At 34.4% G+C, this 72,089-nt stretch overlaps 2 protein-coding genes across 2 annotated transcripts; one reads left to right on the top strand and one right to left on the bottom strand.

Moving 5' to 3' along the window:
- The first annotated feature begins 24,600 nt into the window (after window positions 1-24,600).
- LOC139844946 (lachrymatory-factor synthase-like) lies at window positions 24,601-25,285 on the top strand. The gene has a single exon (XM_071835167.1). The coding sequence runs from the start codon at window positions 24,641-24,643 to the stop codon at window positions 25,112-25,114; it is 474 nt and encodes a 157-aa protein (XP_071691268.1). The 5' UTR covers window positions 24,601-24,640; the 3' UTR covers window positions 25,115-25,285.
- Window positions 25,286-25,608: 323 nt separating this feature from the next.
- On the bottom strand, window positions 25,609-29,796 carry LOC139844405 (uncharacterized). Its single transcript, XM_071834631.1, has 7 exons — window positions 29,236-29,796; window positions 28,101-28,139; window positions 27,913-27,983; window positions 27,656-27,720; window positions 27,448-27,537; window positions 27,264-27,356; window positions 25,609-26,168 (listed from the first exon to the last, which is right to left on the bottom strand). Exons 1-7 carry the CDS (start codon window positions 29,688-29,690, stop codon window positions 25,752-25,754), a joined length of 1,230 nt encoding a protein of 409 aa, XP_071690732.1. The 5' UTR covers window positions 29,691-29,796; the 3' UTR covers window positions 25,609-25,751.
- Between the last annotated feature and the right edge of the window lie 42,293 nt (window positions 29,797-72,089).

Below are 72,089 nucleotides of genomic sequence, written 5' to 3'. Positions count from 1 at the left end.
AATGTCTTTCCTCAGGAAGTGCTTTAGTGAAAATATCTGCCAATTGATCCTTAGTGCCAATATGCTTTAAAAACACTTTGCCCTTTTCAACACAATCCCTTATAAAATGATGTCTGATTTCAATATGCTTGGTTCTGGAGTGAAACACTGGATTCTCAGTAATAACAATTGCACTTTCATTATCGCACATTATTGGAGTTTTGGTTAATGTTAACCCAAAATCCAAAAGTTGATGTTGCATCCAAAGTAATTGAGCACAACAACTTCCTGCAGCAACATATTCAGCTTCTGCTGTGGAAGTGGCCACAGAATTCTGCTTTTTACTAGTTCAGCTGACCAATTTTCCACCTAGCAATTGACATCCACCAGAAGTGCTCTTTCTGTCTAATTTGCAACCTGCATAGTCTGCATCTGTGTAACCAATTAGATCAAACCCTGAGTCTTTAGAGTACCAAAGACCCAGGTTAGGGGTACCTTTTAAGTACCTAAAAATTCTTTTCACAGCTTTAAAATGAGACTCCCTAGAATCTGACTGGTAACGTGCACAAAGGCATGTAGCAAACACTATATCAGGTCTACTAGCAGTTAAGTATAACAAAGATCCAATCATACCTCTATAGGTTGATTGACATGTGGGTTTTCCAGACTCATCTTTATCAAGTTTTTCAGAAACACTCATTGGAGTTCTTAATGTGGAACAATTTTTAAAACCAAACTTAGTTAACATATCAAAAATGTAATTACTTTGGTTAATAAAAATACCCTCATGACTCTGTTTTATTTGAAGTCCAAGAAAATAGTTTAAAGTACATAAATTACTCATTCTATATTCTTTAGACATTATGTCAGAAAACCATTTTCTCAAAAGTGGATTAGTAGACCCAAAAATAATGTCATCAACATAAATTTGAACAAGTAACACATCACCTTTGTCCTTTTTGATAAATAAAGTCTTGTCAATGGCTCCTCTGGAAAAATTCTTTTCTAGAAGAAATGTTGACAAGGTATCATACCAGGCTCTGGGAGCTTGCTTCAGACCATACAATGCTTTCTTCAATCTGTAAACATGCTTAGGAAATTTCTTACTTACAAAACCAGGAGGTTATTTCACATAAACCTCTTCTTGCAATTTACCATTCAGGAAAGCACTCTTCACATCCATTTGAAACACCTTAAAATCTTTATGTGCAGCATATGCCAGAAACAGTCTAATAGCTTCAATTCTAGCAACAGGAGCAAAAGTCTCATCATAATCTATTCCTTCTTCTTGTCTATACCCTTGAGCCACTAACCTTGCTTTATTTCTAATCACAATACCATCTTTATCAACCTTGTTTCTGTAAACCCATTTAGTGCCAATTGCAGTTTTATCATCAGGTTTTGGAACCAACTCCCATACACCATTCCTTTCAAATTCTGTCAATTCTTCAGTCATAGCCTCAATCCAATCATTGTCAGCCAATGCTTCAAATACATCTTTAGGCTCAATTAGTGAAAGAAAACAAGAAAAGAAGTAGTAGTTTGCAATAGTAAAGTCAGACACAGGTGTCTGAGAAGAAGAGCTAGGTTTAGGCAAACCAGTAGGATCCACAACATAATCCTCAAGATGCTTTGGAGGAACTATATTTCTAGATGATTTTCTAGTAGGAACAGCAGGATCCAAGGTGGTATTTGATGACTTATCACCCTCTTGAATAACAACAGACTCATCTTCTTGTGGAACATCTTCTGTATGAGAATTATCTGCAGAATCATTTTTCAACCCAGACAAATTAGGTTCATCTGACTCAGACTCTGAATCCAGAGTATGAACACTGTTTCCAGAAATTAAATTTGACAATTCACCAAGTACAGATTGCTCAGTGCTGGATGACTGATCCATTTCTATGGAACTTTCATCAAAAGAAACATTAATGGATTCTTCAATCTTCATTCTCCTCTGATTATATATTCTATAAGCTTTAGATACAGAAGAATATCCCATGAACACACCTTCATCAGATTTTGGCCTCATCTTTTCAAGCTGATCTCTTTGATTTAAAATATAGCACTTACACCCAAATACATGGAAGTAATGAATAGTAGGCACCTTTTTGTGGTATAACTCATAGGGAGTTTTGCCATTTTTCTTCACAATCAAAGACCTGTTTTGAGTATAACAAGCTGTATTAACAGCTTCTGCCCAGAATCTGAGTGCAACATTTGATTGGCATAGCATAGTTCTGGATGCTTCAATAAGTGTTCTATTTCTTCTTTCAGCAACTCCATTTTGTTGTGGAGTTCTAACAGCAGAGAAATTTTGACCAATTCCAGACTCTTCACAAAAGTCAATTAGTGTAACATTTTTAAACTCAGTGCCATGATCACTCCTCAATTGTTTAACAAGAACACCTTTTTGAACCTGCTCTCTCTTGATTAAATTGATGATTTCTTCAGGAGCATCACTTTTTGCAGCTAAGAAAATAACCCAAGTAAACCTAGAATACTCATCAACAATTTCCGGAGTATATCTTTTCCCACCCAGACTACTAGTGTTCATTGGACCAAACAGATCCATGTGTAGCATATGAAGTGGATCACTAATAGCAGCTAGGGTTTTTGAGGGAAACTTTGTTTTGGTCTGCTTATCCATAATACAAGCAGAACAAGGTTTATCTTTCTTGAAAGATTGTTGAGGCAAACCTCTAACAAGCTTCTTTTTGGAAAGCTCATTAATGTTTTTGAAATTGAGATGAGACAACCTTTTGTGCCAGAGCCAATTAAGTTCAGGAACAGTCTGAGAATACAGACATGTTTCAATTCCAACATCAACAGAATCTAGATCCAGCATATACACATTTTGAACTCTCCAGGCTTCAAGTGTTGGCCTTCCTTTTAGATCATAAATAATACCAGCTTTCTTTCTTATTCTAATCTCACAATCTTCATCAGCAATCTGACGCACACTTAGCTGATTATGCTTCAACCCTTCAACTAAAGCAACTTTCTTAAATGAAACACTTCCAGCTTTAACAGTACCATAACCAATAGTCTTTGCAACAGAATTATCACCATATCTTACAGAAGGACCTTTTTCTTCAACAAACCCCACAAGATGCTCTTTGCATCCAGTCATGTGTCTTGAGCAGTCACTGTCCAAATACCACAAATTACCCTGCTACACAAGATACAAAACAAAAGAAAATAGTTAGTTTTTAAGGGGAAGCCACTTTTCAGTGGGTTCAGTTGGAGTGCTCTTCACTCTCCAAACAAAAGCTTTGTTCCCAATCCAAATCAACTTGTCCTTAACTGTTTTCAAAACACTTTCACAAACTTTAGGTTTCCATACCTTTTCAATTTTCTCAGGAAAACAAGATGTTCTTTTAACTAAAGGTTTTTCTTGACTCTTGATTTTTTCATTGAGTTTTGAAATTTTTCTTTTGAGTTTTTGGATAGTCTTTGCTTGTTTTGACCTTCTTTTAGTTGACCGTATTGGATCTGGACAAGTGTCACTATCAGAGGATGATTCAGAATCACTTTTGCTACTTGACTCTTGGGTGTCAGACTCTAGGTCAGAACATACACTTTCACTTTTAGAGACTAAACTGTTAGAGTCTGAAGATTTCAAGAGTTCAGACTCTAGTGGATTTCTGCATTCTAGTATTATAGTCTCTGAGGGTTCAACAGGATCTAATGATCTTACAAATGCATTAGTTAAAATCTTTTTGTCACCATCAAATTTTACAAAAGTGTCAGGTAAAATGTTAGGTTTGAATACACTAGGATCAACTTTCACATTATTTTTTAATATGTAGTTTTCACCTAGTATAGCCTTGACATCATTTGGAATTTGTTTGGCAATAGCATCAGAATTCTTTTTGGAAGATACATACCAAGATTTACAAATTGTTTCATAATATTTTGACCTTTTAATTGATCTTCCTAATTCAGTATTTAACCTTTTTGTTTCTTCTGTGTATGCCATTTTATAGGTGTCAAGTTCTGCCTCACATTCTTTTAATTCTTTAATTTTAGCATCTTTGTTTTCGATGATGTTTTTAAGATAAAAAATTTGTGTTCTTAACCTATCAATATCTTCTAAGCACCACTTAAAGTCAAGTAACAAATACTGAAACATTCTCACTTTTTCATTATCAAGATAGTTTACAAAATTTTGTATCTTATAGGCAGAAACTTTATTACAAGTAGAGTCTTTATCCATCTTTTCAATAGCTTTCAAATCTTCCTCAAACTTGCTAGAACCACTATCCCTTTCAGTTATAGCCATAAGACACTTATCGTCTTCCTCATCAGATGATGAATCTTCATCCTCCCATGCTTCTGTGTACAAAGCCTTCTCCTGATCTTTGTTCTTTGACTTTTCTGCTTCACTCTTCAACTTCATGTACTTGAGCTTATACTTTCTTGCCTTGTCAATAGACTTGTTGGTATTTGAACCTCCTTCACTCTTAGACCAGCAATCTGCAGCTATGTGACCTATCTTGCCACACTTAAAACATTTAGCTTTCTTTGGATCAAAAGTACTCTTACCTTTACCCTTCTTATAACCAAACCTTTTCTGCTCAATCCTTTGAGTCAAAAGAGCCACCTGCCCTTCCAGATCTTGAATCTCCTCATCTTCATCAGAATCACTATCATTATCAGAAGTTTCGTCACTTTCAGATTCAACCTTGCTAGAATAACTGGAGAATAGTTGCTTATTCTTCTTTGTGGTAGCCACCAATGCAGCTTCTGGATCTTTAACAACCTTCTTAGCATTAATCTTGTTCTTTAATTGTGTTTCTTCAAAATTTGATAGTATGCCAAACAGCTCACTTAATTCATAGTTATCTATCTTCTCACTGATTACCATGGATGTAATCACAGACTCAAAATTTGAAGGTAACAATTCAATGAACTTTTGACACAATACCTGTTGTGTTTTCTGTACGCCAACACTTCCAAGATCATTAATTAGAACCTGAAATCTTGAATGGAGATCACTCAAGGATTGTTTAGGCTGAGCAGCAAAGTTTTCATAACATCTTATCAGATTCTTCTTCTTCTGAGTCTTAACAACTGTGACTCCTTCATAGTCATTAAGCAAAAGATCCCACATAGCTTTTGCAGTTTTGGCATGACTTATCTTTCTAAGAATCGGAACAGTAACAGCATTGCCTATAATACTCCTTATCTTGCTATCAAGCTTGAATTTTATGGCTTGTGCTTCAGTCCATCTATCTCTTGGAGTTTCACGAAAATAAGCAGGTTGTGCAGCAACAGTATCTGTGGCAGGAACATCTTCAACCATTGTACCAGGTATAATAGGTCCTGTTGTGAGGACTTGCTCAGCATCTTCATGAATGGAACCCAGAAACCAAAGAACTTTCAGTTTCCATGTTGCAAAGTCTGTTCCATCGAATATTGGCACACCTTTTCCAGCCATAACTGGGGTTGGAATGGTACTGGTAGACATCTTGATCAATATATGGATCGTTTTAAAAGATTACCAAGTTGGATTTACACCTTTCCCGCTCTGATACCAGTTATTAGTTCACAGTATTTGATCTATGAACACCAGACTCTCAATTGAATAATAAATATTAATTATAAGAACAATAATTGAGAGAACACGATATGAAGATATATGAAAGATAATATTAATCGTGCAAAGATACATCACAAGGCTAAACCGTAGCCTCTATTTATACAGTTTTAAAACCAAATCTGAAGATTTGGTTTCCTAAACAACTTTACTAATAATAAGGAAAAGATAAACTCTAAACTTAACAAATCTTCAAATCACTTCAAAAGTTTATCTTCTGGAGATAAGGCAGAATCAAAAACGTATCTTCTAAATATTTAAACATATCTCCAAAATCCTCCTTATCTTAGCCATCAAGAAAACCAAAAACGTTGACTTCACCAAATATCAGAGTCTGCAACTTCAGACTCTACAACTTCAGACTCTAAAAACCTGCAAAATGTTTTTGACTCATCATATTATTTTTCCAACAGTGGACAACTTGACATGTAGTTTATACTTGTTAGACAACGGGTATGAAAACAGATAATCGGATTGGTTCCTGAATCGTGAAACACTTTTCTAATTAAGTATTTCGCTCCTCACAAGGCTCGGGTTTACACGAAATCCTCATTAGGATAAGATAAGAACGATTTGGTTTTCAGGCAAGAAGAAATCAAAATCACGAATTATAGAATCTGTATGTTTTCTGTACGTGTTTCTGGAAAAAAAACTGTTGGAAAAAACTGAAATAAAGTCTGTTTTCAACAGTTAAAATGAAGAGTCATAACTCTTCATTTTTGGCGGGAAAATCGGTTGGAAGACACCTTTTCATTAAAACGAATAGTGACTTTTCGGGCGCTGCCCCTTGGACTCCGCAAGGGGACGCAGCCCCCTTGACCCCCAAATTTTGCACGAAAATTAGTAACCAACTTTTACGGGCGTGTACTTCACACTCTCCGAACCCGTTGTTATTTAAAACTGGCTAATTCTTGCATTCAAGTAAATCCCAAATCACTAAATGTATATTGGATGACACTAAAATCACGAACAATACTTGTAAGTGTCATAAATTTTTGACGCCTTCAAGCGTCAAAGAGAAAAACTCAATGACATCTAAAAGTGTCAAAAAGTTAATAACACCTAAAAGTGACGCCTCATTTTTCACGCATCAAATTTTGACGCCATATTTTTCTACGTTTCTAACTTATATCCACATTTTTAAGTGAGAATAACTCATTCAATAAATGTCAAAACCTAGAAGCTTAGCTTAGTTGTAGTCAAGGTTGGAGAACTCGGATCTCGGGGAGATCTCGTTTGAACATATTTTGGGAGATCTCGGCATCTCAGAAAAATCTCGGGAAGATCTCGGACGTTGACTTACGTTGACTTTTTAGTTTTTTTAATATAAATATAAATATATAGATAAATATATGTATATTTATATACATTTTACGAGATTTTACAAGAAAATTCGAGAAAATCAGAGAAATTACTAGATTCAGTGTGAAAATTTGAAAAATGAGCGAGAAAATTCGAAAAATCATGGCTTTGATCAAGTTTGACCCCTTTGACCGAGAAATCTAGGGAAATGAACATCTCGTCTCGACTACCTTTCTAAAACGAGATCTCGGAAAAAAATAAGGAGATTTACAACATTGGTTGTAGTTTCCCTATACTAAATTCTAAAAATATAAATTGACACTAAAGAGTTTGTTAGTCATATAATGTTTTGAGAAAACATTCATACTTGAAGTTGACTTTTATGTAAGTGGGGGAATAGTATTGAATCCATCCTCGAAGGGACAAGTAACCTCTCCTTGTTTACTATGAAAGAACATTATACTATATCAATATCAATAATAATAATAAAATAATTATAATTATATAATATAATTATATTAATAATATAAATAGGTATCAAACACAAAATGTGCAAGTCATGCATTAGATTCTATTAAATGCTTGTCAATTATAGACAACATCATTACAATTAAATAAGGTGTTCTCGTACAAGATTGAGAATCGGTCCGAAAAAAATCTTTAAAAGAGACTTTCAATGGAAAATTAAAAAGGGCGGATTCTCGAGGTTGATTGTTATGGTTCACCTCATATTTCTTTAGTTGATTTCGTTCCTAGTTCTTTTGTTTATTATTTGATTCTTGTTTGGTTAATATGTTTGTAATATTTTTTTTCGGGATGTTAGGGAGGTTCGCTTAGAGATAGTTTTTTGTCTAGTTGATTGCTTTATAGGCGCGAGCTTCCCCGTTTCCCTCTTATCCTTTTGTTTTCTCTGTTGAGGGCGTTTTCCTTTGGAAAACGAACTCGTTTCTATATGAGTATTCATTTTTTCGCCAAAAAAAAAAATCATTATACTATATACTAATTGTGGACAACAACCTCCAATGAGTAACCTCCACATACCCCCAAAAACACATTTACTATAGCTTTTTTTTTTTTTTTTGGAAAACAACTTTATATATTAATTGTGGACAACAACCTCCAATGAGGAACCGCCACATACCCCGAAAAACACATTTACATTTACTGTAGCTTTTGTTTTTTTTTTGGAAAACAACTTTGTAATTTCTACACTTTATCACCACCAACAGTCGTCGACCACCACCACCAACAACCGTCGGCCACCACCACCTGATGTGGCCGGGAAACCACCACCACCACCACCACCTACGTTTTTTAACAACGAAAACACCATATTATCCACCACTCCCGCTAGCAGGAAGCCCACCACCACCCCCGATGCTGCTTTCATTTTGTTAACATTAAGGAGAAGAAAAAGATGTTGACGAAGATGTCCGACGGTGGTGATGATATTATATTATTCAATTTTAAATACCTCCACCATCCACCACCGGTTCCCACCGCCAACCACTTCCATCCACCGCCAGCAAACATGTAACGACCCGGCTTTTTCGACTTGCTTTTGTGCCTTGTGTTTTTGCGAAACTGCGTATTCGTGCGTACTGTGTTACTTTATACTCTGGAAACTTGATTTACGTGGTTTACTTCCATTTATATGTTAAAACATTCCTTAGAGTACGTAGGAGACATAACTTGATCATTGGAAGCCTTTATAACCGTTAGTGTTATTTGACGTTTCGAATAAACCGCGAACTTGCGCGCACGTTTAACTTTTGTCATAATCGGAATATTATGACTGCGAAATATTAATTATTATTTAATAATAATAATTACCTGGGTTTTTGGATGCTTAATTACGCGTAGTAATTTAATTATGCACAATAGTTAGTCTTGTTGGACTTTCTACCTTGTTGGGCTCAAGCCCACCCTACTCTAGCTAGTGACCCAATTAATTAGCCCTTGTCCATGTCATCAATCCTTGTCAAATTCCTTGCTTATAAATACTAGCCCTTGTCCATGTCATCAATCCTTGTCAAATTCCTTGCTTATAAATACTAGCCCTTGTCCATGTCATCAATCCTTGTCAAATTCCTTGCTTATAAATACTAGCCCTTGTCCATGTCATCAATCCTTGTCAAATTCCTTGCTTATAAATACTAGCCCTTGTCCATGTCATCAATCCTTGTCAAATTCCTTGCTTATAAATACTAGCCATTTACCTCTCATTCAAATCACTTGCTCATTTGGTTTTCACACACACTTGTTCTTTCTTTCTTTCCTTTCTAGTATTGCTTGTAAGTCTTCTTTTTCTTCTTCTTTTCCTTTCATTTTCGTGGCCATCATCATCATATTATGGAGATCAAAGTTCCTTTTAGCTTTGATCTTGCTTATATCTTGTTGATTCAAGCATGAATCTTTCAAGAACATGGAAGTTTCAAGCTTTCTAGCTTTGAATCTTCATCAACTTTGTAGATTCATCTTTCTTTTACTTTAATCTTGTTATTTTGTGATAAAGATTCAAACTTTTGTTTGTTATCTTCATATATCTTAAAGATTCAAGCTTTATGCTTCAAGATCTTCAAGAACACTAAAGGTTCAAGCTTTCTAGCTTTGTGACCTTATAAATTGTGTGAAAGGGATCCAAGCTCTCTAGCTTAGGGTTCCATCACCTCTTTTGACTTGGATCAAGTTCATACTTGTTTGATTGATGTAAAGTTTGTAACTTTGTTTGTAAATAGGATTTGTAATTGTGTTAAGACTAAGGATATGATGTAACCTTGGTTTATCATCCATCTAAGACTCTTAAATGAGTTGTGTTACCACTTGGTCTTAAAATATTGTGTATTGATGGTAGAATCTTGGTCAAAAAGTGATGCTAAACCATCAACGAGTTGTACACTTGAAGCTACAAGCATCAAGGATGAGAACCGTGATGAGCATCAAGCACCAAGAACCTCATCGAAGCACTTGTCCACCGATTTTCTTATCTGATTAGACTACCTGGGCTACTGGAAAGTTGATTTTAAGTTAGTTCGGTTCGAGTAGATGATTTTCCATTTAGGCCTCGTCTTAATCCTAGTTACGGTTTAGGATTTATGGCCCTCCGAGAGTCACTACACCCTATTAACGTTGTGCTGAAATTTCTGTCCTACTCGCACTTAAACCGTCGCCACGGTCAAACGAAGACGAGTTAGGTTCTGAAAATTGGTCAGCGGTTAGGGGACTCACATACGGAGCCATAGCCACTGACTATGCATCTTTTCGATTTACGTAGAGGTCGCAGCAGCTGACCGAAGTCAGCCTATTGTTTCGATCTCTATTCTTGTCGAACTTACTTAGCTTTTATGATGATGAATGATGATGATGATGACACTTAAACTTATTTTATGCACTATTAGAATTTATAAAAACAACCTACTGACCTAGTAACCCTTGATTTAGGTTTACGACCTTTCGGACCGACTTACTACTTGCGTACTTTCATTACCGAATTTACCGCTTTTATCACTGTGAGTTATAGCATTCCCTTTTTACTTTAACTTATTTTGGGAACTGAGAATACATGCGGATTTTATGTTTTACATACTAGGCACGATTACTTAAACTTATATATGTGTGGGTTATACAACGGCATAAACATTCCCTTTAGCTCGGTAACGTTTAATCATTGGTTTTTGAACCATGAACGCGAATCTTAGATATGGATCCATAGGGTTTGACATCCCCACTCGGGCTAGTAGCGCTAGCATTTAACGAGTGTTTAATACTTCGTAAACATACGCACTTGCCAAGTGTACTTTCAGGGGGTATAAACGTTAAGTTAGTTACCGAGTGCCCACGGTTGAGCATATACTTAATCATACTGATTTGAATTACTGATTTGAAACGCTTGTTTGAAGCACTGAAATCTCGTGGCCTACATTACATTACTGAATACAAACAAACTATAGCTCACCAACATTCGTGTTGACTTTTTAAGCATGTATTTCTCAGGTGTTTAGACGTTGTTGCTTCTGCTGTTAGCCTTGCTGTTCTAGTCTCGGTGTATAGACTTGCTGTTACAGACTTGCTGTGTTAGACTTCCGCTGCATTACTTAGAGATGTCTCAAACATGAAACTTTTACTTTGCATTCCCAACTTATGTTATTTTCAAAACAATAGCTTTGTAATGACCTTAGTATCATGTACTCATGTTAATGTTTCCTATTCATCTTTTGTAAAACATTATCTGTTCATGAATGCAAAACTGGTTTTCAAACAGCATATAGTGTTTGACCTTGTAATGATCCTGTTGTTGATGTACCGTACACGATGATTTTGTACGGGGCGTCACAGTTGGTATCAGAGCATTGGTTGTAGGGAATTAGGTTGCATTAGTGATTCTAGGACCGACCCGAGTAGGATTCACTAATAGGACTAATCTACAACTTGCTAGTTTACTTGTTGTAACGACCCAGATTTTTCCGATCATTTTATACTTATGAGATTAATATTTACATAAAATAAACCTTACCAACATGATAAGCAATCCAAACTGTTGAGACTTATGTTTTTGAAAAGAGTTTTACACAACGTTTGACCGTCCAATTTGACCGATGATATCACGAACTATATAACACACGGTAATTATACGATTATGTATATGTACATATCTATACATATTTAACATGATTTAAGGATGGTTTAACATTTCATTGTGAACTAACAACAATGAGTTATAAGTATACTTTGAGACCACTAACTTAAGTTTTCAAAACGATAACTATATGTAACGTTCTTTGACATATATACTTACAATCTATAATGTGTTGTGATTTATGTCACCAATATGATTTAAGTGTAATGGGATTAATTTGTAACCAAAATAATCTTGATAAATATCGAACAAGTTTGGGGATGTGTGGAGTGCGCACTTGTTTGAACTTATCTTGATTATGATGGGGGTTCGGGGGCAGCGCCCCCGATAAGCGGGGACCAAGGGGTGGCAACCCCTGGCGGGGTCCAAGGGGCAGAGCCCCTGGCTGGGGTTATGACACCATTTGGGTAATAGTTGATCGTCTCACCAAATCTGCACATTTCTTGCCTATAAAGGAAACGGATAGAATGGAGAAACTATTACGATTATACATAAAGGAAATTGTTTCAATGCATGGAATACCTATTTCCATTATATCCGATCGTGATAGTAGATTTACATCAAAGTTTTGGCAATCACTACAGGAGGCCCTGGGAACCCATTTGGATATGAGCACCGCATACCATCCGCAAACTGACGGGCAGAGTGAAAGAACAATTCAGACTCTTGAAGACATGCTCAGGGCATGTGTGATCGATTTTGGAAATGGATGGGATAAATATCTACCATTAGCAGAATTCTCGTATAATAATAGTTATCATGCGAGCATTAAAGCTGCACCATTCGAAGCACTGTATGGAAGGAAGTGTAGATCCCCTATATGTTGGAATGAAGTAGGAGATCGACAATTAACTGGTCCCGAGATCATCCATGAAACTACTGAGAAGATAGTGCAAATCAAGGAGAGATTGAAAACAGCCCGTAGTCGCCAAAAGAGCTACACCGATGTCCGAAGGAAACCATTAGAGTTTCAGATCGGTGACATGGTTATGCTAAAGGTGTCACCTTGGAAAGGTGTAATACGTTTTGGAAAAAGGGGTAAACTGAACCCAAGGTATGTAGGCCCGTTCAAGATCATCGAAGGCATCAGACCGGTAGCTTATCGACTCGAGTTACCACAACAACTCACCTGGGTACATAATTCATTTCACGTCTCAAACCTCAAGAAATGTCTTGCAAAGGAAGATCTCACCATTCCTCTAGAAGAAATCCAAGTCGATGAGAAACTACAATTCATAGAAGAACCAGTCGAAATCATGGACCGTGAAGTTAAACGGCTCAAGCAGAGCAACATACCAATCGTTAAGGTTCGTTGGAATGCTCGAAGGGGTCCCGAGTTTACTTGGGAACGAGAGGATCAGATGAAACAAAAGTATCCACATTTGTTTCCGGACAACGCAAAATAGGTACAACTTTAAAATTTCGGGACGAAATTTATTTAACGGGTAGGTACTGTAACGACCCGGATTTTTCCGATCATTTTATACTTATGAGATTAATATTTACATAAAATAAACCTTACCAACATGATAAGCAATCCAAACTGTTGAGACTTATGTTTTTGAAAAGAGTTTTACACAACGTTTGACCGTCCAATTTGACCGATGATATCACGAACTATATAACACACGGTAATTATACGATTATGTATATGTACATATCTATACATATTTAACATGATTTAAGGATGGTTTAACATTTCATTGTGAACTAACAACAATGAGTTATAAGTATACTTTGAGACCACTAACTTAAGTTTTCAAAACGATAACTATATGTAACGTTCTTTGACATATATACTTACAATCTATAATGTGTTGTGATTTATGTCACCAATATGATTTAAGTGTAATGGGATTAATTTGTAACCAAAATAATCTTGATAAATATCGAACAAGTTTGGGGATGTGTGGAGTGCGCACTTGTTTGAACTTAACTTGATTATGATGGGGTTCGGGGGCAGCGCCCCCGATAAGCGGGGTCCAAGGGGTGGCAACCCCTGGCGGGGTCCAAGGGGCAGAGCCCCTGGATGGAAATTTTTTTTTTGGGCTAACATTGCTTTATTAAAAATGTCTTAAAATTTTATTTTGGCCCGGTTTTACCCAAAAATAAAAGCCCAGTTTTGAGCCTCTTTTACAGTTATAAACCCGTCCATATTTGAATTCTCGTTCCGATTCCTCAAAATTTCTACAAGTATATCTAGGGTATATGTAACCGTATTATACCCAGCTTCTATACGTATTTACTATTGGTAAATACCAACAATAAACTTCAATGATCAGCCACTAGACATGATGTTACATGTGGGAACCATCCATTTAACCTCATGTGTGACTTTTGTGCAAGAAAACAAACTAAATCTCCTATATATCCATCCCATAATCATGCTATTTTGCACACACACACATACAATTTCATTTCCAATTTTCTTTCAAGTTAATTCACTACCTAATCTCTCTTCATTTACCTACTCAAGAACGTATCAATATAGTCATCCGATTTCAAGGAGATTACTTCCAATCTTTCAATCCCACTCCACCACTCTTTTGATTCCAAGATTTTTCTTACCTTTTCCAGTAGCTTTGTCCAAGTAACTTGAGGTAGTAACCTTATTCATAACTTTATTCGATTCATATTTATATAGCTATCTTATTTTGTGTTATAAAATTTTAACAACAAGAACATAGTTTGAGTGATTTCAAACTTGTTCGCAAACTAAATAGATCCTTCTAATTTGATTTTTAAAAACACTTCAAGACCTGTAATATATCATATTATGACAAAATCGGATTAATCATATCTTGGCTAATTAACATAATATTTAATATATATTTACTTATGATTTTATTTTATATATTTCAGGACCACCCGTAAACAACACGAGAAGATTAATCATAAGACCTCATGATTGTACGCAACACGTCATTTGACAACACGGTACTTTATGTACGCAACACGTCATTTGACAACATGGTACCATGGGTCAAGATTAATTCTGATCAACACGAATACGATGGGGTCTTTATTTATTTTATTGAGCAACTAATTGTGGACCATTAACAACAGACTGCTAACTACAGACTAAGAAAATATTAAAAGTATTATAAGTATATATATGTAACAATTACTTAAAAAGAAAATATGTTGATATATTATATATATGGTTAGGTTCGTGATATCTATCGGAGACCAAGTCGTGATAAATACCTTCAAGGCAAAAGTGAGTATATAGTCCCACTTTTAAACTCTAAATATTTCGGGATGAGAATACATGCATTTTATGATTTACGTTATGGACACAAGTGATTAAAAATTTATATTCTACGTTGAGTTGTACCACTGGCATACTTCCCTGTAACTTGGTAACTACTATTTACATGAGGTATTGTAAACGCGAATCCTGTTGATAGATCTATCGGGCCTGACAACCCCAACCGGACTGGACGACCAGTATTCAACGGTTGCACAGTACTTCATTTCGGTGACTACACTTGGTACAGTGTAGTAAGATTTCATAATAAAGGGAATATGTGACATTGATTAAATGTTAAGTATGGTTATCAAGTGCTCAACAACTTAGAATATTTTTATTAAAACGTTTATATATGAAATCATGTGGTCTATATTCATAACGCTGCCGGCATTAAACCTATATCTCACCAACTTTATGTTGACGTTTTAAGCATGCTTATTCTCAGGTGATAACTAAAAGCTTCCGCTGCAACATGTTGAATTTAAGCAAGATCTTGAGTATGCATATTTGTGTCAAAAATAAAACTGCATATCGGAGGATTTGTAATGTAAAATATGTTGGAGGTCGTATTGTTATTATCACATGTAAAGTTTGTAAGTCTAAGATTATCGCTAAACGATAATCATTATTAAGTTGTTTAAACCTTGTATTTGTAATAAAAGCTATGGTTTGTATTGTAAAAACGAATGCAGTTTTTGAAAAATGTCGCATATAGAGGTCAATACCTCGCGATGAAATCATATGTTATTGTATTCGTCCTTATGGTTAAGGTCGGGTTATGACACTTGTTTCTACGGAACCTGCTGCATGCTACTGTGTTATATTACTACATGTTACTGCTTACTACTACTGCATGCCACTACTTACTTTTACTACCGTATGAACTTGCTGCATGCTACCGTTTCCTTTTACTGCTATGTAAACTCGCTGCATGCTTTTGCTTATTCTAGCTACTGCATGCTACTATCTGCTTTCGATTGCATGTTACTTCTGTTTAGTACTGTTAATATTGCCATGCTATATACTGCTGTAAACGAGCTAGGTTGCTGTAGTGCCTGATTACGTGCTTGCTTCATGCCTGCTATTTGCTGCACCGACTTGGAAAAACTTACCTTTCCTAGTTCAGATGTTCTTCTGAACCCATTTCCCATACGTCTAACCCTAAGGATTAGTATTGTAATCCAACTGTTACTATTGTTCCACCGTTCCAGAGATCGAAACGATTCTTCACGCAATCTAGGAGGAGTACCCCTCGAATTACACGCCCACTAAAGTCGATCCTCGGAGGAGGAGATATTGGAGGATTTGTCGGAGTAACAGCACCCTGAGCTCACTCTAAATAGCCACGTACGACGTGTGAACATTCGAAGGTTGTTCAGTTCCTGCAAGATGGCTCGTATCTCGTACGCTTTCATGACCGTCACTTATCTCTTACGTTCTTCACCACTGCTCGACGATCTGACGACATTTCTGGATTTAGTACCCTAACACTCTTAGGCATTAGGGAAGTCGGGAGGACATCTCCTTTCACAAGGTCAGAGTGCCTTCTACTGATGCTCAACCATACCCAAAGACTTGGGAGTCGCCTCAAGACATATCGTACTACTACTTGCTACACATACAACTCGACGCGAGACCCAGATTGAATTTCTAGAAAGGAACCTAACGATGTTACCTGAACCTGAACATTTTGAAGAAATTTCAGGACATTTAGGCATTGGTGCATGACCTACGGAACTTACGCACCCACACCGAGAAACCGTGAGATTAATTATGTAGATTTTCTTTTGAGATAGCATAGATAAAGCACCGTTGGATGAAATTAAGTAGAACTGAAAGTGATCACGTTACATTGACCATATGGAGTGATATTGGAATGAACGTACGATTTAGTACAATATAATGACGTCAGGCCAGCGTAATTATATTGAAGTGAATCATGCAGAAGTCCCAATGTTACTACATAAGGAATATGAAGCGATTCAAAGAAAATTTTGGTAGAAACCACTTGAGTATACGCATTATGGTCTGATAAAGGCAGGAATAACCACTTGGTCTAGATACTGTACGAGAAGGGCCTGGACTGCAGAATTGATAACCCGAAAATTTTTATAGATATAGACACCCTGGATACTTAAGGAAAAAGTTCTCAAATAGGAAAAAAAAAAAAAAAAAAAAACTTTGGACTCACATACGATAGAGCAATCGTTATCTCAGCTATGGAGACTCGCATGGATCCTGATTTTAGTTAGGGTACTTTTCTTCACAACGATTTATCGTCTCGGAATTGTTTAATACTAGAGTGATAGAAACCTTATATCTAAGAATCCTAGTGTGATGACTAATAAGCCATTAACAATCATGAGAGTTAAGTATTCTATAGGACAAGCTAATGGTAAGTTGGCAGAGATAGAGGAGTAATTTAAGATAGTACCTTAAAAATTAACAGGTGGGTCATTTGGAGATGACCTCATGCCAACAAAACTTGGAAGTTTTATAGTAGTAATTGGAAAGGATTAGTTACCTGCGCACAAGAAGATGTTATTTGAGAAGGTTGATAAAAATTTTCACGGCAGTATAATAAGATTTGGTTGGAATGGACCTTAAAATTAACCTAATACTCATCGAGTTAGAAAGCTTTGAGAAAATAGTTGGAACGGACTGACTTTCAAGGACGAAAGCGAAAGTTATTTATAGTAAGAAGATTATTCGTATACCTCGCGAGAATGGTGAGCCAAAAGCCATCTGGATTACTTCAACAACCCGAGATCCCACAATAGAAATGGGAAGGGATGACGATGGATTTCATTCTGAAACTACCGAAAACAGTCGGCAGTTATGACACTATCGGGGTTATCGTTGATCGCCTCACCAAATCTGCTCACTTTCTAGCCATGAAAGAAACCGATACAATGGACAACGATACATAAAGGAAATTGTATCCCGTTACTTCAGCAATTCAAATTCTATACTACCCAAGAATCGTATTTGATACTCATTCTTATGCGACACTGAATCCTAACTTATTCCGAGAGAATTCTTAATCAATGATAATCATACCATCACCCTTCTTACTTCGATATTAGTCATACCAGTTCGGAATTTCCAAAGTCAATGGGTAGTTAATCCCCGTCCTCATACTCTCCCTTTCGTTTCTCACTTATAAGCAACAACTTTATACTTAAGCATTTTTGGTCGAAGGACTTATGCCCTACTAATAGTCATCAACAACATTAAAATTCAACAGTTTTCATTACCTCATAACATTTTTGCTCAAATATCACCCGAGATTTTCAAAAGTCTTTTACTCGATTCTCATCAATCTTTTTTCAACTTGTAACCTCCGAAATATGAAAATTTTGTTTGCCAAAATTTTACTTACACTATTTTACTGTGCGATCCTCTCAAAACTTAATAAAAATAAATTTATTTTATTTGCCATTCGTGCAAATTTTTGAAATCGCATACGTTATATAAAATAAAGTAAATAATTACTTCTTTTTGACAAATACATATGAAATTTTACTTTCACTTTTACAAATCAAATCTTTTATTCAAAGGATATTTTACCTTGAATGGTACGTGTTGTACATAACCCTAGTTTGCTAAGAACTTAATTTCTTTTCTTACATCGTCACCTTAAATGAATTCTATAAAATTTTCGTTGCTTGTCAATATAAAATTTTTCGTTGCTTATTCGTATCCAAGTCATCATGAAGACAGACAACTGTTGAAACTAAGAGATTCATGTGTGTGTATGTGATGAAGGCACTTACTACCACGTCATGCAGAGCCTTCGGGCATCCACAAACACTTAAACCATTCAAAATTACTATGTTACCCCAGGGATCTTATTCTTCACACCTGTCGGAGCGATGCTCTATCTTACATAACTCAAAGTCCTGACCTATTCCAAGGAAATTCTCATCTAGCGATATTAACATCATTAGTATTCCGACTTTAATATTAGCCATAACCTGTGTGGCATTCTGCAAAGTCAAGAAGCGATTAACTTCTCATCCTCATGCTCTATCCTTCATACCTCACTTTTTAGCAACGGCTTCGCACGTAAACATTTTTGGGCCAAAGACTTAAATTCGGATAATCATCAAAACTACATTTAATTCATTAGTTTTCATTACCTAGTAACATGTCAACCGATGATTCAAAGATTTTTCACTCGACCTTTTTCAACTCGTAACCTCTGAAATACGAAAAACTATGTTTATCAAAATTTTTACACGTTGATTTACACGTTGCTTATTTGTGCAGTGCTCACGAGATTTATGGATAAATGAAAGTACTAAAAACTTTTCTATCACTTACGCGATTTATAAAATCATATATGTATAAATTTACCCTTACTTATTTTGGGTTAGTACATACTAAGTTATACCTTCAAGATGATTAAAAATCGCTCCTTTATTGAGTTATTTTAAGTCAAATAATTTTGTGCAAATGGTACTCGTAATACATACTTCTAAATTTACCAAGAACTTCGTTCCATTTATGTTGTCGCATCAAACGTTTAAAGGTTTTTCAAAACTTCCTCGGTTGATTTTATTAAAGGTTTCCGTATTAGACTACACCATGTAAGAATCACACTTCTTCTCTCCCTCCGTTAGGGATGAAGCTTACTATTAAAATCCTTGTTAAAAACGCTTAAGCCACTTTGGGTGGCAGATTTATAAAACAAAAAATTTGTTAGGAAGTCTTTGTACTCGAAAAATGTTCCTTTTAAGGTTAAACATGGCAAAATCGTGGGCCGATAAATCAGTTTTCTGAGGTACACTCAATGGTCACCTCATTGTAGGAAGGGCACTAGGTGGGTTTCTATTCTCAATATTTCACGGCTAATCGCAACATCCTCGTAAAAATCATCTCTATGAATTAGTAGGTTGAGGTACAAGGAATCGTTTTGAGATTCTTTTCACTTAGAGTAAACCGTTCTTTACGACCAAGGGTCCACGTATCTTCTTGTCCGCGCATCTCCTTAAGTATAAGGATAAATTCAGAACAAACCGCTCGAAGAGTTCACCCTGGTTCAAAGATCACACCTTTCGTGCGATTCTCTTTCGGAAATGTAAAGTAACATACTTTAGGAATCTATGAATCTTGTTATCCTCTTGGAAGGGACTGCTTAAAACATCTGTAATACGGATATGGTTACTTTACACATTTTTTTCTTCGTTGGTTGCAACTATATGTTGTTCTAGTTAATGTTAACCCTAACTTCAACATGTAACTGAAAGGATAAAGTTACATTATGGAACTGTTCTTTCATTCCATCTAAGGATAAGTTCACCTGCAGTATGGTAAACTGGGTGATATCCTTCATTGTTCGTTCAGACCGTCCTGAAGGCACTATAGATAATTATGGCTTGCATTGCATATAAGTCCGATTATTCACTTTCAGCAAAAGTTTCAATTCATATAGTCAAATGAAACGTTCTTAAATATCGAGTTCTTTATGCCTATGGTCTCTTTCTGAAATCAAGGGGTTAGTAAAATCCGTGGCTAACACTATCCAGACATCAAATCGCATGGTTATGATCACCATGTTTTCCATTCTACCTGTCAGCTTTGTATTGCGACATAAGCGCTCAATGTTTTAGATGAGTTTAGTAACATTCATGATGTATTTTATGCATCCAGCTTACTAAAGATGCCTGTAAGGCTAAAAACATCATCTTTTCTTTTGTGGATATATTCAGACAACATACTCATGTTAACGAGAAACGAAATCAATTTGTTGATCTCCTAAGAGACTTAATTAATAGCATATACCTATTCTTACTTTTATACGCCAGAGTACCTTTCAAGGTAAATAGCTCACTTTTTAGCCCACGAATCTTTCGGAACTTTGATACGCTACTTCTTATTTAAATACAGTACCATTTTTTTTTCACTCCTCAAATTTCGGGACGAAATTTTCATTAACAGGTGGGTAATGTAACGACCCGGCTTTTTCGACTTGCTTTTGTGCCTTGTGTTTTTGCGAAACTGCGTATTTGTGCGTACTGTGTTACTTTATACTCTGAAAACTTGATTTACGTGGTTTACTTCCATTTATATGTTAAAACGTGCCTTAGAGTACGTAGGAGACATAACTTGATCATTGGAAGCCTTTATAACCGTTAGTGTTATTTGACGTTTCGAATAAACCGCGAACTTGCGCGCACGTTTAACTTTTGTCATAATCGGAATATTATGACTGCGAAATATTAATTATTATTTTATAATAATAATTACCTGAGTTTTTGGATGCTTAATTACGCGTAGTAATTTAATTATGCACAATAGTTAGTCTTGTTGGACTTTCTACCTTGTTGGGCTCAAGCCCACCCTACTCTAGCTAGTGACCTAATTAATTAGCCCTTGTCCATGTCATCAATCCTTGTCAAATTCCTTGCTTATAAATACTAGCCCTTGTCCATGTCATCAATCCTTGTCAAATTCCTTGCTTATAAATACTAGCCCTTGTCCATGTCATCAATCCTTGTCAAATTCCTTGCTTATAAATACTAGCCCTTGTCCATGTCATCAATCCTTGTCAAATTCCTTGCTTATAAATACTAGCCATTTACCTCTCATTCAAATCACTTGCTCATTTGGTTTTCACACACACTTGTTCTTTCTTTCTTTCCTTTCTAGTATTGCTTGTAAGTCTTCTTTTTCTTCTTCTTTTCCTTTCATTTTCGTGGCCATCATCATCATATTATGGAGATCAAAGTTCCTTTTAGCTTTGATCTTGCTTATATCTTGTTGATTCAAGCATGAATCTTTCAAGAACATGGAAGATTCAAGCTTTCTAGCTTTGAATCTTCATCAACTTTGTAGATTCATCTTTCTTTTACTTTAATCTTGTTATTTTGTGATAAAGATTCAAACTTTCGTTTGTTATCTTCATATATCTTAAAGATCCAAGCTTTATGCTTCAAGATCTTCAAGAACACTAAAGGTTCAAGCTTTCTAGCTTTGTGACCTTATAAATTGTGTGAAAGGGATCCAAGCTCTCTAGCTTAGGGTTCCATCACCTCTTTTGACTTGGATCAAGTTCATACTTGTTTGATTGATGTAAAGTTTGTAACTTTGTTTGTAAATAGGACTTGTAATTGTGTTAAGACTAAGGATATGATGTAACCTTGGTTCATCATCCATCTAAGACTCTTAAATGAGTTGTGTTACCACTTGGTCTTAACATATTGTGTATTGATGGTAGAATCTTGATCAAAAGTGATGCTAAACCATCAACGAGTTGTACACTTGAAGCTACAAGCATCAAGGATGAGAACTGTGATGAGCATCAAGCACCAAGAACCTCACCGGAGCACTTGTCCACTGATTTTCTTATCTGATTAGACTACCTGGGCTACTGGAAAGTTGATTTTCAGTTAGTTCGGTTCGAGTAGATGATTTTCCGTTTAGGCCTCGTCTTAATCCTAGTTACGGTTTAGGATTTATGGCCCTCCGAGAGTCACTACACCCTATTAACGTTGTGCTGAAATTTCTGACCTACTCGCACTTAAACCGTCGCCACGGTCAAACGAAGACGAGTTAGGTTCTGAAAATTGGTCAGCGGTTAGGGGACTCACATACGGAGCCATAGCCACTGACTATGCATCTTTTCGATTTACGTAGAGGTCGCAGCAGCTGACCGAAGTCAGCCTATTGTTTCGATCTCTATTCTTGTCGAACTTACTTAGCTTTTATGATGATGAATGATGATGATGATGACACTTAAACTTATTTTATGCACTATTAGAATTTATAAAAACAACCTACTGACCTAGTAACCCTTGATTTAGGTTTACGACCTTTCGGACCGACTTACTACTTGCGTACTTTCATTACCGAATTTACCGCTTTTATCACTGTGAGTTATAGCATTCCCTTTTTACTTTAACTTATTTTGGGAACTGAGAATACATGCGGATTTTATGTTTTACATACTAGGCACGATTACTTAAACTTATATATGTGTGGGTTATACAACGGCATAAACATTCCCTTTAGCTCGGTAACGTTTAATCATTGGTTTTTGAACCATGAACGCGAATCTTAGATATGGATCCATAGGGTTTGACATCCCCACTCGGGCTAGTAGCGCTAGCATTTAACGAGTGTTTAATACTTCGTAAACATACGCACTTGCCAAGTGTACTTTCAGGGGGTATAAACATTAAGTTAGTTACCGAGTGCCCACGGTTGAGCATATACTTAATCATACTGATTTGAATTACTGATTTGAAACGCTTGTTTGAAGCACTGAAATCTCGTGGCCTACATTACATTACTGAATACAAACAAACTATAGCTCACCAACATTCGTGTTGACTTTTTAAGCATGTATTTCTCAGGTGTTTAGACGTTGTTGCTTCTGCTGTTAGCCTTGCTGTTCTAGTCTCGGTGTATAGACTTGCTGTTACAGACTTGCTGTGTTAGACTTCCGCTGCATTACTTAGAGATGTCTCAAACATGAAACTTTTACTTTGCATTCCCAACTTATGTTATTTTCAAAACAATAGCTTTGTAATGGCCTTAGTATCATGTACTCATGTTAATGTTTCCTATTCATCTTTTGTAAAACATTATCTGTTCATGAATGCAAAACTGATTTTCAAACAGCATATAGTGTTTGACCTTGTAATGATCCTGTTGTTGATGTACCGTACACGATGATTTTGTACGGGGCGTCACAAAACAGGTCCGGCCACCTCCACCATCCATAAAGTAACGATTTAAAGAAACAGATCTGAAATATAATCAAAAAATAAACAAAAACACAGATATGAGAAAAGAGTAAAGTTGTTCCGACTCGCCGAAATATGACCGAAAAAGTTGAACAGTCGACGGAAAAAACAAACTCCGATCCCGGCTCTAGGGTGGCGTGTGGGTGCACAGATTCCGGCAACACCGGTCAGGTTATGTTCATAGCTTAATCGTGTTAAATGGTGGCTGTGGTGTATTCTAAAATTTAAAGATGAGTTGTTAATTTACTGACCTAAGTGTTTTGGTGGTTATTAGTTTATGATTTTGAGTTCGAGAGGATGGGAAAGAAATGTGAGAGAGAGAGAGAGAGAGAGAGAGAGAGAATGGTTTGGGAGAAGGAAAATGGTTTACCGATTTGTAAATTTTGAAAAGGAGTGTCAATTATTAAAAGAAGAAAAAAAACGTGTATATCACTGTAAAGAAATCAATAAAACAATTTAAGTGTTGGTGTGCATAACAAATTGAGTATGTGGGGTTTGTGCCTATAACATTACCTTTTTTTTTTTTTTTTTTTAAGATATATAGTACGGAGTTGGAAAATAAGGAGTAAATGTTTATGGTTTCCTACTTAAAAATCCCATCTTTCTAAAAACTACAAATAATGTTACAAAATAAATAATTTCATTTTAAGCTACTATATAAGATAAATACGGAGTACAATTTTCCCCTTTATTTTCTTACCTTTCTTTTCATCATTTTATAGTTTTATTTATGCTTAATTAACTGAATAAGTTAATACACACTTTTTACCATAAAACTTACAATTATATCCTTAAATTTATCTAGAGAGTTGAACCACTATTATTGTAAGTAAGGACATATTAGTAAAATTAGGTGTGTATAGATCAAAAACTGATGTGTGAATATCACCTCTCATAAGTTAACTGACGGTCAATCAATCAATATAACCCTTTAATTAACCGATCAAAATCACTCCGCAACAAACACAAACAAAATATTAACCGCCGCCGCAACGCGCGGGGCTCCCAACCTAGTTACAATTAAATATATAAGAAAAAACAAAGAATAACATTCCATAATTCCATCCCATAAGTCCACATTTTTTTTTCTTTCTTTTTCTCTCAAAAGTCTCATGGATGAAAAAACCAAACCTTCAAAATGGGAAGGCAAAGCAAGTAGAGAACTAGAAACCATAAAAGCTGACCAAATATGGCCACTTTTTGAAGACTTTTGCACCATACACAAATGGCTTCCAAATATAAACACATGCCACCATGTTGAAGGAGTTCATGGTCAGCCAGGTCTTGTACGTTACTGCGAATCATCGTCTAATGATATCATTAAATGGTGTCACGAAAAGTTGATATCAATTGATCCTGTTGAAAGGTATTTGAGCTATGAGGTTAAAGAGAATAACATCGGGTTTAAGCGCTATGTGGCTGAGCAAAAAGTTATTGAGATCGAAAGTGGGTGTAAGATCGAGTGGTTGTTTGTTGCTGATCCGATTGAAGGGTGGGGATTAGAAGATTTGTGTGGTTATATTGAATCGTCATTGAATAGTATGGTAGATAGAATGGAGAAGGTACTTCAGGCTGCTACTAACTGAATTCGAGTTTATGTTTATGGTATCAAACCAAATAGTTATATGTATAAATAACTTCTATAGGTATCTATTTGGTTGAAAATAACTAGTCAACTTGATTTTTATGCTGTTATTGGTTGTGGTAATTAAACTTTTAATTACTTGGTGAAATTGATAAGATGTTTGTTTTGAATGAGGAGAATGAAAATATGGTCTTGCTTTGGTAAATAAAGTTGCTTATTCTTCATTTGTTTATTTGGGTGATGAGAAGTATCACTTTTGATTATGTCAAGGGGACCACAAACAACTAGTGCGACCATAATAAATTTTACGTGAAAAAAGTGTTATCTAGCATTTAGTGGGATGGGATGTTGGGATGTATTGTCACATTAATTTGTTATGTCCTTAGCTACACTTGATTTTAGTTTGTAGCTTTCAAAATTCTACTATATGTTTAAGTCACATCAGTTTGTGTAATTTTTAATTGTTGGTGAAAAATTGACCCAAATTTTGAAAGAACCTTCCTTCAGGGACTAATCAACATATACTATAGTAGTTATCAAACGCAAGGATCCAAATTCAAAGCCATAGACATATAGATATAGATACATATAAATCCTTTCAACAAACCACTAAAATCGTTACCTAATATTTAATAGTCCTAATAATGATAGCCACTTAGCTTCATCTCCATCCAATTGATAATATCTTGCCCGATTTCTTCACGCTCGGGTTCAAAGAGAAGATCGTGCAAGAACCCCTCATAGAGCTTTATGTGCTTGTACTTTGAAGCAGCCTCATTGTACAAGTCCTGAGAAGCAAGTGGATCGGTCACTTTATCAGCACTCCCATGTAGAACGAAGAAGGGTACAGTCACAGACTTGAAGTTACGCATCAAATGTGAGGAGATACGAAGAATTTCATGGCCCGTTCGGATTCTCATGGGCCCAGTGTATACTAACGGGTCGGTGTATTTGGCTATGAGGGCAGCCGGGTCTCTTGAGACTGGAATACCCCTTTTGTTGGCACCTTTGAATTGGTATTTTGGAGCAACAAGTGAAAATAAGGGAGCTACAGCCTGCAACAAAACATAGGATAATAGTATTTATTAAGTGAAACCGAATTTGCAGCATTCTGTATTTTAATAAGAAAAAAGGTTAATGTAAAAGTAAAACTACAATATGAAATGTTAAAAAAAAAAAAAAAAAAAAAAAAAAAAATCAATAACACGCATGGGTGGTGGTTCATATGTTTGAATGCAGATTACATACGTACATATTCATAAATAAAGAAAGAAAAGTGAATATGTGGTTGTCATGTACCTAAGCTTAGGTTTAGAATTGTATCAAAACTAGATATTTTTTTTTTAATCAAAATCATGAAAATTGTCATATATCATTAGTTTTGTCATTTTCTATCAACATTAGTAGTTTATCAAAGCTTTGTAACATTTTGTAAAAGTTAATACCAACAAGTGTTGTATAGAATGTGCAAACTACAAGATACAAAAGATGAATTTTATTCATTAAAGAAAAAAGTCATACATACTCATTTTGACATTCTTTAATCAGTTATGTAGTTTTCATATATATTTGAAAAACAATAAAGCTAGTTTTGATATGATTTTATACCTACGCTTAGTAGGTACATGACAACCACATATTTACTTTTCCTAACAAGAACTCAATAATATTAGTCGGATGATATGATCTGAGAAGTAAGTATAGTATCCCCATAATTTTTCCAGTCAATATTAATTGTTGATCAATTGACCATAACGATGTTTGTTGAATGTGACAAACAATGTCTATATAAGCATATGTATGATTCGCCTATTATTTTCCGCATAATATATTAGTTTTCTAAGTATAATGTTGTTCAACTCCCACCAAACACCCCAAAGAAAAACATATTAGCAACAAAGATGCAAAAAGAGCTTTCAACGGAACTAGATCATGTCTATCCAAATCTCTTTCACATCTAATGCTTTCAATTTCTAGGTCCAATTTTCATTGTGCACAACTAATTAGAGATATACAGTAACAACGGTTCCCATTCAATCCAAGATAGGGACACAAAGAAAAAATGGTATAAATGAACATAGACGAGTCTTAAGATGCTTCAAGTTATTATTGTGCGTAAAGTAAACGTAGGTGTAAATCAGAAGACTTACCCCAACTATGGGATGCGATGGTTTAACACGCAAAGCAGGTGAAGTAAGAATAATTCCTTCCACAAGTTCTTCAATGTAACGATAACTAGCAGCCTAATTAAATAAAATAAAATAAAAATTCAAAATTAGCCTTCGTTAATTAACACCTGTCCACGGGACCAACAAAGCAGTCAAGTAGCAATACCTTTAAAACCACGGCACCACCTGTCGAGTGCCCATATAGAAAGCACGGGGTCCCCGGGTGATCCGACTTTATTTTCTCCAAGAAAGACCCCTAACAAATAGAAAAACACATGGTTATATACTTGTATGTATGTTACGTAGTGTATATACATATGAGAATATAACAAAGTTTTATTTCGTGTTGTATGAGAGTGTAGTAGTAAACTCACAGTATCGGCCACAACATGATCTAGTGAAGGTACATATCCATGCAATCCATCACTACCTCCATGACCTATATACAGAAAAATTTACAGATTTTATACATTTTCAGAAATAATCTCACATCTAAATTCAAGGATTATTTAAATCAAATGCGAGAGGCAAGTTTAAGTAAAGTTGTGACCCGATTTTATTAATAGTAGCAATAAGATGACTGATATGGTCAATGTCATCAACTAGCATAAGTATAACACAACATACCTACCTATCCAGTCCATTGCATATACCGCAAAGTTATAAGAATTGAGTTGCCTTGCAAAAGCAGCATATCTCCCACTGCAGACATGCATAACATGATAAATTTAACATGATATGATATTTGATTGTATGATAGTTCAACATCGAAATATTAAATGAAGTTAAAATAAGTGTAAAGGTGGGAGGATCACTTGCCTGTGCTCGTTTAACCCATGTATGATGATCAAAATACCCCTACAGAATAGGTAATCGAGAAATACAAATCAGAAATTACAAATAGTTGGCAAAACCATATGAATTTGAAGTACTAAATAAAGATGGAAAAAAAAAAAAAACTTGATAAAAACTTCCTTCAAACCAAATCAAGTGAATAAAAAGAACAATTAAAAAATGAAAATGTACATGTTACTCTATCCTTTCAAGGGAAGAAGAACTGGTCACATGCTTTAGTTCAATGAATCAATTACTCATACATCAAATTGCTAGATTCTTTAATCTTAAGAAAAGATTATTGTTATTTAATCGAACTTCGATAAACATAAGAGATTACATTTGAGTAAATACGTAACCAAGTAAATTTATCTAACTAAGGGGACCATTTCTTCATAGCAAATAAAGTACTAAATTGACATCTAGCGAACATGACTAAAATGCAAACCCCAAAGTATTCCCTCAACCACTAATGTAGACATTAATTCCCAAATTCAATTTATATCACACAATCGAACTAGCTAAACTAACACACTACATATAATAGCGTCATCAATAAACTCATATAGTGATAATTTTCTCTTCTTGAATTTAAGCAAGTCCTATTTCTTTACCTAAACCTATAACTAAATACTAAAACCATATAAACATAAAGCATCATACTATAACACTTTATAACCACATAACATAAAACTCCAAAAATAAATTCCCATAACTCTACAAATGTCTAATTCTCCAAATCTCATCCGAACTAACCGATCGCACAAACATGTAATGTAATCTTATCTTATACTAATTGATATTAATCACATAATACAAGCTTCCAACAAACAAAAAATTAACAATTCTATAACAAATTGACAAAATTTACAAAGTCTATGACAGTTCAATTCACCTAATCTCATACAAACTAACCGATCACTGCATAGACACAAAACACAAAATTATCAAATTATGCCTAATCTCACGATGCACATTATCAATAATCACATAATACATGATGCACAAAATTATCAAATTATATACGTTCAATAATCACATAATACATGATTCAAATACAAAATTCGCAACGATTCGACGATGATTGTATACTAATTAGGCAAAATTAAACTAAATTTACCTAATTTCATCAACAGCCGGAATCCACGACCGGCAAAACAAGGCATTACGTCCGGTACCGTAAAACATCCACGTGGCAGCACGGCAATGTTCACTCCTCGAATCATCATAATCAGTATCACCGATCGATGACGGTGACGTCAGCATCTGAATTTCTTCGGCAAGAGCTCTTCGTCGGACGACATCGTTTTCAATTTCAATTTCTCGTCGCCGGAAAGAAAACTTCCGTTTCGAAGGAGACGACGGCGGCGTCTGACGGTGGTGGTTATGGTGACGTTGAAAGCGGCGGAGATGAAAAATGAACCAGAGGAAAATAGATTGAATGAAAATTAAGAGGCGGTTAATTGAGGTGGAGGTGAAAATTGATCGGTGAAGGTTTTTGAAAACAGGAATTATACGGTTGCTTGCGCCGGAGGTTAATTCTTCTACCTGTACCGTTGCTGCTCCTAATTCCATGGTGGTGGAAACAGATGTGAAGCTTTTTTTTCTTTTTTCTTTTTTCTTTTTTGAAGATGAAAATGGGGTGTCGATTATAACGCGTAGAATTGAGTATTGTTACATACAGCTTTATGTATGGATGGATTTTATTATTTGAACAAGTCGTCTATTAAGCTTAGATCATATTGACTACTTAAATTAAATTAGGGGGACGTTATACAAAATTTATTTATGGTTCTCATGAAAGAAGAGACACCTGTTCATCGGCATTGGGTTTTCTTCACCGGGGGCGAAATTTTTTTTTAAAACCGTAGCAAATTTTTTGGGCAAAATACTGAGTTTTTGGGACAAAAATTAGAGGTTTTTAGGCAAAATTTTGAGGTTTGTGGGCAAAATTTGAAGGTTTTGAGGCAAAATTTGAAGGTTTTGGGGCAAATGGCTTTTGGGTTTGGGGCAAAATGAAAAAAATCCAAATTTTTACACTAAAATTTCGAAATCGACTGGGGGCGGGCGCCCCCCTGCCCCCCTCTAAATTCGCCCCTGTTCATCGGTAAGTGAAAACGGAAACATGTTCATGAAGGCTTTTGCGGGATTTAACGAAATGATGACACCCTTGGCAGAGGAAATGTTTCGGGTGATGGATCCGTCAATGTGTTATCTTATAAGATAGATAATCAGTTTGAAAGGTACACTATGAATGAAATGGTTAATGGTAAATTGAAAATGGCGGAACCTAAAGGTTGATTTCACGTGGTTCGTTTGGTTTGGTTCCCGCTTCTATCGGGATGTTTCGGTTTATTATTGTATAGGTTTGTAATAATGTTTTTCGAGTTGTTAAGGGAGGCTCAATTATAGATAGTTTTTGTTTAGATGGTTGCTTTGTAGGTACGAGCTACCTTGTATATTTTTGCATTCTCTATTGAGGATGTTTTTCTTTGAAAAACGACATTGTTTTAATATAATTTTTTAGTTTTTTGCATATATATATATATATATATATATATATAGGGACAGGATCAATGAGGAAGTAACCAATCGGGGGGAAGCGGGGGGAAGCAAAAAGAAAAAAATTCGTTTTTTTTGGAATTTTTTATTCCGGCATCAAGATCACACGAAAATATGAACATTTAGAAGAGACACTTCGTGATGAATGTTATTATTTACACGGAAAAACGAACGACAAAAATAACATTCAAGATAATATTGATCGTAAAGAATATGAACGTTTTTCTTCTTCATGTTTTGTGAAGTAAAATTTAGCCCGATTTAGAGTTTAGGGTTTGGTGTTTTGGGTTTATGGAATAAACCCAAAACACCAAACCCTAAACCCTAAACCCTAAACTCTAAACCGTTCGTGTTAAAAACTCAATCTAAATCCTAAATCTAAACCCTAAACCCTAAATTTCTAAACCCTAATATCTAAACCCTATAAACCCTAATATCTAAACCCTAATATCTAAACCCCGATAACTAAAACCTCAACATACGCTCGAAAAACACGATAATTATTATATATTACTTCTTCGAGCGTTTTCCCGCCAAAATAAAAATATTTATCACAAAGTGTCTCTACTAAATGTTCATATTTTCATCCCATTTATAATGTTCGTGAACAACGTTTTTTCAAAAAATGAAAGAAAAAAAAGTTTTTGCTTCCCCCCGCTTCCCCCCGATTGGTTACTTCCCTCTTGATCCTACCACTATATATATATATATATATATATATATATATATATATATATATATATATATATATATATATATATATATACTGATAATGCTAAAAACGAACATATATTTCATAGCATTATTCCTCAAGAAAAGACAAGCTTTTAGTTGCAATTGTTCTATTTACAAGTGATATTCGTTTAAATAATAAAAGGTGAAGACAAAAGATAGATTCGACGAATTGAAGACGCAAACGACCAAAAAGCTCAAAAGTACAAAATACAATCAATGAGGTTCCAATTATTGATAAGAAACGTCTCAAAATTACAAGAGTACAAGATTCAAAACGCAAAGTACAAGATATTAAATTATTCGCAAGGACGTTCGAAAATCCGGAACCGGGACCAGAGTCAACTCTCAACGGTCGACGCAACGGACTAAAAATTACAAGTCAACTATGCACATAAATATAATATAATATTTAAATAATTACTAAAATTATTTATATATTATATTTATTTATATAATCGTCGGCAAACAAAGAGCCAAAGTTGGGTGAGCTGTAAAATGGAACTCCGCGACTTGCGGAGTTCGAAGACCAAATGGGCCGCGACTCGCGGAGCCCCCAATTTTGAAACAGCCTATAAAAGCAACGCAGTTCGACGAGTAAAAAGATCCATAATCTATCTCTCTCTCAATATATACGTAAATATATATATATATAATTTATATTTTAATTTTAATTTTAATTTTAAATCCTAATAATAAGGGTATGTTAGCGAATGTTGTAAGGGTGTAAATCGAAATTCTGTCCGTGTAACGCTACGCTATTTTTAAATAAAGTATTAAAATCTTGTTACAGTTTAAGTCCCCAATTAGTTGGAATATTTGACTTCGGGTATAAGGATAATTTGACGAGGACACTCGCACTTTATATTTATGACTGATGGACTGTTATAGACAAAAACCAGACGGACATATTAAATAATCCAGGACAAAGGACAATTAACCCATGGGCATAAAACTAAAATCAACACGTCAAACATCATGATTACGGAAGTTTAAATAAGCATAATTCTTTTATTTCATATTTAATTTCCTTTATTTTATATTTAATTGCACTTCTAATTATCGTACTTTTATTTATTGTTATTATATTTAATTGCAATTTTAATTATCGTACTTTTTAATTATCGCAAGTTTATTTTATCGCACTTTTATTTATCGCAATTTCATTATCGTTATTTACTTTACGCTTTAAATTAAGTCTTTTATTTATTTAATATTTTACATTTTGTTTTAACTGCGACTAAAGTTTTAAAATCGACAAACCGGTCATTAAACGGTAAAAACCCCCCTTTTAAAATAATAATATTACTTATATATATATTCGTATTTTTAATAAATTAAACTAATATAGCGTTAAGCTTTGATTAAAAGATTTTCACTGTGGAACGAACCGGACTTACTAAAAACTACACTACTGTACGATTAGGTACACTGCCTATAAGTGTTGTAGCAAGGTTTAAGTATATCCATTCAATAAATAAATAAATATCTTGTGTAAAATTGTATCGTATTTAATAGTATTTCCTGCTAAAATTTAAGCTATTTTATATACACCTCGCATAACATCAAGTAATTTTGGCGCCGCTGCCGGGGAACATCTAGCTTAAAAGCCGGAAGCGCAACGCTAATATAAAAAAAAAATTATTTTTTTACTAATATAAAAAAATACGCTTTTGTAAAAATACGTTTTAAATATTCGAAAACATAAAAAGAAAAACAAAAATATAATATTTTTAAGAGTTTATTAAATATTTAAGTTTTATAAAGTTTCTTTATTTTTATTTTATAAAAATATAAGTTTTATTTAAATATTTTGTGTTTATTTAGAACATAAAATTAAAAACCGAAAAAAAATTAATAAATAAATAAATATATAAATCTAGTTTTAAGATTTTTATTATAAAGTATTTCTATTTTTATTTTAGTTTTTAAAACATAAGTTTTTATTTAGTTTTTATAAATATTTTATTTAAATATTTAAACAGAAAATAAAAAAAATAAAAAAAAGTAAAACGTCGAATTTAAATCAGCCTGTCAACTGAAATTCCAAAACCAGCGACTTGCGGCGTTTGTAGCCACGAGGCACCGCGACTCGCGGAGCCGTCTGACACGGGCCACACAGAAGCCCTAATTCGCATTAATTACGGATAATTATTAATTATAATTAATTTTAAACCCTAATTAGCTTTAGATTTTAATATTATTTAGTTTTACTTTTTATTTAATTTGTATTTTAGTTTATTTAGATTATTTAAATTACAAAATTAATAGTTTTATAAAATAAATAATATAAAAATAATATTTTTATAAAAATTGTACTTTTTACAACTTTTAGTATATTTTTATATTTTGTCCCTTTTTAATTGTTTTAGCGTAATTTTTGTATTTTTCGCTCGTTTTTAGTTTTAAACTTAGTTTTTGCCATAGTTATTTTTACTTCTAGATTTTTAGGCTTTGCCGTAAAATCCCTTAAGTGTTTTTTCTTTAGACTAAGATTTAGGTGCTTTAGAATTTTGCGACACCTTTTTAAGTTTTAGTACCTTTTTAAGTTATTGCCATTTGGGATATAGTTTTACTTGTAAGCTTTAATATTTTTCGACGCCTTTTACCTATGTATCAATTATCACTCCAATTAGTAATCTCAATTTGCGATTATAATTTTAAGTTAGTGATAGTAATAAGGTTGGATTAGTCGAGTGTTTTTAAATTCTGTAAGTCATTTTTTTTATTATTTCTTATTTTTCGACGCCTTTTATTTGTCAACCCTTTTCTTTTTCGACGCGCTCTTTTTCTTTCTTATTTCTCGCTATTCTAGTTTTTAGGACATAGATTTTTATTCTACTTCTTATCTAAATTTCTTAAAATTACGAAAATTTATTTTAAGTGGTTAAATTGATAGACATCAAAATTTTATGGTTCGTAGTAATAGTTGGATTTGTACGTGGACCGGGTTATTCGAGCCAAACAGTCCTCAATTATATTGAGACCAAATGAATCATGCCCCTCTGCTGCATCTTTTGGCTATTCGAAACGTGGGCAAAATCAGAAAAGTCTATTAATTGGATAACTTATATAATTTTTCTTTCCTTTTAAAAACTAATAGGATATTCAGTGAATGCACCGAGCAAGACGTTCACCACCTTTTGTACGTTCACCACCTGTAACTCGATCAAGACATCTAGCTAATATTGTCGCCGTTGATAATCCATTTTTTGAAACCGACCTCACAATTGAGAATCCGGAGAATAATCAGGGACGATTCATAGATCCTGAACCATTAATTTTTCCTCCGGAACCACCAATCATTCAAACAGAGATTGTTGAGGAACGAACCATTAAATTAGAATCCCCCAGTGATTCAGATTCAACAAATTCAATTATGGAGAATCTGGAACCTTTAAGTATGGAAGACCGAATGAGAGCTAAACGCACTGGCCAAGGTCACGCAATTACTCATCCAGACATTAATGCGCCAGATTATGAAATCAAAGGACAAATTCTACACATGGTGACTAATCAATGCCAATTTAGTGGTGCGCCGAAGGAAGATCCAAAAGAACATCTACGTACCTTTAATAGGATCTGCACACTATTTAAAATAAGAGAAGTGGAAGATGAACAGATATATCTCATGTTATTTCCCTGGACTTTAAAGGGAGAAGCCAAAGATTGGTTGGAATCGTTACCTGAAGGGGCGATTGATACATGGGACGTTTTAGTTGAAAAATTTCTTAAACAATTCTTTCCGGCATCTAAAGCCGTAAGACTTCAATGAGAAATTGTTACGTTCACACAGAAACTGAATGAAACTCTATATGAGGCGTGGACAAGATTTGGAAAGTTATTAAGAGGATGTCCGCAACATGGTTTAGACACCTGTCAAATAGTACAAATATTCTACCAAGGATGCGACATCACTACAAGAAAAGACATCGATATAGCAGCTGGTGGTTCCATTATGAAGAAAACAGAAATTGATGCTTACAAAATTATTGATAACACTGCTTCCCACTCACATGAGTGGCACCAAGAAAAAGATATCGTTAGATCATCTAAAGCAGCTAGAGCCGATTCTAGCCATGACTTAGATTCCATTTCTGCAAAGATAGATGCTGTTGAGAGACGAATGGAAAAGATGACTAAAGATATCCACTCAATACGAATTAGTTGTGAGCAGTGTGGAGGACCACATTTGACAAAAGATTGTCTCGGTATTGAATTAACAATGGAACAAAGAGAGAATATTTCATACATAAACCAAAGGCCTGGAAATAATTATCAGAATAATTATCAACCGCCAAGACCGATCTACAATCAAAATCAGAATTATAACCGAAATATTCCATACAACAACCAACAAGGTCCTAACAATCAACAAGTATCCAATAATACTTACAATCAGCAAAGACCTAATTTTCAAAACAAACCACCACAAACCGATGATAAAAAGCCGAATTTAGAAGATATGATGACGAAGCTAGTTGAAACTCAAACGCAGTTTTTCACATCTCAAAAATAAACTAATGAACAAAATGCTCAAGCATTTAGAAATCAACAAGCTTCTATTCAAAACTTGGAACAAGAAGTAAGTAACCTAGCAAGGTTAATAGGTGAAAGAAAACCAGGAAGTTTACCTAGTGATACAAATGCTAACCCCCGGAATGAAACAGCTAAAGCCATTACCACAAGAAGTGGTACAACACTTAAACCACCTGAAATACCTGTAACTTCTGATGAAGCTATTCCTACTCCACAAGAACCACAACCTGATCAAGATAAGGAAAAAGAACAGGTAGTTGAAAAGGTTAATGAAGATAACACAGCTAAGGATAAACCTTATGTTAAACCATACCAACCACCACTTCCTTACCCGAGTAAAATGAAGAAAGAGAAACTTGAAGCCGAGCAATCCAAATTCTTGGATATGTTTAAATAGATAAATGTAAATCTTCCTTTCATTGATGTGATTTCAGGAATGCCTAGATATGCTAAATTCTTGAAAGATCTGATCACGAATAGAAAGAAAATAGAAGAACTCTCGGCTGTTACTATGAACGCTAATTGTTCAGCAGTGCTGTTGAATAAGATACCAGAAAAATTATCTGATCCAGGAAGTTTCACAATTCCATATTTTCTGGGTAGTCTTAGTTCAATAGAAGCATTGGCAGACTTAGGTGCTAGTATAAATTTAATGCCGTATTCACTATACGCTAAACTAGACCTTGGAGAATTGAAACCAACCAGAATAAGTATACAACTAGCCGATCGATCAATAAAATATCCTAGAGGGATAATGGAGAACATGCTAGTTAAAGTTGGTACTTTAGTATTTCCAGTAGATTTTGTTGTTCTGGACATGGAAGAAGATTCTCAAGTTCCTCTCATATTAGGAAGACTATTCTTAAACACGGCTAAAGCAATGATAGACGTGTTTGGTAAAAAATTGACCCTAAGTATAGAGGATAAGAGTGTTACCTTTTCAGTTGATAGAGCAATGCAACAACCGCAATCTGCAGATGATACATGTTATTATATTCAAACTATAGACTCACATGCAGAATTATTAGAAGAATTTCCAGAATTACAAGGAACAGGAGAATGTTCTTTAGGAGAAGGTAATGAACCAATTGATGAAGCTGAAATGTTAGCTACACTAATAGTTAATGGATATGAACCAACAACAGAAGAAATTCAAATGCTAAAAGAAGAAGACAGATATCGATATAAATCATGGATAGAAGAACCACCGACATTAGAATTAAAGCCACTTCCAAACCATTTGGAATACGTTTATTTACATGGTGAATATGAATTACCTGTAATAATATCGTCTTCTCTTACTGAAAATGAGAAATCACAACTCATTTCTGTGTTGAAAGCTCATAAACCAGCCATTGCATGGAAGATTCATGATATTAAAGGAATAAGTCCTTCGTATTGCACACATAAAATCCTTATGGAAGAAGGTCATAAAACGTATGTGCAACGCCAACGAAGACTAAATCCGAATATGCAAGATGTAGTTAAAAAAGAAATTATTAAACTGCTAGACGCAGGTTTAATTTATCCAATTTTTGATAGTCCATGGGTAAGCCCAGTTCAATGCGTGCCTAAGAAGGGTGGCATGACTGTCATTACAAATGAAAAAAATGAGCTTATTCCTACTAGGACTGTAACAGGATGGCGTGTATGTATTGATTATAGAAAATTAAATGACACCACCAGAAAAGATCACTTTCCCTTACCTTTTATTGATCAAATGTTGGAAAGATTAGCTGGAAATAGTTATTATTGTTTTCTTGATGGATTTTCCGGATATTTTCAAATTCCAATAGCACCCGAAGATCAAGAAAAAACCACGTTCACGTGCCCTTATGGTACTTTTGCTTACAAACGCATGCCATTTGGACTTTGCAACGCCCCTGCAACCTTTCAAAGGTGTATGATGGCGATTTTTCACGACATGATAGAAGAATGCATGGAAGTTTTCATGGATGACTTTTCAGTCTTCGGTGATACATTTGAATCATGTCTAGCTAATCTTGAACGAATGCTGATTAGATGCGAACAATCAAATCTAGTACTTAATTGGGAGAAATGCCATTTCATGGTTAAAGAAGGCATCGTTCTTGGACATAAAATTTCAAAAGAAGGAATTGAAGTGGATAGAGCTAAAGTATATGTAATTGCTAAACTTCCACATCCCACCAATGTTAGAGGAGTTAGGAGTTTTCTAGGGCATGCCGGTTTTTACCGACGTTTCATAAAAGATTTTTCTAAAATTGCCACTCCTATGAATAAACTCCTAGAAAAAGATGCTCCATTCATCTTTTCAGATGAATGTATCAAATCTTTTAATATTCTTAAAGAGAAACTCACTAATGCGCCGATCATGATAACACCAAATTGGAATCTACCATTTGAACTAATGTGCGATGCAAGTGATTTTGCAATGGGAGCCGTTTTAGGACAAAGGATTGAAAAACGATTTCAACCTATATATTATGCTAGTAAGACGTTACAAGGAGCACAAACAAATTACACAACTACTGAAAAAGAACTCCTTGCTATTGTCTTTGCTTTTGACAAATTTCGTTCATATCTCGTTCTAGCTAAAATGGTGGTCTATACCGACCATTCTGCTCTTAGATACCTATTTTCAAAACAAGATGCCAAACCAAGATTAATCCGTCGGATCTTACTCTTACAAGAATTCGATATTGAAATCCGAGATAAAAGAGGAGCAGAAAATCTCGCCGCTGATCATCTTTCTCGTCTTGAAAATCCTGAATTAGAAGTTCTAAATGAATCGGCCATACAAGACAACTTTCCTGATGAATATCTATTGAAGATAGATTATAATGAAATACCATGGTTTGCAGACTATGCAAACTATTTAGTATGTGGATTCCTTGAAAAAGGATTATCGTACCAAAAATGAAAGAAATTCTCCAGTGATATAAAACACTATTTCTGGGAAGATCCACATCTATTTAAAAGTTGTCCAGAAGGAATAATACGCCGATGTGTATTCGGAGATGAAGCTAGTAAAATTTTAAACCATTGTCACACAGGACCAACAGGAGGGCACTATGGGCCTCAACTAATAGTAAGAAAAGTTTATGATGCTGGATTCTATTGGCCTACAATTTACAAAGACGCACACCTTCTTTGCAAATCCTGTGATGCTTGTCAAAGGGCCGGAAAAATAAGTCAACGTGATGAAATGCCACAAAATGTCATTCAAGTATGTGAAGTATTTGACATTTGGGGTATTGACTTTATGGGTCCATTTCCAAAATCTCATAATAATCTCTATATTCTCGTAGCCATTGATTATGTATCTAAATGGGCGGAAGCACAAGCTCTCCCAACTAACGATGCACGAGTTGTAGTCAACTTTTTAAAACGTCTTTTTGCAAGGTTTGGAACATCGAAAGCTTTAATAAGTGATCGGGGAACTCATTTCTGTAATAATCAACTTGAGAAAGTTCTTAAAAGATATGGAGTAACTCATAAAATCTCCACTGCTTATCATCCAGAAACAAGTGGACAAGTTGAAAATACCAACCGAGCTTTAAAACGTATTCTAGAAAAAACCGTAGGATCAAATCCGAAGGAATGGTCCATTAAATTAGAGGATGCACTCTGGGCTTTTAGAACAGCCTACAAAACTCCAATTGGAACCACACCTTTTAGACTTGTCTACGGAAAAGCATGTCATCTTCCAGTAGAAATTGAACACAAAGTATTTTGGGCTTTGAAGACATGTAATCTTGATTTACATGAAGCTGGACGTCTACGATTAAGTCAACTTAACGAATTAGAATAATTAAGACATGAAGCATACGAAAATTCGTTAATCTATAAGGAAAGAACGAAGAAATGGCATGATAAAAGAATCAGAAGTTTAAAAGAATTTAAAGAAGGAGACAGAGTTCTTCTTTTCAATTCACGATTCAAGCTATTTCCTGGAAAATTGAAATCAAGATGGTCTGGACCATTCATAGTCAAACGAGTTTTCCCATACGGAACGATAGAATTAATAAATTCAAATGGAATTGAATTTAAAGTTAATGGTCACAGAGTTAAACATTACATAGATAGTCCAATGGAAGTTGACAATGAAGTTAATCACAATTTCGATACCACAGCTAACTAAGTGTGGGGAGAATCAAGTATTTAAAGGATAATATGTATTTCTGTTAGAGTTAGATTGTCTGTTTTCGTGTAGTTCTCGAAAATAGAACCCGAATGGTCTTTCCCTAGCAGACCCTAAAGAACTAGTCTTCTCCCCCCATTCTGAATTTTTATTTTTTTAGGAAATGAAGACTGCCTGTGAACTAAACCATGGTCTAATGCTACACGCTTTGATCACTAAACGTAATAATGACACACTTCCGAGTGAAATAGTATCAGTAATCAGAGAAAGATTGGACGGAGTAAGAAAAGAATCCAGATGCGAAGATAATAAGTTACAATTTGGTAAAGGAAAATCAAAATCCGCAGCGAAAAGAAGAGCACGACACCTTGAAGAATGTCACAAATGCGAAAAATGGTCACATGGAGGTAAATGTTCAAATAATCAAACCTATTCAAATACCGAATTTGTTACTTTATGCAGAGACGGACCGTTCATATGTTTAGAAGAAAAAACACTGAATGCTCGAGGTTACGCCTATGTAGCTATGGAAAACCAATTAAACCGACTATCTTATGAATGAGATAGATCATATAACTAAGAATACTATCTCACAGGTAAGTCTGTAGAGTTTTTATTTTTTTTATTTTTATTTTTAACCTTTTGATAATAAACGCTAATTTGTTCGCTATAAAGTATTAAATTGGTATTGAATAAAATTAGGCTTGGCGACCGAAATTATTGATATCATTCAAAAATTTATTACATCACGGTGAAATTTAACGTTTATTCTTAAGGTATAAATATCTTTCATCAATCAACCCAAAATATTTTAAAAATTCGTCATGAGTTAAATTAGGTCATGGAACCGAAATTACTTTACCGAAAAGAGGGGCGCATATTTTTGATAATATTTGATTAATTAAAGTGGGATAAAAGACCAAAAAGATTTTTAATTTTATTTTTACCATGTTTTTAAAATTAATATATAAATCTTAAATTAATATTGTGAACGCTGTAAAATCAATATATTTAAGTTTGTCAATATTTGAAAAATTAATATTTTTAATATAAGTTTGTATGTATAAAAACAAAAATATAATATAAGTTTGGTGTGAATTTTTAATATTATGCATTTTTAATTAAGTTTGGTGTAAATTTTTAATTTTATGCATTTTTAAATTTAAGTTGTGTGAATTTAAAAACAAAAATTTACTTTATGTCGCTAAGTTAAAAATATGATTTTTAAAATTCGTCGTAAGTTGAAGACTAGGTCTTTGAACCGAAATTGCTTTACCCGAGGGAGGGACGAGAACTTTTATTATCATTATTTTTAATCTTATTGAATTAAAGTATGCCAAAAACATTAAAAAAAACCCCAAAAATCTAAGCTTTTAAAACAATCACTTGAAAAAGACAAATTTTATAATTTTGTCGAGGGACGGACTAGGACATCGATCCGAAACGACCTCATCCTAAAACAAAGGAAAACAAAATTTTAAATTTATTTTATATTTGTTTTATAAGTTAAGGCTTATTAAAAAAAAAAAAAAAACGCCGCGACTCGCGGAGTTTAAAGAACAAAATCACCGCGACTCGCGGAAAGACCAAAACCCCGAAAAAAAAAAACGAGCTGAACAGCTCAGTTGCACACACCCACCCACTCCAAACTGCGCAAACACCCGAAAAACACACACCAAATTCGCAATTTTTGACCGTTTATCATCAAATCTTTTACTAAAATCATGTTGAGAAGGATGTTATCAAGGAATTACTCAAGAAAAACGGTAAATTTCTACACCTAAACACCATTTAATCCGAACATTAGTGTTCTTGAGCAATTTTTTCCTCAATTCAATTTTAATGCTTTTTAGTGTAATTATGCTTAAATTGCTTGTGTATTATGCTTGTATAACCTAGATTGATGCTATTTAACATGATTAGAAGCCTTAAACTTCAAATTTTGAGTAATATAGGGTTTGTGTTCTTGAGCAATTTGGGGCTTTTTAATATAAACAGGTTATGGCCGATTTTTGTCATGAATTGTTGCTAAATTAAGTAGTGTAACATGTTTAGGTAGTTAAATGATCCAAACTTTGAGCCTAAACATGATTTTGAGAATTAAAGTGGACCTTTTCAAGTCTAAAATTCATGAACTTGATTTTTGAGAAATAATGCCATTTGAAACTTGTTTAAATGCTAGTTATGATTATTTTGACATGTTATTTGAGTTGAATGCTTATGAACTTGGCGAACATTTTCGTATATGCTTATTTGAAAAAGTGTAGATTTGATAAAAATATGAAAATGAGCTTAAGTTTGATATAAATTGAACATGTCATTGTAATTATTTTGATTGATGATTTTGCTGACACTAATGCATATTTGGATGCACAAAAATTGTGTTTAATGTGTTTTGCAGACTGAAAGGGGTGAATCTTCATCCCAAGCTCGCAATGCTCCTGCTGAGAATACGGAACAACAGGAGGTGGATAACTACTACAAAAAAGATATACCTCATCCAGTCATGACATTTTCAGATATGCACTTGGAAGATTTGCACCCGAACTTGAGATTTGACAGACGTTGGATAGATTATCCAAAATACCAAAGGGGCTTGCATACTCTTCATTCTAAAGCTGTTGAAGTACCTAGGGTAATAGAATGGGCACCGTTAGAAGCTGTAGAATTAGCCGGGCCAATTAGGGAATTACTTACACAGAGGTATGGTAATTCTACTTTTAACGATTGGGTACGTTTATTCAACATGCGTAGACCTGTATATAAAGTATGATGTGAAGAATTATTGTGTGTAAAAGAAATAAATGATCGGGTAGTTAGTTTAACCGATCGATCTTTTATTAGATTTTTGTTAGGAGATTCGATGCGCCACATGTCTTTACTAGACATGGCTCAGGCTTTACGTATATATACGCCTGAGGAGTTAGCATCTGTCGATTGTAGAGGGTTGATACTAAATGGTAGAAAGATAGATGAAAATTTTGATACGCATGGTGTATGGAGTCAAATGACTAGCCATCACCGATTTAAAGGGGGAAATTACTCTTATTTGGATATAGATAGAGCAGAGTTAAGAGTAATTCATAGGTTTTTAGCTAATTCGATTACACAAAGAGGTAAGAATAAGGAAAAGGTAAATGAACAGGATTTGTTTTACCACATGCGTATTCGAGACCCACAAAGCGCTGTAAGTATACCGTATTGTGTGGGTTATTATTTATCAGCTATGGTTAGGGGGATGAGACCGCATAGCATAATAGGAGGTGGTATATTTATTACTTTGATTGCTGAATATCTCGGTGTAGATATAAGTCGGGGGGGGATTATTAGTCGAAGAACCAGAACCCCGCGATACAATAGGTTTAAATATATACCATGGTGCGAAGGTTTTGAAGAGGCGAAATAACGCCGCAGTACAATACCATGGTTGACATCCACAGGTTGAGAGAAACCAACAGCAAGGTAATGTGGGAGGGGGAAATGAAATGACAGAAATGCAAAGGTTTATAGCTTCACAAGAGTACGAAAATGCTAGACATCGAGCATTTGAAGATTGGCAAGTTCATCAAAACCAAATCATAGCTTATTGCCAACAAATAGGTAGAAACTATATTCCTACTCCATCGCCCGTATTTTCTCCCTGGTCTATAGAGATCCAACCGCCGTATCCTACGTATAACCCAGCCGAAGCATTTTATAACACATATGGTTATGCATGGAACCCCTACTGGTATCAGTATCATCCCTAGTCTACTTAGTTTTATTTATTTTATAATTTGTAATGTTGATACATTTAATACTTATGTTGGAATTGTATTAGTTTTTATAATTTACAAATTTTTATTTTTAGATTTTAATAATGTTTGAATGTGGGGTAATATACCAAACTTCAAAAATATGTATATATGTTTGCAGTTTATCTTATGTACATAACAGGGTAAAACAACGCATTTTCAAAGACTGGCATTAAGTTCAGCAAAAGCAACTAATTTTGATGACAAGATGCAAAATAAATGTGATATAACAACAAGACGGAATGAACAAATGATGTGCACCATTTATCATTCAACACAAACACAAATATGTTTGGAAACTTTGCTAAAATTTAATCATTTCTACGCTAATCACCCTCAATAATTTAAATTGTTACTGATTTCTTGCAAATGAGGGCATTGCAAGATCTTAAGTGTGGGAAGGGGTTAAATTCTTTCGGATTTTAAAATTTTTACTTTATACACTTGGTTACCATTAGAAATACTAGTAAAGTAGTAGTTGTATTAGAATCTAGTGCTCTCTGATAATAAAGAACAGCCCTAGTCTTATATACTGACTACCCAATTCTAGTAAAAATTTTTAAAATTTTCAATTAAATGAACTCAAAATCATGTTTATACATATTTATGAATGATAAAACTAGGTTTTAACACCGAAATTATTGTTACCTCGAAAAGGACGTAAATTGAGAAACAAACCAAAATGTTAAAATTCATTTAAAATGGAATAGAGGACAACAAAAAGGAAAATAAAAGCCACGTGTGGGAAAATTTACCAAGATATTTTAAACATATGTCACATATTTCTGTAACAAATAACTGAAAATACTTTTACTTTGGACTAAACTAAACTGTTTTACCCGATGAAAGAAAAGAAGAGATGGATCTACACGATGAATTAATTCCATCATTAAAAGGAAGTAAAGTCTTCCGAAAAAGAAACGCGCTTCTTGATTTAGGTCAGGAAGTTGTCGTCCAGACCAGCTGTAGGTTGACGAAAAATCTAGAAAAGTCATCACTATAATCAGCAGGAAATTCACGGACCTCAGCATAAAACAGGGTCGCCAAGTGGTCAGATTTATCCTAACCATGAGAATGATTTATCTCGTAAAATGGGGGGCACCGTGCAAATTAGCTTGATAAGACTAATAAATCAGATCCCCAGAAAGGATAATCTCCTTAAAAGATCAAAAATCAGCTTTTAAGCCTGACATTACTCAATCCTAGAGATTGGCCTTAAAGATTGAGAATTCAAACTCATGGAATTCAATGATATCTAAACTCGAGCTTGAACGAGAAAATATTTTGATCAAATTATAAACCGATTTGTTTTCTGAAAACCCATTTTCAATGCGTTCATTACCATTGAACGTAAAATCCTAGGAATTCACCTGGAATTCATTAGGTCATCTGAACCAAATCGGGTGTCAACCGTAAGAACGGTGGTTGCATAGCATGGTCGAAGACAGGACCTTGTGCCAGACCGAAAAATCATAAGGGTGAGCTTTACTATTGCTCCTACAAAGGATAGTAATTGCGTCCGACATGTTATAGACCATAATTAAAAGCATGTCAGGGGACATTGCCTTAACAGTTGCTTGTTCAACGCTTTCCTTTATAACCGGATGGTAGTTTATCGAAAGGTAATATACGGAGCAAGTATACTGGACGTGTTGCTTTCCTAATACAAGGTTAGCAAGTGGGTGACACAAAATCGCAAGTTTTGAGCTAAAATTTTCAAATCTGAAACCCACCAAACCCACAAAAATATTTTGCAAACACCGGTGAAGGGTTATTCCGGAAAACTTATCTAGGGTAAAAGCTAGATTAAAATTTTCAAAAGAATGTTTTCATAAAGATCCAATTTCCTTAATGGATCTAAATTTTATAGTCATGTGGGACTGTAAACCACATCGTTACTACCATTGTTAATACCGCCGTAAAGAAATCACTAATGTACAAAGTGTGAAGAATAAAGAAGTGATTCTAGTATTTCAAGACTATATTGCTTGAGGACAAGCAACGCTCAAGTGTGGGAATATTTGATAATGCTAAAAACGAACATATATTTCATAGCATTATTCCTCAAGAAAGACAAGCTTTTAGTTGCAATTGTTCTATTTACAAGTGATATTCGTTTAAATAATAAAAGGTGAAGACAAAAGATAGATTCGATGAATTGAAGACTCAAACGACCAAAAAGCTCAAAAGTACAAAATACAATCAATGAGGTTCCAATTATTGATAAGAAACGTCTCAAAATTACAAGAGTACAAGATTCAAAACGCAAAGTACAAGATATTAAATTATTCGCAAGGACGTTCGAAAATCCGGAACCAGGACCAGAGTCAACTCTCAACGCTCGACGCAACGGACTAAAAATTACAAGTCAACTATGCACATAAATATAATATAATATTTAAATAATTACTAAAATTATTTATATATTATATTTATTTATATAATCGTCGGCAAACAAAGAGCCAAAGTTGAGTGAGCTGTAAAATGGAACTCCGCGATAATGCTAAAAACGAACATATATTTCATAGCATTATTCCTCAAGAAAGACAAGCTTTTAGTTGCAATTTTTCTATTTACAAGTGATATTCGTTTAAATAATAAAAGGTGAAGACAAAAGATAGATTCGACGAATTGAAGACGCAAACGACCAAAAAGCTCAAAAGTACAAAATACAATCAATGAGGTTCCAATTATTGATAAGAAACGTCTCAAAATTACAAGAGTACAAGATTCAAAACGCAAAGTACAAGATATTAAATTATTCGCAAGGATGTTCGAAAATCCGGAACCGGGACCAGAGTCAACTCTCAACGCTCGACGCAACGGACTAAAAATTACAAGTCAACTATGCACATAAATATAATATAATATTTAAATAATTACTAAAATTATTTATATATTATATTTATTTATATAATCGTCGGCAAACAAAGAGCCAAAGTTGAGTGAGCTGTAAAATGGAACTCCGCGACTTGCGGAGTTCGAAGACCAAATGGGCCGCGACTCGCGGAGCCCCCAATTTTGAAACAGCCTATAAAAGCAACGCAGTTCGACGAGTAAAAAGATACATAATCTATCTCTCTCTCAATATATACGTAAATATATATATATATAATTTATATTTTAATTTTAATTTTAATTTTAAATCCTAATAATAAGGGTATGTTAGCGAATGTTGTAAGGGTGTAAGTCAAAATTCTGTCCGTGTAACGCTACGCTATTTTTAATCATTGTAAGTTATGTTCAACCTTTTTACATTAATGTCTCGTAGCTAAGTTATTATTATGCTTATTTAATCCGAAGTAATCATGATGTTGGGCTAATTACTAAAATTGGTTAATTGGGCTTTGTACCATAATTGGGGTTTGGACAAAAGAACGACACTTGTGGAAATTAGACTATGGGCTATTAATGGGCTTTATATTTGTTTAACTAAATGACAGTTTATTAATTTTAATATAAAGATTTACAATTGGACGTCCCTATAAATAACCATATACACTCGATCGGACACGATGGGCGGGGTATTTATATGTACGAATAATCGTTCATTTAACCGGACACGGGAATGAATTAATAGTCTATGGAATTATTAAAACAGGGGTGAAATTATGTACAAGGACACTTGGCATAATTGATAATAAAGTATTAAAACCTTGCGTTACACTCAGTCGACATCCTGGTGTAATTATTAAATAAAGTATTAAAATCTTGTTACAGTTTAAGTCCCCAATTAGTTGGAATATTTGACTTCGGGTATAAGGATTATTTGACGAGGACACTCGCACTTTATATTTATGACTGATGGACTGTTATGGACAAAAACCAGACGGACATATTAAATAATCCAGGACAAAGGACAATTAACCCATTGGCATAAAACTAAAATCAACACGTCAAACATCATGATTACGGAAGTTTAAATAAGCATAATTCTTTTATTTCATATTTAATTTCCTTTATTTTATATTTAATTGCACTTCTAATTATCGCACTTTTATTTATTTTTATTATATTTAATTGCAATTTTAATTATCGTACTTTTTAATTATCGCAAGTTTATTTTATCGCACTTTTATTTATCGCAATTTCATTATCGTTATTTACTTTACGCTTTAAATTAAGTTTTTTATTTATTTAATATTTTACATTTTGTTTTAACTGCGACTAAAGTTTTAAAATCGACAAACCGGTCATTAAATGGTAAAAACCCCCCTTTTAAAATAATAATATTACTTATATATATATTCGTATTTTTATAAATTAAACTAATATAGCGTTAAGCTTTGATTAAAAGATTTTCCCTGTGGAACGAACCGGACTTACTAAAAACTACACTACTGTACGATTAGGTACACTGCCTATAAGTGTTGTAGCAAGGTTTAAGTATATCCATTCAATAAATAAATATCTTGTGTAAAATTGTATCGTATTTAATAGTATTTCCTGCTAAAATTTAAGCTATTTTATATACACCTCGCATAATATCATATACACACATACACACACTAGTGAAATGACCCGTGGAACCACGAGTTTGTTTAAACGAAACAGTTTAATTATATGTTTTAAGTATTAAGTGAACGTAAATGCTAAAGTCATTTAGTTTAATGACCGTTAGAACCACAGAGTCCGACTAAGAAACTCGTCAGCTGAACATTTCATCAAACACCTAAAATGCATATTAAACAATTCACATCCAATCATAAGAGATAATATTGTTTGTCATTTTATTTTAAAAGTTTAAATTAAAATATAAATTTAGAATTGATTTTCTTCTGCCTAGCTTTTATACATTCTCGTACTCAATTCAAAATAATTAAATAAAATAATTCAAAATTAATTAAATAAAATAATTATATATATATATATATATATATATATATATATATATATTAAAAAGATTCAGAGAGAGCTTTTGATTGAAAAAAAACCTATAGAATCATATGTTTTTTCATTTAAATAAAAAATTGAGACTTGAAATTAAAAGTAAAATGTCAAAAATACCCCTGAGCGTAAGTAGGCTCTCCGAGTTCTCATATATATATATATATATATATATATATATATATATATATATATATATATATATATATATATATATATATATATATATTTAATCAAGAGAGAAACACTTTTTTGGGGGGAGGGGGGAAGTAATTTTTTTATTATTTTCGAATTTGTTTTTCAGGTATCAAGATCACATGAAAATATAAACATTTAAAAACTACACTTTGTGATGAATGTTATTATTTTAGCGGAAAAACGCTCGAAAAAAAATGAAAACATGCATCATGAGTAATATTATTCTTATGATTTTTTTAGGGTTTAAAAAATAGGGTTTAGAAATTATGGTTTAGCTATTAGGGTTTAGAAATTATGGTTTAGATTGAATTTTTAACACGAACGGTTTAGAGTCTAGGGTTTAGGATTTAAGATTTAGGGACTAAACCCAAAACTCTAAATCGGGCTAAATTTTGGAAAAAAAAACTTCATATAAGATGAAAGAAAACAATGTTTCAAAAGAATAAAATTACTCATGATGATTGTTATCAATTATTTCTTCGATTGATTTCCCGCCTAAATAATAACATTCATCACAAAGTGTATTTTTCAATTTTCATATTTTCACCTAAACTTGATGTCTAAAAAAAAAAATTCCGAAAAAAACTGTAGTGACCCGAACTTTTTCATGTTTATATAAATTAAATGAAATTGATATTTATATGATTAAGTGTTTCCAACATGTTAAGCAATCAAACTTGTTTAAGACTTGATTAATTGAAATAGGTTTTATATAGACAATTGACCACCCAAGTTGACCGGTGATTCACGAACGTTAAAACTTGTAAAAACTATATGATGTCATATATATGGATATATATAGTTAACATGGTATTATGATAAGTAAACATATCATTAAGTATATTAACAATGAACTACATATGTAAAAACAAGACTACTAACTTAATGATTTCGAAACGAGACATATATGTAACGATTATCGTTGTAATGACATTTAATTTTATATATATCATATTAAGATATATTAATATATCATAATATCATGATAATGTAATAATTTAACATCTCATTTGATATAATAAACAATGGGTTAACAACACTTGACAGGATCGTTAACCTAAAGGCTTCAAAACAACATTTTCATGTAACGACTAACGATGACTTAACGACTCAGTTAAAATGTATATACATGTAGTGTTTTAATATGTATTTATATACTTTTGAAAGACTTTAAGATACTTATCAAAATACTTCTACTTAACAAAAATGCTTACAATTACATCCTCGTTCAGTTTCATCAACAATTCTACTCGTATGCACCCGTATTCGTACTCGTACAATACACAGCTTTTAGATGTATGTACTATTGGTATATACACTCCAATGATCAGCTCTTAGCAGCCCATGTGAGTCACCTAATACTTGTGGGAACCATACTTTGGCAACTAGCATGAAATATCTCATAAAATTACAAAAATATTAGTAATCATTCATGACTTATTTACATGTAAACAAAATTACACATCCTTTATATATAATCCATATACCAACGACCAAAAACACCTACAAACACTTTCATTCATCAAATTGATTTCTCTCAAGTTCTATCTTCAAGTTGTAAGTGTTCTTCATAAATTCTATAAGTTCTAGTTTCATAAAATGAAAAATACTTTCAAGTTTGCTAGCTTACTTCCAATCTTGTAAAGTGATCATCCAACCTCAAGAAATATTTCTTATTTACGGTAAGATATCTTTCTAATACAAGGTAATACTCATATTCAAACTTTGATTCAATTTCTATAACTATAACAATCTTATTTCGAGTGGAAATCTTACTTGAACTTATTTTCGTGTCATGATTCTGCTTCAAGAACTTTCAAGCCATCCAAGGATCCTTTGAAGCTAGATATATTTTTCTCATTTCCAGTGGGTTTATCCACAAAACCTGAGGTAGTAATGATGTTCATAACATCATTCGATTCATATATATAAAACTACCTTATTCGACGGTTTAAACTTGTAATCACTAGAACATAGTTTAGTTAATTCTAAACTTAATCGCAAACAAAAGTTAATCCTTCTAACTTAACTTTTAAAGTCAACTAAACACATTTTCTATATCCATATGATATGCTAACTTAATGATTTAAAACCTGAAAACACGAAAAACACTGTAAAACTGGTTATACGCCGTCGTAGTAACACCGCAGGCTGTTTTGGGTTAGTTAATTAAAAACTATGATAAACTTTGATTTAAAAGTTGTTCTTCTGGGAAAATGATTTTTCTTATGAACATGAAACTATATCCAAAAATCATGATTAAACTCAAAATGGAAGTATGTTTTTCAAAATGGTCATCTAAACGTCGTTTCTTTAGACTGAAATGACTACCTTTACAAAAACGACTTGTAACCTGTATTTCCGACTATAAACTTATACTTTTTCTGTATAGATTCATAAAATTAAGTTCAATATGAAACCATAGCAATTGGATTCACTCAAAACGGATTTAAAACGAAGAAGTTATGGGTAAAACAAGATTGGATATTTTTACTTGTTGTAGCTACGTGAAAATTGGTAACAAATCTATACAAATCATATCCTAGCTAACTTATATTGTATTATACATGTATTCTAATATATTATGTAATCTTGGGATACCATAGACACGTATGCAAATGTTTTGACATATCATATCGACCTATCTATATATATTATTTGGAACAACCATAGACACTCTATATGCAGTAATGTTGGAGTTAGCTATACAGGGTTGAGGTTGATTCCAAAAATATATATACTTTGAGTTGTGATCTAGCCTGAGACGTGTATACACTGGGTCGTGGATTGGGTTAAGATAATATATATCAATTTATTTCTGTACATCTAACTATGGACAACTAGTTGTAGGTTACTAACGAGGACAGCTGACTGAAAATATTTAAAACATTAAAACGTATTAAAAAATGTTGTAAATATATTTTGAACATACTTTGATATATATGTACATATTTTTTATAGGTTCGTGAATCGACCAGTGGCCAAGTCTTACTTTCCGACGAAGTAAAAATCTGTGAAAGTGAGTTATAGTCCCACTTTTAAAATCTAATATTTTGGGATGAGAATACATGTAGCTTTATAAATGTTTCACAAAATAGACACAAGTACGCAAAACTACATTCTATGGTTGGATTACTAAACCGAATATCGCCCTTCAAGTCTGGTAGCCTAAGAATTAAGGAAATGGCCCCTAATTGACGCGAATCCTAAAGATAGATCTATTGGGCTTAACAACCCCCATTCAGGTTATGGATGGTTTAGTACTTCGAGATTATTATACAGACGAGAGGTTCTGTTTTAGGGATATTCTATGCATTAAGTTAACGTCGGTTACCAGGTGTTCAACATATGAATGATTTTTATCTCTATGCAGTTTGCGAAATGCCTGATAAGAGATGTGTTATAAAAATGAAATCTTGTGGTCTATTATTATGATTTAATAATATGTAGGTTAAACCTATAACTCACCAACAATTTTGTTGACGTTTTAAGCATGTTTATTCTCAGGTGATTATTAAGAGCTTCCGCTGTTGCATACTAAATTAAGGACAAGATTTGGAGTTCATGCTTGTATAATATTGTTTAAAAACTGCATTCGAAGACTTATGTTGATGTGTAATATTACTGTAAACTATTATGTAATGGCGTCGTAATATTTTAAAGGTTATGGTTTGTTTTAAAATCGAATGCAGTGTTTGAAAAACATCTCATAGAGAGGTCAAAACCTCGCGACGAAATCAATTAATATGGAACGTTTATAATCAATATGAACGGGACATTTCAGTTGGTATCCGAGCGTTGGTCTTAGAGAACCAGAAATTTGCATTAGTGTGTCTTATCGAGTTTGTTAGGATACATTAGTGAGTCTGGACTTCGACCGTTTTTTCTTTAAAAATGATTGCTTAACACTTTTGTTGGAAATTATATATTATTAACATGTAAATATTATGTGATATATTAACCTCTTAATGTGTTTGATATTGTGTGATAGATGTCTACCACTAGTACAAATCCCATTGATTCACCTAATAATAATGAAGAGTCGAATATATTTTGGGAAGATTCACAAATTCCCGAAGAGGAACCGGAAGAGGAGGAACCGGAAGAGGAGGAACCAGAAGAGGAGGAATCAGAAGAGGAGGAACCAGAAGAAGAAGAGGTTCTGGAAGAAGAAATATTGATACCTATAGTAAATCGATTAAATAAAAGAAAATCCTCAAACAACGGACCAAAGTTAATAATGGTCAATGGTGTTTCCGTCGAGGAAACAAAATATTGGGAAGATTATCAATTTTCCGATGAATCGGATCCCGATGAGGATTCCGATGATGTTATAGATATTACCTCGACCCAATTTAATAAAGCGAAAGAAAATAATAAGGGAAAAGGTATAAAAATAGAGAAACCTGATTTCAACCCCGATGAACTTTATATGTATCGGCAACATCCGTATTTTCTAAAATGTAACAATGACCCGGGAACCTCTAAACCACCAGGTTTTTCTAAACCATTGTGGAAAACGACAGCTCGTATTAGGGGAGCATCATATATCCCTAAGAAATTAGCAAAACGAACCAAGTCTGAAGAAGAAGAAACGAGTGAGTCGGATTAAAGAGTTGTAATCATGTTGTGTAATATATGTAATATAGTATGCTTGTACTTTTATGTTCTATGTAAAAATTGCTTGTATTGTTTGTTAATTATCTTTTACGAATCTAATCCTTGTCTATTTTACAGTATAAAAACAAAATGGACGTTAAGGGTAGGCAAGCAAATATTTTAGAAGACCTATCAGAGGATATGATTGAGGAAATCTTGTCTAGAGTCAGTCAGAATTCATCAGCACATTTAGTTATGGAGAAATTAACTTGTCAAACATTTGAAAGACTTTCCAGAAATGCCTTAGTTTATAAAAGGCTTTCCTTTAATAGGTGGGGTATATCACATTGGGGAGACCGTAAGTTACGCCGTGTTTTCTTTAAAGCGTTAAATGCGGGGAACCCAAATGCAATTTTATGCTACGGGTTAAGAACCTATTTTGACTCAACATATCCCAACATAGGATTTCGTGAGTTAGAAAGAGCTTCTAACATGCAATATAAAGAAGCATGTTATGCTTATGGGTTAATAATGTTCACTTCTCATTAAATTGAGAAAAAGAACATTGGGTTGCAACTTTTAAATAAAATATTCCCACAAGTGATGGACTCGGTAGTTGAGATGAGAAACAAGGTTTTTAGCTTATTATGGGGCTGTTGGACATTACGAAACCCTCGTCCTTTTGACGACATTACAACATGCTTTCTTGTCAACGGTCACAACGGTTATGTTCCACAAGACCAAGGATGGAAAGTAGTCATAGTAAAACCAGAATGCATGACTTGTTTCTGGACGTATGAATTACGTGTCTTTATTGCCTTTGTTGAACGACTTGCGTATTAATAAGAATTGTCTTCGCAACTGTTTTGTATCAGAGTTTTTATGTGCTATATTTCATGCTATATGTAAAATAGCGGTATTGTAAGTTTGCAATATATTGTATAACAGTTTGAATGTGAAATATTATTATAATCAATTTTCATATAGAATTGTAGTAGTTAAATTGTATGTTAGCTACTAAGTATGAACTTAACTGGTAGGTATTAGTATTACCCGAATTAAAACTTATAAAACGCTAATATGAAGAAAAAGCTTTTATAAATGAGTTCATATTATGCTACGGAATACTATTGACTACTCTTAATATTCTATATGATTAACTTAATTCTTTTGGCTATTTTTGAAGGAAATGGCACCGACTACTCGTCAGAACTTGAACATGAGTGAGGAAGACTTTCGTGCTTTCCTTGCAGCAAATATAGCTGCAGTACAGGCTACAATGCAAAACAAAAATAACTCCGGGTCTAGCAGTGGAGTTAACTCCACAGGAAACCGTGTAGGATGCTCCTACAAGGCTTTCACTGCCTGTAAACCTCTGGAATTCGATGGAACTGAAGGACCAGTCAGACTGAAACAATGGACCGAAAAGGTCAAATCTGTGTTTGCTATAAGCAAATGTGCTGAGGAAGATAAGGTCAAGTACGCCACGCATACCTTCACAGGTACTGCGTTAACATGGTGGAATACCTATCTCAAACAAGTGGGACAAGATGCTGCTTACGCACTACCGTGGTCAGCATTCAAACACTTAATGAACGAGCAGTACCGTCCCAGAAACGAGGTCAATAAGCTCAAGGTAGAGCTTAGAGGGTTATGAACACAAGCGTTTAATATTACCACGTACGAACGACGATTCACAGAGTTGTGCCTATTGTGTCCGGGAGCGTTCGAAGATGAAGAAGAGAAAATCGACGCATTTGTAAAAGGGTTACCGGAAAGGATCCAAGAGGATATAAGTTCACACAAGCCCGCCTCCATACAAAAGGCAAGTCGAATGGCTCATAAACTTATAAATCAAATTGAGGAAAGGATTAAAGAACAGGCGTCCGAAGAAGCCAATACAAAACAAGTCAAGAGGAAATGGGAAGAAACCAGTGACAAGGGTCACAATTTCAATAATCAACCCAACAATCATAACTACAATCGCACCAATTTTCACAACAACAAACGCAACAACAACAACCACCCCAGCAACAACTACAACAACCGTTTCAACAACAATAATAACCGCAACAACAACAATCCCAACAATAACAACAAGAGGCAGAAATTCTGCCAGAGATGTGAAGGATACCATCCAACTGGGCTCTGTACAGCAGTGTGTACTAAGTGTAATAGAAAGGGCCATGGTGCGACAAAGTGTGAAATCTACGGATCAATGGCTAAGGGAACAAATAATGCCGGAACAAGTTATGCAGACATTACCTATTTCGGATGCGGGAAGAAGGGCCATTACAAAAATATGTGTCCAAATCAGGGAGAAAATAATGGGCAAGGCCGAGGAAGAGTCTTCAACATTAATGCGGTTGAAGCGCAGGAAGACCCGGAGCTTGTTACGGGTACGTTTCTTATTGACAATACATCTGCTTATGTTTTATTTGATTCGGGTGCGGATAGAAGCTATATGAGTAAGGATTTCTGTGCTAAATTAAGTTGTCCATTGATGCCTTTGGATAGTAAATTTTTACTCGAATTAGCAAACGGTAAATTAATTGCAGCATATAATATATGTCGGAATCGAGAAATTAAACTGGTTAGCGAAACATTTAAGATTGATTTGATACCAGTAGAGTTAGGGAGTTTTGATGTGATAATCGGCATGGACTGGTTGAAAGAGGTGAAAGCAGAGATCGTATGTTACAAAAATGCAATTCGCATTGTACGAGAAGAAGGAAAACCCTTAATGGTGTATGGAGAAAAGAGCAACGCGAAGCTAAATCTTATTAGTAATTTGAAGGCACAAAAGTTAATAAGAAAGGGTTGCTATGCTGTTCTAGCACACGTCGAGAAAGTACAAACTGAAGAAAAGAGCATCAATGATGTTCCCGTCGCAAAAGAATTTCCCGATGTATTTTCGAAAGAATTACCGGGATTACCTCCACACCGATCCGTTGAATTTTAAAAAGATCTTGTACCGGGAGCTGCACCAATAGCTCGTGCTCCATACAGACTCGCACCCAGCGAAATGAAGGAACTTCAAAGCCAATTACAAGAACTTCTAGAGCGTGGTTTCATACAACCAAGTACATCACCATGGGGAGCTAATGTTTTGTTTGTCAAAAAGAAGGATGGTACATTCAGGTTGTGTATCGACTACCGAGAGTTGAACAAACTTACCATCAAGAACCGTTACCCACTACTGAGAATCGACGACTTATTTGATCAATTACAAGGCTCGTCAGTTTATTCAAAGATTGATTTACATTCTGGGTATCATCAAATGTGGGTGAAGGAGGACGATATTCCGAAGACTGCTTTCAGAACGCGTTACGGTCATTACGAGTTTATGATTATGCCGTTTGGATTGACTAACGCACCAGATGTGTTCATGGACCTCATGAACTGTGTGTGTGGGCCATATCTCGACAAGTTTGTCATTCTTTTCATTGATGACATACTTATCTACTCAAAGAATGATCAAGAGCACGAAGAACATTTGAGAAAAGTACTAGAGTTGTTGAGGAAAGAAAAACTGTACGCTAAGTTTTCAAAGTGTGCATTTTGGTTGGAAGAAGTTCAATTCCTCGGTCACATAGTGAACAAAGAAGGTATTCAGGTGGATCATGCAAAGATTGAGACCGTTGAAAAGTGGGAAACCCCTAAAACTCCGAAGCATATACGCCAATTTTTAGGACTGGCTGGTTACTACAGAAGATTCATCCAAAATTTTTCCAAAATAGCAAAACCCTTGACTGCATTAACGCATAAAGGGAAGAAATTTGAATGGAAGGATGAACAAGAAAAAGCGTTTCAATTGTTGAAGAAAAAGTTAACTACGGCACCTATATTGTCATTGCCTGAAGGGAATGATGATTTTGTGATATATTGTGACGCCTCAAAGCAAGGCCTCGGTTGTGTATTAATGCAACGAACGAAGGTAATTGCTTATGCGTCTAGACAATTGAAGATTCACGAGCAAAATTATACGACACACGATTTGGAATTAGGCGCTGTTGTTTTTGTATTAAAGACTTGGAGGCACTACTTATATGGGGTCAAAAGTATTATATATACCGAACACAAAAGTCTTCAACATATATTTAATCAGAAACAACTGAACATGAGGCAGCGCAGGTGGATTGAATTGTTGAATGATTATGACTTTGATATTCGTTACCACCCGGGGAAGGCGAATGTGGTAGCCGACGCTTTGAGCAGAAAGGACAGAGAACCTATTCGAGTAAAAGCTATGAATATAATGATTCACAATAACCTTACTACTCAAATAAAGGAGGCGCAACAAGGAGTTTTAAAATAGGGAAATTTAAAGGATGAAATACCCAAAGGATCGGAGAAGCATCTTAATATTCGGGAAGACGGAACCCGGTATAGGGCTGAAAGAATTTGGGTACCAAATTTGGAGATATGAGAGAAATGGTACTTAAAGAAGCTCATAAAACTAGATACTCAATACATCCTGGAACGGGGAAGATGTACAAAGATCTCAAGAAATATTTTTGGTGGCCAGGTATGAAAGCCGATGTTGCTAAATACGTAGGGGAATGTTTGACGTGTTCTAAGGTCAAAGCTGAGCATCAGAATCTATCAGGTCTACTTCAATAACCCGAAATCCCGGAATGGAAATGGGAAAACATTACCATGGATTTCATCACTAAATTGCCAAGGACTGCAAGTGGTTTTGATACTATTTGGGTAATAGTTGATCGTCTCACCAAATCAGCACACTTCCTGCCAATAAGAGAAGATGACAAGATGGAGAAGTTAGCACGACTGTATTTGAAGGAAGTCGTCTCCAGACATGGAATACCAATCTCTATTATCTCTGATAGGGATGACAGATTTGTTTCAAGGTTTTGGCAGACATTACAACAAGCATTGGGAACTCGTCTAGACATGAGTACTGCCTATCATCCACAAACCTATGGGCAGAGCGAAAGGATGATACAGACTCTTGAAGACATGCTACGAGCATGTGTTATTGATTTTGGAAACGGTTGGGATCGACATCTACCATTAGCAGAATTTTCCTACAACAACAGTTACCACTCGAGTATCGAAATGGCACCGTTTGAAGCACTTTATGGTAGAAAGTGCAGATCTCCAATTTGTTGGAATGAATTGGGGAATAGACAGATTACGGGTTCGGAGATAATCCAAGAAACTACAGAGAAAATCATCCAAATTCAACAACGGTTGAAAACCGCTCAGAGTCGACAAAAGAGCTACGCGGACCTTAAAAGGAAAGATATATAATTTGAAATTGGGGAGATAGTCATGCTTAAGGTTTCGCCTTGGAAAGGCGTTGTTCGATTTGTTAAACGGGGGAAACTAAATCCAAGATACATTGGACCATTCAAGATTTTAGATCGTGTCGGACCAGTAGCCTACCGACTTGAATTACCTCAACAACTCGCCAATGTACATAATACCTTTCACGTCTCAAATCTGAAGAAGTGCTTAGCTAAAGAAGATCTCACTATTCCTTTAAACGAAATTAAAATCAATGAAAAACTACAATTCATTGAAGAACCCGTCGAGATAATGGATCGTGAGGTTAAAAGACTCAAGCAAAACAAGATACCAATTGTTAAGGTTTGATGGAATGCTCGTAGAGGACCCGAGTTCACCTGGTAATGAGAAGATCAGATGAAAAAGAAATACCCGCACTTATTTCCAGAAGATACGTCAACACCTCCAACTGCTTAAAATTTCGGGACGAAATTTATTTAACGGGTAGGCACTGTAGTGACCCGAACTTTTCCATGTTTATATATATTAAATGAAATTGATATTTATATGATTAAGTGTTTCCAACATGTTAAGCAATCAAACTTGTTAAGACTTGATTAATTGAAATAGGTTTTATATAGACAATTGACCACCCAAGTTGACCGGTGATTCACGAACGTTAAAACTTGTAAAAACTATATGATGTCATATATATGGATATATATATATATATATAGTTAACATGGTATTATTATAAGTAACATATCATTAAGTATATTAATAATGAACTACATATGTAAAAACAAGACTACTAACTTAATGATTTCGAAACGAGACATATATGTAACGATTTTCGTTGTAACGACATTTAATTTTATATATATCATATTAAGATATATTAATATATCATAATATCATGATAATGTAATAATTTAACATCTCATTTGATATAATAAACAATGGGTTAACAACACTTGACAGGATCATTAACCTAAAGGCTTCAAAACAACATTTACATGTAACGACTAACGATGACTTAACGACTCAGTTAAAATGTATATACATGTAGTGTTTTAATATGTATTTATTCACTTTTGAAAGACTTCAAGACACTTATCAAAATACTTCTACTTAACAAAAATGCTTACAATTACATCCTCGTTCAGTTTCATCAACAATTCTACTCGTATGCACCCGTATTCGTACTCGTACAATACACAGCATTTAGATGTATGTACTATTGATATATACACTCCAATTATTAGCTCTTAGCAGCTCATGTGAGTCACCTAACACATGTGGGAACCATAATTTGGCAACTAGCATGAAATATCTCATAAAATTACAAAAATATTAATAATCATTCATGACTTATTTACATGTAAACAAAATTACACATCCTTTATATCTAATCCATATACCAACGACCAAAAACACCTACAAACACTTTCATTAATCAATTTTATTCATCAAATTGATCTCTCTCAAGTTCTATCTTCAAGTTGTAAGTGTTCTTCATAAATTCTATAAGTTCTAGTTTCATAAAATGAAGAATACTTCCAAGTTTGCTAGCTTACTTCCAATCTTGTAAAGTGATCATCCAACCTCAAGAAATCTTTCTTATTTACAGTAAGATATCTTTCTAATACAAGGTAATACTCATATTCAAACTTTAATTCAATTTCTATAACTATAACAATCTTATTTCGAGTGGAAATCTTACTTGAACTTGTTTTCGTGTCATGATTTTGCTTCAAGAACTTTCAAGCCATCTAAGGATCCTTTGAAGCTAGATATATTTTTCTCATTTCCAGTAGGTTTATCCACAAAACCTGAGGTAGTAATGATGTTCATAACATTATTTGATTCATATATATAAAACTACCTTATTCGAAGGTTTAAACTTGTAATCACTAGAACATAGTTTAGTTAATTCTAAACTTGTTCGCAAACAAAAGTTAATTCTTCTAACTTGACTTTTAAAGTCAACTAAACACATTTTCTATATCCATATGATATGCTAACTTAATGATTTAAAACCTGAAAACACGAAAAACACCGTAAAACTGGTTATACGCCGTCGTAGTAACACCGCGGGCTGTTTTGGGTTAGTTAATTAAAAACTATGATAAACTTTGATTTAAAAGTTGTTCTTCTGGGAAAATGATTTTTCTTATGAACATGAAACTATATCCAAAAATCATGATTAAACTCAAAATGGAAGTATGTTTTCCAAAATGGTCATCTAAACGTCGTTCTTTCGACTGAAATGACTACCTTTACAAAAACGACTTGTAACCTGTATTTCCGACTATAAACTTATAATTTTTCTGTATAGATTTATAAACTTAAGTTCAATATGAAACCATAGCAATTGGATTCACTCAAAACGGATTTAAAACGAAGAAGTTATGGGTAAAACAAGATTGGATATTTTTACTTGTTGTAGCTACGTGAAAATTGGTAACAAATCTATACAAATCATATCCTAGCTAATTTATATTGTATTATACATGTATTCTAATATATTATGTAATCTTGGGATACCATAGACACATATGCAAATGTTTTGACATATCATATCGACCCATCTATATATATTATTTGGAACAACCATAGACACTCTATATGCAGTAATGTTGGAGTTAGCTATACAGGGTTGAGGTTGATTCCAAAAATATATATACTTTGAGTTGTGATCTAGCCTGAGATGTGTATACACTGGGTCGTGGATTGGGTCAAGATAATATATATATCAATTTATTTCTGTACATCTAACTATGGACAACTAGTTGTAGGTTACTAACGAGGACAGCTGACTGAAAATATTTAAAACATTAAAATGTATTAAAAAATGTTATAAATATATTTTGAACATACTTTGATATTTGTTATAGGTTCGTGAATCGACCAGTGGCCAAGTCTTACTTCCCGACAAAGTAAAAATCTGTGAAAGTGAGTTATAGTCCACTTTTAAAATCTAATATTTTGGGATGAGAATACATGCAGCTTTATAAATATTTTACAAAATAGACACAAGTACGCAAAACTACATTCTATGGTTGGATTATTAAACCGAATATCGCCCTTCAAGTCTGGTAGCCTAAGAATTAGGGAAATAGCCCCTAATTGACGCGAATCCTAAAGATAGATCTATTGGGCTTAACAACCCCCATTCAGGTTATGGATGGTTTAGTACTTGGAGATTATTATAAAGACGAGAGGTTCTGTTTTGGGGATATTCTATGCATTAAGTTAACGTCGGTTACTAGGTGTTCAACATATGAATGATTTTTATCTCTATGCGGTTTGCGAAATGCCTGATAAGAGATGTGTTATAAAAATGAAATCTTGTGGTCTATTATTATGATTTAATAATATATAGGTTAAACCTATAACTCACCAACAATTTTGTTGACGTTTTAAGCATGTTTATTCTCAGGTGATTATTAAGAGCTTCCGCTGTTGCATACTAAATTAAGGACAAGATTTGGAGTCCATGCTTGTATAATATTATTTAAAAACTGTATTCGAAGACTTATGTTGATGTGTAATATTACTGTAAACTATTATGTAATGGTCGTGTGAAAAACGCTATATTTTAGATTATCATTATTTGATAATCGTCGTAATATTTTAAAGGTTATGGTTTGTTTTAAAATCGAATGCAGTCTTTGAAAAACGTCTCATATAGAGGTCAAAACCTCGCGACGAAATTAATTAATATGGAACGTTTATAATCAATATGAACGGGACATTTCAGAAACTTACTTTCCCCCAAAAAAGTGCTCTTAATAATTACCTGAGAATAAACATGCTTAAAACGTCAACAAAAATGTTGGTGAGTTATAGGTTTAACCTATATATTATCAAATCATAATAATAGACCACAAGATTTCATATTTCAATATACATCCCATACATAGAGATAAAATTCATTCATATGGTGAACACCTGGTAACCGACATTAACAAGATGCATATATAAGAATATCCCCATTATTCCGGGACACCCTTCGGATATGATATAAATTTTGAAGTACTAAAGCATCCGGTACTTTGGATGGGGTTTGTTAGGCCCAATAGATCTATCTTTAGGATTCGCGTCAATTAGGGTGTCTGTTCCCTAATTCTTAGATTACCAGACTTAATAAAAAGGGGCATATTCGATTTCGATAATTCAACCATAGAATGTAGTTTCACGTACTTGTGTCTATTTTGTAAATCATTTATAAAACCTGCATGTATTCTCATCCCAAAAATATTAGATTTTAAAAGTGGGACTATAACTTACTTTCACAGATTTTTACTTCGTCGGGAAGTAAGACTTGGCCACTGGTCGATTCACGAACCTATAACAAATATGTACATATATATCAAAGTATATTCAAAATATATTTACAACACTTTTAATACATTTTGATATTTTAAGTTTATTAAGTCAGCTGTCCTCGTTAGTAACCTACAACTAGTTGTCCAACGTTAGATGTACAGAAAAAAAAATTGATATATATTATCTTGAATCAATCCATGACCCAGTGTATACACGTCTCAGGCTAGATTACAACTTAAATTATATATATTTTTGGAATCAACCTCAACCCTGTATAGCTAACTCCCTCATTACTGCATATAGAGTGTCTATGGTTGTTCCAAATAATATATACACATGGGTCAATATGATATGTCAAAACATTTGCATACGTGTCTATGGTATCTCAAGATTACATAATATATTAGAATACATATATAATACAATATAAGTTAGCTAGGATATGATTAATATAGATTTGTTACCAATTTTCACGTTGCTACAACAAGAAAAATTATCCAATCTTGTTTTACCCATAACTTCTTCATTTTAAATCCGTTTTGAGTGAATCAAATTGCTATGGTTTTATATTAAACACTATTTTATGAATATAAATAGAAAAAGTATAGATTTATAGTCGGAGATATAAGTTACAAGTCATTTTTATAAAGGTAGTCATTTCAGTCGAAAGAACGACGTCTAGATGACCATTTTAGAAAACATACTTCCACTTTGAGTTTAACCATGATTTTTGGATATAGTTTCATGTTCATAAGAAAAATAATTTTTCCAGAAGAACAACTTTTAAATCAAAGTTTATCATAGTTTTTAATTAACTAACCCAAAACAGCCCGCGGTGTTACTACGACGGCGTATGTCCGGTTTTACAGTGTTCTTCGTGTTTCCAGGTTTTAAATCATTAAGTTAGCATATCATATAGATATAGATCATGTGTTTAGTTGATTTTAAAAGTCAAGTTAGAAGGATTAACTTTTTTTTGCGAACAAGTTTAGAATTAACTAAACTATGTTCTAGTGATTACAAGTTTAAACCTTCGAATAAGATAGCTTTATATGTATGAATCGAATGATGTTATGAACATCATTACTACCTCAAGTTTTTTGGATAAAGCAACATAAATGAAAAAAATGGATCTAGCTTCAAAGGATCCTTGGATGGCTTGAAAGTTCTTGAAGCAGAATCATGACACGAAAAACAAGTTAAAGTAAGATTTCCACTCGAAATAAGATTGTTATAGTTATAGAAATTGAATCAAAGTTTGAATATGAGTATTACCTTGTATTATAAAGATATCTTACTGTAAATAAGAAAGATTTCTTGAGGTTGGATGGTCACTCTACAAGATTGGATGTAAGCTAGCAAACTTGGAAGTATTCTTGATTTTATGAAACTAGAACTTGTAGAATTTATGAAGAACACTTAGAACTTGAAGATAGAACTTGAGAGAGATAAATTAGATGAAGAAAATTGAAGAATGAAAGTGTTTATAGGTGTTTTTGGTCGTTGGTGTATGGATTAGATATAAAGGATATGTAATTTTGTTTTCATGTAAATAAGTCATGAATGATTACTCATATTTTTGTAATTTTATGAGATATTTCATCCTAGTTGCCAAATGATGGTTCCCACATGTGTTAGGTGACTCACATGGGCTGCTAAGAGCTGATCATTGGAGTGTATATACCAATAGTACATACATCTAAAAGCTGTGTATTGTACAAGTACGAATACGGGTGCATACGAGTAGAATTGTTGATGAAACTGAACGAGATTGTAATTGTAAGCATTTTTGTTAAGTAGAAGTATTTTGATAAGTGTCTTGAAGTCTTTCAAAAGTGTATGAATACATATTAAAACACTACATGTATATACATTTTAACTGAGTCGTTAAGTCATCGTTAGTCGTTACATGTAAGTGTTGTTTTGAAACCTTTAGGTTAACGATCTTGTTAAATGTTGTTAACCCAATGTTTATAATATCAAATGAGATTTTAAATTATTATATTATAATGATAATATGATGTATGAATATCTCTTAATATGATATATATACATTAAATGTCGTTACAACGATAATCGTTACATATATGTCTCGTTTCAAAATCATTAAGTTAGTAGTCTTGCTTTTACATATGTAGTTCATTGTTAATATACTTAATGATATATTTACTTATCATAATATCATGTTAACTATATATATATCCACATATATTTCATCATATAGTTTTTACAAGTTTTAACGTTCGTGAATCACCGGTCAACTTGAGTGGTCAATTGTCTATATGAAACCTATTTCAATTAATCAAGTATTAACAAGTTTGATTGCTTAACATGTTGGAAACACTTAATCATGTAAATAACAATTTCATTTAATATATATAAACATGGAAAAAGTTCGGGTCAGTACCTACCCGTTAAATAAATTTCGTCCCGAAATTTTAAGAAGTTGGAGGTGTTGATGTATCTTCTGGAAATAAGTGCGGGTATTTCTTCTTCATCTAATCTTCTCGTTCCTAGGTGAACTCGGGTCCTCTACGAGCATTCCATCGAACCTTAACAATTGGTATCTTATTTTGTTTAAGTCTTTTAACCTCACGATCCATTATTTCGACGGGTTCTTCGATGAATTGAAGTTTTTCGTTGATTTGGATTTCGTCTAACAGAATAGTGAGATCTTCTTTAGCAAAACATTTCTTCAAATTCGAGACGTGGAAAGTGTTATGTACAGCCGCGAGTTGTTGAGGTAACTCAAGTCGGTAAGCTACTGGTCCGACACGATCAATAATCTTGAATGGTCCAATATACCTTGGATTTAATTTACCTCGTTTACCAAATCGAACAACGCCTTTCCAAGGTGTAACCTTAAGCATGACCACCTCTCCAATTTCAAATTCTATATCTTTTCTTTTAATGTCGGCGTAGCTCTTTTGTCGACTTTGGGCGGTTTTCAACCGTTGTTGAATTTGGATGATCTTCTCGGTAGTTTCTTGTATTATCTCCAGACCCGTAATCTGTCTATCCTCCACTTCACTCCAAAAAATTGGAGACCTGCACTTTCTACCATAAAGTGCTTCAAATGGCGCCATCTCAATGCTTGAATGGTAGCTGTTGTTGTAGGAAAATTCTGCTAACGGTAGATGTCGATCCCAACTGTTTCCGAAATCAATAACACATGCTCGTAGCATGTCTTCAAGCGTTTGTATCGTCCTTTCGCTCTGCCCATCAGTTTGTGGATGATAGGCAGTACTCATGTCTAGATGAGTTCCTAATACTTGCTGTAATGTCTGCCAGAATCTTGAAATAAATCTGCCATCCCTATTAGAGATAATAGAGATTGGTATTCCATGTCTGGAGACGACTTCCTTCAAATACAGTCGTGCTAACTTCTCCATCTTGTCATCTTCTCTTATTGGCAGGAAGTGTGCTGATTTGGTGAGACAATCAACTATTACCCAAATAGTATCAAAACCACTTGCAGTCCTTGGCAATTTAGTGATGAAATCCATGGTAATGTTTTCCCATTTCCATTCCGGGATTTCGGGTTGTTGAAGTAGACCTGATGGTTTCTGATGCTCAGCTTTGACCTTAGAACACGTCAAACATTCTCCTACGTATTTAGCAACATCGGCTTTCATACCCGGCCACCAAAAATGTTTCTTGAGATCCTTGTACATCTTCCCCATTCCAGGATGTATTGAGTATCTGGTTTTATGAGCTTATCTAAGTACCATTTCTCTCATATTTCCAAATTTTGGTACCCAAATCCTTTCAGCCCTATACCGGGTTCCGTCTTCCTGAATATTAAGATGCTTCTCCGATCCTTTGGGTATTTCATCCTTTAAATTTCCCTCTTTTAAAACTCCTTGTTGTGCCTCCTTTATTTGAGTAGTAAGGTTATTGTGAATCATTATATTCATAGATTTTACTCGAATGGGTTCTCTGTCCTTCCTACTCAAGGCGTCGGCTACCACATTTGCCTTCCCCGGGTGGTAACGAATCTCAAAGTCATAATCATTCAACAATTCAATCCACCTACGCTGCCTCATATTCAGTTGTTTCTGATTAAATATGTGTTGAAGACTTTTGTGGTCGGTATATATAATACTTTTGACCCCATATAAGTAGTGCCTCCAAGTCTTTAATGCAAAAACAACCGCGCCTAATTCCAAATCATGCGTCGTATAATTCTGTTCGTGAATCTTCAATTGTCTAGACGCATAAGCAATTACTTTCGTTCATTGCATTAATACACAACCGAGACCTTGCTTTGAGGCGTCACAATATATCACAAAATCATCATTCCCTTCAGGTAATGACAATATAGGTGCCGTAGTTAACTTTTTCTTTAACAATTGAAACGCTTTCTCTTGTTCATCTTTCCATTCAAATTTCTTCCCTTTATGCGTTAATGCAGTCAAGGGTTTTGCCATTCTGGAAAAGTCTTGGATGAACCTTCTGTAGTAACCCGCTAGTCCTAAAAACTGGCGTATGTGTTTCGGAGTTTTCGGGGTTTTCCACTTTTCAACGGTTTCGATCTTTGCTGGATCCACCTGAATACCTTCTTTGTTCACTATGTGACCGAGGAATTGAACTTCTTCCAACCAAAATGCACACTTTGAAAACTTAGCGTACAGTTTTTCTTTTCTCAGCAACTCTAGCACTTTTCTCAAATGTTCTTCGTGCTCTTGATCATTCTTCGAGTAAATAAGTATGTCATCGATGAAAATAATGACAAACTTGTCAAGATATGGCCTACACACTCGGTTCATGAGGTCCATGAACACAGCTGGTGCGTTAGTCAATCCAAACGGCATAACCATAAACTCGTAATGACCGTAACGCATCCTAAAAGCAGTCTTTGGAATATCATCCTCCTTCACCCTCATTTGATGATATCCAGAACGTAAATAGATCTTCGAATAAACAGACGAGCCTTGTAGTTGATCAAATAAGTCATCGATTCTCGGTAGTGGGTAGCGGTTCTTGATGGTAAGTTTGTTCAACTCTCGGTAGTCGATACACAACCTGAATGTACCATCTTTCTTCTTGACAAACAAAACAGGAGCTCCCCACGGTGATGTGCTTGGTCGAATGAAACCACGCTCTAAAAGTTCTTGTAATTGGCTCTGAAGTTCCTTCATTTCGCTAGGTGCGAGTCTGTATGGAGCACGAGCTATTGGTGTAGCTCCCGGTACAAGGTCTATTTGAAATTCAACGGATCGGTGTGGAGGTAGTCCCGGTAATTCTTTCGGAAATACATCGGGAAATTCTTTTGCGACGGGAATATCATTGATGTTCTTTTCTTCGGAATTGACTTTCTCGACGTGTGCTAGTACAGCATAGCAACCTTTTCTTATTAGTTTTTGTGCCTTCAGGTTACTAATAAGATTTAACTTCGTTTGCTCTTTTCTCCGTACACCATTAAGGGTTTTCCTTTTTCTCGTATAATACGAATTGTATTTTTGTAACAAACGATCTCTGCTTTCACTTCTCTCAACCAGTCCATACCGATTATCACATCAAAACTCCCTAACTCTACTGGTATCAAGTCAATCTTAAATGTTTCGCTAACCAGTTTAATTTCTCGATTCCGACATATATTATCTGCTGAAATTAATTTACCATTTGCTAATTCGAGTAAAAATTTACTATCCAAAGGCGCCAATGGGCAACTTAATTTAGCACAAAATTCTACTCATATAGCTTCTATCCGCACCCGAATCAAATAAAACATAAGCAGATTTATCGTCAATAAGAAACGTACCCGTAACAAGCTTCGGGTCTTCCTGTGCCTCTGCCGCATTAATATTGAAAACTCTTCCGCGGCCTTGTCCATTCGTGTTCTCCTGGTTCGGGCAATTTCTAATAATGTGGCCCGATTTTCCACATTTATAACAAACTACATTGGCATAACTTGCTCCGACACTACTTGCTCCGCCATTACTCGTTCCGACACCATTTTTTCCTTTCGTTCTGTTAACCCCTGGTCCGTAGACCTCAAACTTCACCGCGCTATGACCATTTCTTTTACACTTGTTGCAAAATTTGGTGCAGAACCCCGAGTGATACTTTTCACACCTTTGGCATAGCTGCTTCTGATTGTTGTTGTTGTTGTTGTTGTTGCGGTTGTTATTGTTGTTGGGATGATTATTATAGTTGCTGTTGTTGTTGTTGTTGTTGTTGTTGTTGTTGTTGTTGTTGTTGTTGTTGTTGTTGTTGTTGTTGTTGTTGTTGTTGGGCCGTTTGTTGTGGTTGCGATTGATGTTGCGATTGTTGGGATAGTTGTTGCGATTATTGTTGTAATTGCTGTTGTTGTTGTATTGGTGATTCTTATCACCGTTTTCCTCCCACTTTCTTTTGACTTGCTTCACATTGGCCTCTTCAGCCGCCTGTTCTTTAATTCTTTCCTTAATCTGGTTTACTAGTTTGTGAGCCATTCTACATGCCTGTTGTATGGAGGAGGGCTCGTGTGAACTTATATCTTCTTGGATTCTTTCCGGTAATCCTTTCACAAACGCGTCGATCTTCTCTTCCTCATCTTCGAACGCTCTCGGGCACAATAGGCACAATTCTGTGAATCATCTTTCGTACGTGGTAATATCAAATCCTTGAGTTCGTAACCCTCTAAGTTCTGTCTTGAGCTTATTGACCTCAGTTCTGGGATGGTACTTCTCGTTCATCAAGTGCTTGAATGCTGACCACGGTAGTGCGTAAGCATCATCTTGTCCCACTTGCTCTAGATAGGTATTCCACCATGTTAACGCAGTACCTGTGAAGGTATGCGTAGCGTACTTCACTTTGTCCTCTTCAGTACACTTACTTATGGCAAACACCGATTCGACCTTCTCGGTCCACCGTTTCAATCCGATCGGTCCTTCGATTCCATCAAATTCCAAAGGTTTGCAGGCAGTGAATTCTTTGTAGGTGCATCCTACACGATTTCTTGCGCCGTTAGCTGCATTGCTAGATTCGGAGTTATTGTTGGTATGTAGCGCAGCCTGTACTGCGGCTATGTTTGCAGCAAGAAAGGTACGAAATTCCTCTTCGCTCATATTCATGGTTTGTCGAGTAGTCGGTGCCATTTCCTTCAAATAGTCAAATGAAACAAGTTAATCATACAGAATATTAAGTGTAGTCAATAGTATCTCGTAGCATAATATGAACTCATTTATAAAAGCTTTTTCTTCATATTAGCGTTTTATAAGTTTAAATTCGGGTAGTACCTACCCGTTAAGTTCATACTTAGTAGCTAATATACAATTCAACTACTACAATTCTATATGAAAAACTGATTATAATAATATTTCGCATTCAAACTTTTTCACAATATTTTACAAACTTACAATACCGCTTATTTTACATATAACATGAAATATAGCACACAATAACTTTGATACAAGATATTTGTGAAGATAATTCTAGCTAGTACACAAGTCGTTCAGCAAAGGTAATAAAGACACGTAATTCATACGTCCAGAAACAAGTCATGCATTCTGGTTTTACTAGGACTACTTCCCATCCTTGGTCTTGTGAAAATAACCGTTATTGCCCTTGATAAGACAGCATGTTGTAACGTCGTCAAAGTTACGAGGGTTACGTAATGTCCAACAGTCCCGTAACAATCTAAAAACTTTGTTTCTCACCCCAACTACTGAGTCCGTCACTTGTGGGAACGTTTTGTTTAATAGTTGTAGCCCGATGTTCTTGTTCTCACTTTGGTGAGAAGCGAACATTACTAACCCGTAAGCATAACATGCTTCTTTATGTTGCATGTTAGCCGCTTTTTCTAAATTACGAAGTCCTATATTCGGATATATTGAGTCAAAATAATTTCTTAACCCGTTGCGTAAAATAGCATTTTGGGTTCCCCGCAATATATGCGTCAAAGTAAACACATCGTAACTTATGGATTTCCCAATGTGATATCCCCCATCTTTTGAACGAAAGCCTTTTATAAACCAAGGCATTCTTGGAACGTTCTTCGAATGTCTTACAAACTGATCTCGCCCTAAATAGTTGTGCCGAGGAATTCTGACCGACTCTAGACAAGATTTCATCAATCATGTCTCCGGGTAGGTCTCTTAAAATATTGGGTTGTCTATCCATTTTTTTTGTTTTTATACTGTAAAATAGACAAGAGTTAGATTCATAAAAAAAATACTTATTAATACCAGCAATTTTTACATATATCATAAAGCATAAGCACACTATATTACATATATTACACCACACGAATACAACTATCTTATTCCGACTCGCTCGTTTCTTCTTCTTCGGTTTTTGGTTAGTTTTGCCAAGTTTCTAGGGATATATGATGTTCCCCTAATACGAGCCATCGTTTTCCACATTGGTTTAGAAAAACCTGGTGGTTTAGAGGTTCCCGGGTTATTGTCACAACTTAAGAAATACGGGTGTTGACGATACATATAAAGTTCATCAGGTTTGGAATCAAATTTCTCTATTTTTATGCCCTTTCCCTTATTGTTCTCTTTTTCCTTATTAAATTGTGTTGGGGTAATTTCTATAACATCATTGAAATCCTTGTCGGGAACCGATTCATCGGAGAATTGGTAATCCTCCCAATACTTTGTTTCCTTGGCGGAAACACCATTGACCATAATTAACTTTGGTCGGTTGGTTGAGGATTTTCTTCTACTTAACCGTTTTATTATTTCCCCCACTGGTTCTATTTCTTCTTCCGGTTCCGATTCTTCTTCCGGTTCCGACTCTTCTTCCGGTTCCTCTTCGGGAACTTGTGAATCTGTCCACGAATCATTCCAATTTACATTTGACTCTTCATTATTATTAGATGAGTTAATGGGACTTGTTCTAGAGGTAGACATCTATCACATAATATCAAACACGTTAAGAGATTAATATATCACATAATATTCACATGTTAAAAATATATAGTTTCCAACAAAATTTGTTAAACAATCATTTTTCAAGTAAACACGG

This window comes from Rutidosis leptorrhynchoides, chromosome 4 (assembly GCF_046630445.1).
Source record: "Rutidosis leptorrhynchoides isolate AG116_Rl617_1_P2 chromosome 4, CSIRO_AGI_Rlap_v1, whole genome shotgun sequence".
Taxonomy (NCBI): Eukaryota; Viridiplantae; Streptophyta; class Magnoliopsida; order Asterales; family Asteraceae; genus Rutidosis; species Rutidosis leptorrhynchoides.
Note: the sequence above shows the minus strand (reverse complement) of the source record. Positions and strands in the feature narration are given on the sequence as shown.

Bases quoted from the DNA above. Each gene is read 5' to 3' on its own strand.
- LOC139844405 (XM_071834631.1), bottom strand. From the start codon at position 29,690: ATGGAATTAGGAGCAGCAACGGTACAGGTAGAAGAATTAACCTCCGGC. The intron at 27,721-27,912 runs GTAGGTATGTTG...TTCTGTATATAG, and splicing joins ATATGCAATGGACTGGATAG to GTCATGGAGGTAGTGATGGA. The intron at 27,538-27,655 runs GTGAGTTTACTA...TCTATTTGTTAG, and splicing joins ATCATGTTGTGGCCGATACT to GGGTCTTTCTTGGAGAAAAT.
- LOC139844946 (XM_071835167.1), top strand. From the start codon at position 24,641: ATGGATGAAAAAACCAAACCTTCAAAATGGGAAGGCAAAGCAAGTAGA.